This window comes from Anser anser (assembly GCF_964211835.1).
Source record: "Anser anser genome assembly, chromosome: 3".
Taxonomy (NCBI): domain Eukaryota; kingdom Metazoa; phylum Chordata; class Aves; order Anseriformes; family Anatidae; genus Anser; species Anser anser.
The window spans coordinates 18242986-18315074 of record NC_139722.1 but is presented as its reverse complement, the minus strand read 5'-3'; the positions used below and the strand labels follow the sequence as shown (position 1 = coordinate 18315074).

General features: G+C 38.4%; 3 long non-coding RNA genes across 3 annotated transcripts; 1 reads left to right on the top strand and 2 right to left on the bottom strand.

The window, feature by feature from the left end:
• The first annotated feature begins 19957 nt into the window (after nucleotides 1-19957).
• LOC310897039 lies at nucleotides 19958-24616 on the top strand. The gene is made up of 5 exons (XR_014582009.1): nucleotides 19958-21469; nucleotides 21814-21942; nucleotides 23265-23322; nucleotides 23703-23817; nucleotides 24138-24616. It is a non-coding gene; the product is annotated as an uncharacterized lncRNA (long non-coding RNA).
• Nucleotides 24617-37362: 12746 nt separating this feature from the next.
• On the bottom strand, nucleotides 37363-45214 carry LOC310896240. The gene is made up of 3 exons (XR_014581297.1): nucleotides 43542-45214; nucleotides 41308-41568; nucleotides 37363-40016 (listed from the first exon to the last, which is right to left on the bottom strand). It is a non-coding gene; the product is annotated as an uncharacterized lncRNA (long non-coding RNA).
• Nucleotides 45215-45225: 11 nt separating this feature from the next.
• On the bottom strand, nucleotides 45226-52174 carry LOC310896239. The gene is made up of 3 exons (XR_014581296.1): nucleotides 49554-52174; nucleotides 46622-46674; nucleotides 45226-46451 (listed from the first exon to the last, which is right to left on the bottom strand). It is a non-coding gene; the product is annotated as an uncharacterized lncRNA (long non-coding RNA).
• Between the last annotated feature and the right edge of the window lie 19915 nt (nucleotides 52175-72089).

The following is a 72089-nucleotide window of genomic DNA, read 5'->3' as shown; positions in this document are numbered from 1 at the left end:
AGGAAGCCAACTGATCAAAGTCAGGTCAGAATCAGCAAAGTATATGGCTAGGGACAACACACCTTCACCACAGCGCAGGCAAGGACCAATATGAGGGCTGTGCCAAGGTGGCGTAGCCCCAGACAAAACTTCTCACAGCTCATTCTCACAGTTAGCTTTTTTTCCAAAGCCACATGGCTTCGTGATATCAGAAGGGATGAGGATGCAGGGCCTGCTGGTGGGCTCAGTGCCCTGGCACGTACTTGAACACCAAGCTATGTTATAACTGCCATTGTGGAATATCTTGTTCAATGACAGACAGTTTCAATATCAAGGCAAAGTCTTACTTAGTAGCTAGCTGACATTCTTGTAATACTTTGCTTCTGCCACCCATTCAATGAAGATGTTTCAGGGAAGAAGATTCTTTAGGTCAATGCTTGTAATTGTCTAATGCAAGAAGAATTTAATGTGCTATGCCTAACTCTTGCTTGTGTAACGTGAGGCTGTGTTGCTGGATGTCGGCTGAACCAAGGACCTCTGCACCAGAGTCCTGAGCATCTCATCTAATAGTTTATATTAATTTATGTTATTAAGGGAAGTTTTAATTGGAATTGTGAAATTTCACTAAATTTTTAAAAACTGTTTCCTTAAGCAGTCTCAGAAGTTTCATTTTTATGTGAAACAGAAATAGCAGTACTTATGTTTTCATCATGTTTAAAGTCTTGCTTTCTCACTGAAGATTTTACAAAAAACAAAAACAAAAACCACATCCACCTTCTAAATATATATTTTTTGTAGCACAAAAGGATTTGTTACATACATATCAAGGATATGTTCAAGCCATTGTGAATGATCCCATTGTCAGAACTTAACAAGTTGCCACCTGTCATCTGAGTTACTACAATAATAGCTCATCTGCATGTTCCTTGCCCTTGCAAAAACAAAGTGAAACCAAAAAGTAAGTTTATGCTAATAGATTTTATTTGACAAATGCAACAGGCACAAGAACAGCAGCTTGCATAGTCTCATATACTGTGGATGTCTGATAAGCAATAATTTGCCAACCTGTAGTAACTGAATTACTTGTGATTGTAATAACATATGCTATTATGTAGGTTTGATTTTATCAGTGTATTGGAGTATTATGCTTATTCCAGACTCAGTAAGGAGACTTAGAGACAAGCTAATTATTCAAAAGCTTCTGAACATGAGAGTTCAAAAGTGCTTTGACATATTGCTCATTCCAGATTCCCATTTTACTCTGGTTAAAGTTCTCATAAACAGATGTTTCACTGACTAAAGATTCAGGGATATATAGTAAAGCTTAGTGATATCAAACTCAGGTATTTTGTCTCTGTTCATTATACTGCTTGAACAAGTAGTGCTCTCTCGTGTCAACAGTAAATATTTTTAAACAGAAGATTACTTTTAACTCCATCAGTTTTGGAATATCTGGGTTGTTGACAGTGACTTTCTAAAAGCCTTCAGCAGGAAAATACACAAACACCTACTGAAGTCCCTCAGAAAGGCTCTAAATGTATATGAATTGCTCATTTGCCCTTCCTAAGGTCCTGTGCTTTTGCTTAAATGGTTTAGATATAGGCTTGTTTGTTTACTTAGATAGGTGCCAAAACCTTGAAATTTGAGTCTGTCAAGGTGAGAGCTTCTAAACACCACAGAATCAACACTGCAGCAGGTTACTTTCATGGTTCATGTATCTCCATGTGAAGAGAAGCAAGATATTTTAACAGCAGTGAAGAACAAAAATAGTTGCTGGAAAACAAATATTTTACAGATGTAAATACTGGGAGGCTGAAGAGTCAATATGTTTGCTTCATCATTTTGTTGAGAATTCAGGTCCAATCTGTCATATTTAAAACCGTAATAAAATTTGTCATTCCTAAGCAGTACTCACTTGCATCTGTCTTTTTTTATTTTTAGTTTTCCCTACTTGGAAACTCTAGTATAATGCAATAATAATGTTCCTATTGATATTGTTTCTGGCTGTAATAGATAAGTGGTGAGCTAACCACTTTAAAACAGCAGTTTTGTATCACTGACACTGTCAGATCTGATTCTAACAGCTTAAATAGACATCTCCTTTTTGTTGTGTGTATAAATATATGCACATATATATACTCACAAGCATATATAAGTCAACATATATTAACTGAGATACCATACTCTCTACATCTTTATCTATATATACAATATACAGGCACACAAAGTGAAGGGCATGCAAGATGAACACATATGTTCCCTTCATACACACAACTTTTGTAATACTGAGATAATGCTGATAAAATCATATCTCATCACCAATGCAAACTCACAAATAATTAATCACTTAAAACATGCAACATCGCATCACCTCTATGCTTGCTTTTTGTTGTTGTTCTCTTTTACTTTCCAACCCATATTAAGCTTGACCATACTTCAAAAGTTCTACCTTCACAACTGTGGAAGTTGAAAATATGATTTTATTTATTTATTTATTTATTTATTTATTTGCTTATATAAGCCATAGACAATTACTCATTTTTTTCAGAGATCTACGCCTCTTTTCTATGGATGAGGAGAGGAGGAGCTAGATGGTGTATGACTTCACCTTATGTGATTCTTCTACCAGGAAGAGACTATTAGCAGTACCATCTTCATCTGTACTACTAGATATAAAGGAAGACATCTATCTGTAGCTATAGTTACACCAGTAAATAGTAACAAAAATGTGATTGCAACTGTATGTCACATCACACTAGTTCTCTTGTTAGCTTTTTTTTTTTTTTTTTTTTTCCTGAAATGTGTAAGAACTTACATAAGAACTTATACTTCTTCATTCAGAGGGTGTTGAGGCACTGGAACAGGTTGCCCAGAGAGGTTGTGGATGCCCCATCCCTGGAGGTGTTCAAGGACGGTTTGTGTGGGGCTTTGAGCAACTTGGTCTAGTGGGTAGCCTAGGCTAGGGCAGGGGGGTTGGAACTAGATGATCTTTAAGGTCCCTTCTAACCCGAGCCGTTCTATGATTCTATAATTATATCTGCATAAATATGTCTATGTCAAAGGAGCAAAGCAAAAAGAAGTGTCAGTAAATCATGAGGACTTCATACAGCTGTCAAATACGTTGTTCACATCATGATAATTAGAGTATCAAAATCTCTGGCTCTTTTCTTTGGGAGGGGAACACCATATTTATATGAATATGGATTTTCTGTTTGTTTAAGTCTTCCTGTTGGATCAGTAGAGTCCAACACTGCCTTGAAAGTACCTGCATATAAAAATGCTTTGGGTTCGTTGGGAAAGAAAATATTATAGCTTATCTCTCTCTTTCAGTAACCAGCAAATAGCAATAATTCTGTAGTAAAGATAGAGCACTGGTGCCTAAGCTTTGATAATGAATCTCATTTCTATGATTTCTTCATAAAAAAATAACACAATTTTAAAATCACTGACATGGATGAGGTATTCACTTTTTTTTTTTTTTTTTTTTTGCTATAGCACATAAATCTACTGATTTAGAGCAGTGTGCTCTACTCTAAACGGTAATTTGTTTAAAGAACTCCATCCCTATATTATTTATCCAGTTCCGTGATTTCTAATCAGTATGCACATGCAGTAATTAAGTGTGCCTGTTGGGAGAAAAGCATAATGTAAGTTAGCATCCGTCAGAAAGAAGGTTGATGGGGCTAAGTGACAGAGCCTGGGTGTGCAATGTAAGTTGGGTTTAGGATAAGCAGACAGACCTGCTGATTTCTTTGCTGTTTACATTTTGCTCTGATGAACAGAAACTGTGAGTTAACTGAGTTTTCCTATCAATACTATATTAGGTGACATATGCATATATACAAGCTAAAGGAAAGCAGACTAGACGTACTGAATTCAGAGAAGATGAAACAGTTATACCAGCCAAGAGTTTTCATGTACAAAACGCTAAATATGTACAGACATTGTAGGCTATTCAGAACTCCACTGAAACACCCACTTGGAAGTCTGTTGTATACCATGCAGAGGGAATAAAGACCTTAGACAGGGATGTAAAACATGTATATATATATATTTATATAAGCAAAACATTTCTTAAACAAGTGACTTCTCAAGTTAATACTTTACCATAAATATTCTGTCTCTGAAATCTTCATTTTCCTCTCTGCATCAGCTTCCCCCCATTCCTGCCCCGAAACAGTCAGCAGCACAGGCTGCAGAATATATCCAGCTGAACTTCTGCACTTCCTTTTAATAAGGACAGATATGCAGGGAACCAGAGACTGAGTAATCAGTTTACCCAGCTAGAGACAGGGCACTCTTCTCTTCTGAGAAAAGCATGTTATTTGCTGAGGTAGAGATGTTATATCATCATTACTAGCATTATTTTAAACACTATTTTTTTTTCTTCCTTAGTGTTTCCATTTCCCATGTATTTTACATTGCAAAGTTTCACATTTACAATGGTAAGCATTCCATTCTACTTTGGAAAACTTCTTACACTTGTGCTTATCAATGTTTTAAAATTATGTAGTCTGACTTTAGTATAAAGATCACCAATGATGAGTGACTTTGAATTGGAAACATTTTAAACAATTTTCTGAGCCCAATAATGAGACCAGTGGGATAAATACACAAATATTTAACCACTTCCAGTAAGTATTTCATAATGGCCTCCTCTCTGAATAAGTGATTAAGTCAATTTGAATTCATTAGCTGTATTTATGCTGTCTGTTTCCTTAATAGTGAAAGAAAAATGTGTGGTGTAGAACTATATGCTGAAGTCAAGCTCCAGGCATTCCTTAGGGACTTTTTCTGGTATCATGAGAAGACAGCACAGAAGGGTGTAACCGTGGTAGCAATTTGAAATTTGCACCCTCTGGCAGATCCCTTTCCATCCACCCACACTGGAATCATCATCATATCCCAAAGTAGACATGCCATCGCACAAAGTATTATAAAGGCACAGCAGCAAAGACCAATGATGGGGTGTTGAAGGGGGGAAGGGGGGGAGAGAGAAAAAAAAATAAAAACAACAACACACATATCCTCTGCCATTCGATATCAGAAACATTGTCTGGGAAATTGATTGCTCAAATGCCACAACTGTTCATTGCTTGGTATTTAGGTGTGGTCTTAGCTATTTCTTATAAAAAGAATAGCAGCATAGTCTGCTATCAGATAAGCTCGTGCGTATTTGTTAGTGGGAGGAAATCTGGGCTTGGTTGTCTCCTGGTTTATACCGAGAAAGGCCAAGCTATAGAAGCAGGAAATTACACAACAGCGCACTGTATTTCTCTTTCCACATTATGCCAATGACTAAAAAGTCAAAATTTGTGTAAGTTTCTGGAGCTTAGCTTACCCCACTCCTTGAAATGATGACATCATTGTATTTCTACACTGTAAAATGGACAAAGTTTTGGATGCCCAAATGGTGAATAATGGAGAATTTAGAGTTATTTAATAAAATTATGCTGGAGTTATTTTATGAAATACATTGGCAGCTTACCTCTGTCTAAAAATAAATAAATAAATAAATAAATAAAAACACTTAGATTTTCCAAACTGAGAGCTGTCTACCATTCTATCTTTATTTCCATTTGCATTGCATACACCTTAAGTCTGGTCAAAGATTGTCTATTTTCTACATGTGAATCAAAAGTAGCACTTTTCACCCATGAGCTAAAAAAATCTCATTTATGCTGCTAGAAACATATCCTCCAGTACTGGTTATTGAGCAGGTATAGCAGAGTTAGGTTTTATTTTGCAAAACTGTAGCTACAGTATCTCTTCATATGCAAACGTCTTGTTTCCTGGTGTTTTCACTGTTGTGCTAATAACCCAGCTGTGGAAGCAGCAATGTTGGCTGCTTTAGATGCTGGTTTGCCCTGGCATGAAGAGCAGAGCCTGCACTCCTCTATTTTTAAACCCACAAAGTCCACTGAGATTCCAGTATTGATTCTTAAGTGTTAAAATAGAGTAGGACTAGAAGACTTCTACTTTTGTCGGACTCTGAAAAATAAAAGTTTGAAATTATTTCTGTGCTGAATTTTCATTATCTGCATCTATTTCCACTTGTTTCACTTAACACAATTTATTTCCATCACATATATGAAAAAATAATTGGTCTCTTAGGCATGCTTATGTGCTTATTCATGACTGAGGGATGACTTTATTTTTACAATAACTTGTATTGTTCTATCTAATCTCCTACTGAGATCAGCCAGGGTTTTACACCACATCCTCAAAAAGAAGCAGAGAAATAAGCCCAGTTTTAAATGTCTGATAACTCATTACTGTGGTTGTCCATGCTCATAACTTCAGGGAATGAAATAATGATTTGTCATAGACATAGAGGCCACATTTCTTTTCAAGAGGCTTCCAGTGACAGAAACTTTCAACTATTGCTGTAAATATAGCACACTAATTTAAGCAGTATGTATGCTCTCATGTTGACCCTTATTCCGAGATAGCCTATTAATACCTTTTCCGGAGTTCCTGTCAGGCCCTTGCAATGCAGTGGGTGGACAGCAGGTGGGCAGGGGTTGGGCATGCAGGAATGTGGCCTCGTTCCCCAAAACCCACATCAGCCCAGCACAGCACAGCCCAGCCCACCAGGGCAAAGTGAAGCAGGAGCAACCCAGGAAGATGCAGAAATGCTGCAGTCCAGATGCATCCAGAATGCTTTAGTGAGACCACAGGAGCTGAACATACAAATTAATTTTTCGATATAAGCTGAAAATCTTACTTTCTTAAACTTCCCTCTTTCTTCCATTGCAGAGAGACATGGCTTTACAGGTCAAACCCTATGTGGGTTTTGTGCGGTTATGGACTGTCTTTAAGTCTTGGGTGCCGAATAGGAAAATACAGAAGAATTTTAGGCCAAAAGTGTCTTTCTCTCTCCCTAAAATGGGGTTTCTAAAAATAAAGGAGTGAGACAGTGTCATGTTGCCTGTTGCTGTAGCCAGCTTACCAAGCTTTTATATTTGAAAGTAATATTTTCACAATACCTTGAGTTAGTGTGTTACCATGCCAAAGCAGAGGAGTTCAGGGTAACTGACAACATTTCTGATTCCAGCTCTGGCTTTGGCTCTGCATAGCTGTGAAGATGAAATCTCACTTTTTCAGAGAGCTGTAGCCCATTACAGCACATTGGAAGTGCCTGCCAGCCACTACCCTCGGCTTTGGGCATGTATTACAAATGTTCTGGTGTGTGACTTACAGTAGGGGTGTACAGTCATGAGAGGATCACTAAAAACACTCTCTGCTGGACTCTTCTTTTGTTGGTATTGCCTTTTTTCAATGTTTTCACTAATCAGGGAGGGGGAAGGACAAGGAGCTTGATCTGACATCTGGAGCCTTTGCTTTATATTCCTACCCAAATAAGGTATATACTTTAGAAAACAGAACCAATTATTTACTTTAAGAGCCAAACAAAAGATGCTGGAGAGGGGGAGGAGGGAGAGGAAGGACAAAATTTTAATATGAACAAATACTATCAGTTATTTACTTGTATTTATGTCATCAAAGTATCAACGCTGTGAATTAAGAAAATTCAGGATATCTTTCCTGAAGTGTCTAATGATTCTTTTATACAGGTACGGAAAATACCTGATGCAAACAATGGAATTTTCTCCTTGACTACTTTTGTTTGCACAAATATTAGCAATGAACATATTTTAACTCAAGGGCTTGCACCAGAGATGTTGGAGGATGCATAGGCTCAGAACGAGGTGGGAGAGCCCCAGCTGTTCAGATGAGTTCCCAGCTGGCTGTCTGTGTGATCTTGGGAAAGGCACTTACTTCACATCTGTTTTCTTCCCCCATTTCCTTTGCTTATCTAAGCAGTAGTCTCACTGTATGTAACGGGGTGCCTCCCGTTTGGCCTCCAGTTGTTGCAGGAGAACAAACTTCAACTTCCTCTCTCCAACCCTTTGCTTTCATTTTCATCTTGTTTGTTTTCACATTTAGGAAAATGTGTCCCACTGATGCCCAAAAGTGTGTGCTTCTGGCTGGGCACCAATGTGATGACTGTCAGTGAACAGGGCAAAGAAGAAAAGTAGCTCTACTAATTACGTGTAAGCTCAGGACAAACTTGGCACCCTAGAATGCAGCTCTACCGTGAAGATCCAGGGGACATCTGGCAACGCCATCAACGGTGGGCCTGCTGGAGCTGTGTACTACGTGGCTTGTGCAAAGACTCAGGAACAAAGGGATTTCCTGCAAAGCTGTTGCAAACCTCTCAGCGATCTGCGACTTCGCTGTATGCAAGTCCACAGGGATGCACTCTATCTTCAAAACTCTGATGCCACCGAGTTTCATCCTCTCACCCCTATCTCGTGAAGCTTGAGAACTTGAGTAAGATGAAAGCATTTCAGAACAGGACAGACTAAAGTTTCCATTAACGCCGTATATCCTTGCAATAACAAGGAATCCATTAGTGAGCCTGTAGCAAATAGATATGCCAGTCCTTTCTTTTCAACATTCCATGCAGTCTGTACAATTCCTTTCAGAAGCTGGATTAATATGCCCCTGTTTTAAAACAGCATTTAAACTAATGGCAAGTTCACTGACTTCATGTGAAGCAACAGCACATTGTGATCTTTAATTGCTTTCTCTGTTAAGAAATCTCCTCTTATTTCAAGATTGAATTTGTTTAACTTCAGCTTCCAATCACTGGAAAGTTTCTGACTTACAAAAAGAACAGCTTCCAGACACTGGCTGAAAGTTGAGGTTAGATAAATATACATTTGTCAGTAAGGCTGAAATGCCCCTGCCTAATTATTTTCAGTTTCTAAGCATAAGTACGTATACACTGTGATCAAGTTACTTTTCATCCGTCTTTTCATCTAACCTAACAGGCTGAGCTTATTTACCCCCTTATTTTCCAGTCCCTAGTTTATTTGCCCATCTGTTGCTGAATTCATTATAATATTTCTAGCAGACATCGCATTTCAGTACTGATATGATGCAGTAACTATAAGTCAGAGTGATGCAGTCACTCGAAGTGTAGCGGTCTCTTTACACAAAATAATGATGACAAGACAACAACAACTTTTAGGTCATTGATTGCCTTTTAAATGTTTGTAAATAGCTAAACATTTAAATGTTGTTAAATATTCTCTCTGTGCCTTATCTTCTGCTCTTCTGGTATCTCAGCAAGAGACAGAACTGAGTTTGGAGGAACACTTTCAGTTCCTGACTCTTGAAAGTCTTCTACCAAGAGGTGATTGTTATTTTTCTTTCTGCTAAAGAACACTTTTTGAGGGATATATATTGCCTGTATTGAGACTGATTTTGTGAAGAAACACTATAGAAATGAAAATATACTCCATAATCTGGAAAGTAAAATATCATTTTCAAGGCTGTTAGAATCATATACTGAAACACAACTCTGATGAAAACTGCTGAAAATGGCTCCTCTATGTCGTACACTCATATGAACAACTTAAATTACTCATTCTTCTTTTTTTAATGGATGATTAGTCCAGGTAGGTATTACTACCTGGTAGGTATTACTAAAAAATCCCTAGAAGTGATAACTTTACAGTGAGTTTGTATACCACCTTTTGGTTTCTAAACTATTTGTCTTTCTTTATAATTTATAATAGAAATGCTGAAAATCAAGAATTTTATCAGTTTGAGTATTAATATTGGTATTCTCAATTTGTTGGAGGTGAAAACAAATGCAGACATTAAAGTAGTAATACAATAACAAATGTATTATAAATTCTAAAAAAAATGTATAAAATTATTTTGGCAAAGTTCAATGAATAATTTCAATGAACACTTTGTCTTTACTGCCTTCCAACACCTTGTTTTAACTAGTTAGCGCATGCAACAATTCTGCTGAAACAATATAAGGGAACCAAAGCCAGTCACTCTATATGAAAATAAATAAATAAATAAATAAATAATCCAGGTAGCATTTGTTGCTTTAAATCCATACTTTTGCTGTATCTCACATCATAGGATATTTGATTATATGATCCCACCCCCGTAAGATTTAAACGTTTTTAGGTGCATTGAAGTAAAAGCAGAACTGGATTCTAGTTCAGAGCCTCACCTACAGAACTGGTCTACTTTTCTTATCTCCTGAGTGATTTACTATTTATTAGTAGCATACTTTTTTCATGAAGTAAAGTTCCTTTGCTGCTCAGCACAAATCATACTGAATGGAAGTTAGGCAAAGTTTTTGAGTTTTTGAGTTATATTCATTACAACTGTCTTTAGCAGTCTATAAATAAATAAATAAATAAATAAATAAATAAATAAATAAATAAATAAAGTAGTCTCCTAGTCTAAAATTGATGTTTAAGCTTTTTCTGTAAATAATAGACAAAAATGACACATAGAAAAATTCAACCCATCCAAAAATAGGCATCTAAAACTTAGTTGGGAGAAAATAGGTGATTATTTCACAGTATCACAGTATCACAGATTTCTAGGTTGGAAGAGACCTCAAGATCATCGAGTCCAACCTCCGACCTAACACTAAGTACTCCACTAAACCATATCGCTAAGCTCTACATCTAAACGTCTTTTAAAGACCTCCAGGGATGGTGACTCCACCACCTCCCTGGGCAGCCCATTCCAATGCTTAATAACCCTTTCGGTAAAGAAGTACTTCCTAACATCCAACCTAAAACTCCCCTGTCGCAACTTTCGCCCATTCCCCCTCGTCCTGTCACCAGGCACGTAGGAGAACAGACCAACCCCCACCTCTTTACAGCCTCCTTTAAGGTAACTGTAGAGAGCGATAAGGTCGCCCCTGAGCCTCCTCTTCTCCAGGCTGAACAAGCCCAGCTCCCTCAGCCGCTCCTCGTAAGACTTGTTCTCCAGACCCCTCACCAGCTTGGTCGCCCTTCTCTGGACTCGCTCGAGCACGTCCATGTCCTTCCTGTAGCGAGGGGCCCAAAACTGAACACAGTACTCGAGGTGCGGCCTCACCAGAGCCGAGTACAGGGGCACAATCACTTCCCTAGACCTGCTGGCCACACTGCTTCTTATGCAGGCCAGGATGCTGTTGGCCTTCTTGGCCACCTGGGCACACTGCTGGCTCATATTCAGCCGACTATCAACCAATACTCCCAGGTCCCTCTCGGCCAGGCAGCTTTCCAGCCACTCATCTCCCAGCCTGTAGCTCTGCTTGGGGTTGTTGCGCCCCAGGTGCAGGACCCGGCACTTGGCCTTGTTGAACTTCATACAGTTGACCTCAGCCCATTGCTCCAGCCTATCCAGATCCTCCTGCAGAGCCTTCCTGCCCTCGAGCAGATCGACACACGCACTTAGCTTGGTGTCCTCTGCAAACTTACTGAGGGTGCACTGGACGCCCTCATCCAGATCATCGATAAAGATATTAAAGAGGACCGGCCCCAGTACCGAGCCCTGGGGGAGATTTCAGATGAGACAACATAATTGTTAGACAATTACAATTGGTTTTAAGTAAGTGAGGTAACACCCACCCTTTAAAACCACTAGCAGAACCTTTTGGAAATGAGGAGTATCTTCAAAGAAGTCTTTTGTCTTCTCTTGCTCTCCATTATGGAGATGATCTAAGACCTCTAAGAGGTGATTGGATCCCTGCACAAAAACTCCAGTCACTTGAGAATAGGAAACACCAAAATCTATTCAGAAATAACAAAGGAAAAATGCAGAAGCAGGGAAACAAACTCATAATGCAAATGTTTAACAGTTCTACACAGCACAAAATGATGAGTTTCCAATACAATATGAGCATGTCTATGAACAACAAACTCTCTAACATATGCTCTGTAGACTATTTGTAGAAGAATTTGCTGTGTGAAATGAAAATGAATGAATGGCAGTGAGTGAATTTTTGTATGTTACTTTTTATAGGATAGGGCACCTTGAATGTGTTGCTATGTACAAAGTTAGTCCATCAAGTAGTTAAATCATTTTCTTCCCCTTATTTAGTGCCTCTTACACACAGGAGAGCTCTTGCTCCTTCACCTTATCCCCATACAGAACTTATTATGCACACATAGGCCCCTCATTCAGTCCATATGCTCCATAGTGCTTTCCAAGAGAATTATAATAATGTGGTTCCAGCTATCGTGCCAGTATAATTAACCCCTGGTCTTTTTACTGTATTTGATACACTTGAAATATTACCTACACTTAAAAATCTCTGTGCATTAAACAGGCGCTTTCTACAAGCATTTTTCCTTTCACTTTCTCTAGTTCATTTCAAAATAATCACCAACTTATCAATATTCTCAATTTGCAGAGTTAATGGAATCTCCAAGGGCTCTTGAGGATCATCCCTTTCATTATTTCTCATCAAATAAATAAATCAAGGCGAAACATCAGAAGATCCTAGCACCTGCCCAGTGTTCCCATGCTGGGGAAGAGGGAGGGAATAAGCTTCTCCTAACACAGCTCCACAGTTCAAGAGGTTCCTCACTGGGTTTCTGGACACCGCTGCTCATAAATCTCCTCAAGCTGAATTTCCTGCTGCTGCTTGCAGACTGCTCTTTTCTCTAATAATGTACCTCCAGAGTGCCATACTCCCTGCCCCCTTTCCAGGCAGATCTGAGCACTCCTGGGTCTCCTGGGTCCTTCCCACCTTTCACTGCTGAGCCACTAAGTAAGGCCAAAGGTGAACACTGATTTCTCTTCCTCTGCTCAGTTTTCGCTTCCATTTTCACCTCATTCAATGCCATGCTTTGGTAAAGCGTGCATCTGCTGGAAGGGTAGTCAATGGTGCGTACTGTTGGCACCTCTCCAAGCGGCAGCTTGATGCCCACCACCAGGCAGTGGCAAGAAAAACGATGGTTCTTTTAATTGCACTGAATAAAGGAGCTCTGCTAAGTACAGATTTACTGTGTTGCAACCTCAGATTTTTGTTACTGCTTTCTCAGGCTAGGGTTCTGGGCTGATAAAATTGTATAGTGTAACATGAGGGTTCCCATCTAGTCCCTGTGATTAACAAAAATAGAAAAAGATTTTTTTTTTTAAGCCTGAAAAAGAAATAAACATATTTCTCTAGAGGAAAAAAAAGAAAAAAAAGTGGAAAAATAAGGAAAATCCAGTGTACAAACTCTGTTCAGTAACAACAGTAATAAATATTTCATTTCTTTAAATGAACAAAAGTTTAAAAAGGGCAGTGTTCTTTATTCTACTTGAGTCAGCCTTTAAAAGCACCAATGAAAATTAGGATTTTAATAAACTGTTGTACAAGTAATACACTTCCTGCCCTCTATTTCTCCTTTTAATGTGAACCATTACACAGTGGGTGTATGTGACAAACAGTGAGAGGGACAGAGGGAAGGAGAAACACATGCAACTTACTGAACGAGTTACAACTTGATGGCTCTAAGCCATTAAATAATTTTCATTGGAAGAAACAACATTGATTATTGGCTTAGAATAATTCTAAGTAATTATGAAATATAGATAGAAAGGAAAAAAAAGACAGTAAGTGTTTTCTTTTCTAAAATTAGCTCCTGGATACCATCTCATTGCTTTTGTACACTATCTGAGAAAATTAAACATCTGTGTCCTTAGAGCTCTGAAAGAAGAATGAGGTTGCCCTTTTGGTCTGACGACACTCTTAAAGAAGGAAATGAAAGGTTCCTCAGCATCATCCATTATTTTGTTTTGTAAAGCTGGTTTACTGGTTTCTTTTTAGTAAGAGATTGAAAACAACCTTTTAAATATAGATTCCTTTCTGGGAAATGTTTATTTATTGGTTTTCTTATTTATTTATTTATAGGCAAAAATGTAAAATATAATGGCTTCTGTTTTAGGGCTTTCATTTTCTAATTTTCCTACATTCCCCCTTTCTTTGTGTGCCATGAGTCCTCCACCATTTAGTTTTGAGGCCAAATGATGAAAATGAAAAAGTAGAGAATGAATAAGTTAGAAAAATGTTTAGAAAGGATAATTGTGAAAAATGTTGAAATAGGTAGGTGTTCACATTTTCTAAGGCAAGGTCTTTCCATTGGGTGTAGGTGCCTGGGTGTTGGCAGTGGGGCCCTGTAGTCATGGCCTCTGTGAGGAGAGGCTGGGGCTGCCTCATGCTGGACAGAGCTGGCTCCAACCAGCTCCAGCTGGTTCCTGCTACCACACCTCAGGGCAGAGCTGAGCCCATCAGCCAAGCTGGTGGCACCTCCAGGGAGACAGATTTAAGAAATGACAGAAAACACTGGACAGGCAGAGGAGGGCAGAACAAAAATGAGTGAGAAACGTGACCAGGGAAACCCAAGACCAGAGAAAGAGGAGGTGGAGGAGGAGGAGCTCCATGGCAGAGCAGGTATCCACTGTAGCCCATGGAGGTCCCCACTGTGCATCAGGTGGAGATAACCTGAAGCAAGCTGCAGCCCATGGAGAGCCCATGCTGGAGCAGGTCCTTGGCTGCATTTGTGGCCTGTGGAGAGGAGCCCACGCAGGAGTAGGTTTTCCTGAAGGACAGTAGCCCATGAGGAGACCATGCACCAGAGCAGGAAAATTGTGTGAGAGGAAAGGAGCAGCAGAGAGCACTGAGCTCTCAGTAACTCAGTGACTATAACCCTCTCCATCCCCCTGTACTACTTGGAGAGGGACTCCTGGAGTGAAGGAGTGTTGTTGAACCTGGGAGTTGGGGGAGGAAAGGAGTTGGTTTGATAGTTGCCTTTGTTTCTCACTACCTGAATCTACTTTAATTTGCAATAAATGCAATTATTTTTTCCCCAAGCTGAGTCTGTTTTGCCTGTGATGGCAATTGATAATTAAATCCCCAGTCTTTTTATCTAAACCCACAAGTTTTCTCATCCATGATGAGAAAGGACCCCTCCATGATGATAACCCTGTTCCTGTTGAGGAAGGAGAGTGAGAGAGCAGCTGAGGGGTATCTGGGTCCTGGTTAACCCACCACACTCCCTTTCTTTAAGCATTTCTGCTACTGAATTTAAATGTAACGTCATCACGTGTGACAGGGAGGTGTCTGGTGCATCAGTATGGACATACATTTCTATAGTTCCATTTTCATCCAGTCTTTTGATCTGCTCTAAAACTTCCTAGGACCTACTTACTTGGTGTTTAGAGCTAATCCACAGAAGGGCATTGAAATCTCAGTGCTCAGAATGACCACTAGGTTCTTAATCCTAAGGAAGTCACTGGTTTTTCTACAATGCAAGGAAAGAGATAGCAAACTGGAGTCATCATAATGATGTGATGAAGGGGGACACACCTAACCCAGATAACAAATTGTGCCAAGAAAGTATATGTCTTTAAATCTCAGGCACAGTGGGATTGACCAGCCCAGACTTTTACTAACCAACCACTAGCAACATCTGCACTGAGATGGTTATTTATAATCTTTTTCTATACACAAAGGAGGGCATTTGGCATCTGCCACCTACAATTCATACCACCTATCTCAGTCATGTTTTACTCTTTCCACTAGCTATTAAGAAAGCCCAGATGGCAAGCTTATACTTGATACCTAACCCAGAAACTCAAGCCTACATCTGATGGATGTCCAAAATTCAGCTGCTGCAAAATGAAGCTGTGGCCCCAAGCAGGGCAGTCCCTTTATGACATTGCTCCCTGCTGTCCTGGTCAATCTTTAGGTGCAGTCCAAAACATGGACTTTTAATTTGTAAATCTTTATAAAGTTTGATTCTTGACTTTTTGTCCCTTCAGCACTGCAATTGAAAGCAAGTAGGAGACCATTGCCAAAATAGCATAATGTAATTGGATCCAGCGTTTAGCAAACGAGCTAATGCCCTCAAGTCTATGCTTGTTTTTGGAACCTGCTAGTGGTTCCTCTGAACAAGAAATCATACTAAGTTCCTACTATACGGTAATGTAAACAGGTCCTTAGAAACGTAATGCCAACTTCTCAGCTGGCAACACCAGCAAAGCATAGCTGAGCTCTCCTTTCAATGCAGATGAGATCCTCTATTCATGTTTCTCAAATTTATTTTTTTTTTCCCATCTTGAAATTTCTGTCATGACTCCAACAGCAACACGTTCACTGAAACACAGTTCTCCAGCATCTGATACCAGCTGTCAGGCTGTGTTTCATCAGACTGAACTCTTTGTCCAAGTGCTACCAGCTGGCGTTGCTTCAGCCATCTGGGATCACAGTACTCTAACCTATGGACTGGTGCAGCTCCAGCAGAGTCAGGGCTCTCTATCCTTTCCACCAACAGAATTTATTAGGAAAGTGAAGCGAAGCAAAAGCCACTGCCCCTTATCAAAGCTTAAATATTTCCAGTGCTCACAACCTCCAAATGTCCATTCCTGTCAGAGGGAATGCTGCTTCACAGCTCTCAGATGTTGGCTGCTAACTGTTGGCACCATTTTAATTCCCAGACTCTGTTGTTGGAAAACACACTGTATAATGTACTCTGAGGACAGTGCAGTGAAGTTTCCTCTTTCTCCTGCCTCCCCATTTGTGGCTTCTTATGTAATTCAGTGTCATTCATCGCTTCCCAGTCTGCACACTTCCACCATGCAAACTTTCACAAACTTTCTACTTCTTCCTCCCACTTCTGCCTCACTATATGTCACACTCCTTCTCAAGCTTTATTTTATGCAAGCACTGATCTCACTAAAATTGTTACAAGGCTCTGAAAGTAGAAGGTTTGAAAATCTGTAGTTAAAATTGCCCCAGGAAAAAGAAAAACAACAACAAAAAATACTCTCTTCTGATTCGATATGTTTTGGACATCTGGCGATACGGTGACCTTCACTTCCCACCAAATTTTGATTCTTTATATGATCTCATTAGTTAAATTCCTCTCGGTAATCTTATTATTGTTATTGACTGCCAGTAGTATAATTGGCACTGTAGAAGAGCCTGGGAATTGCCATACTGGATCAAACCGGTGATCCATCTCTCCTAGTACCCTATCTCCAAGAGTGGTCAGTACCAGCTGCTTCAGACAAAGAAACACTACAGCTGGCAGTTTGCAGATAATATGCCTGGAAGCTAAGTTTCCCTTGTTTAGAATTGCAGACAGGCTTATGCCCTGAAGCCTGGAGATTTATAGCCCTCCCAGAATACTTGCTTATGAAGTCAGGTACTGTCCTTGCCTCATAAACTTATGGATTGGAATAAGAACTGAAAAGGAAAGGAAGGAATACAAACGTTTAGGTCAATGAGGCAGCAGCTCAGTAATCATTATCCCCCAAGCTGCAAACTATCCCAAGGCTACACAGTGAGCTGGTAGATGGGGCTGGAATAAAGCTTGGGAACTCCTGGCTCCTTGCCCTGAGCTTGTCTTAGTAGATGATGTTACATCTCAAAACATTTAAGATGTGGTAACTGTTAATTTTCTAGAACTGACCACTTACCCAATCTTTTTTTTCTTTTTTTCTTTCCAGAGTGCTTTGCAAAGGTCAGTACATTCCTGAATAAGTACCTATGCTTTCATCCAAGAATCATAAACTTAAAAATAAAATAAAATAAAATAAAATAAAATAAATAAAATAAAATAAAATAAAATAATAAAAAGTTTGAAGATGTTAATTTTGGTAGTAATAAATCTAAAGTGTAGGACTTCTTGGTTAAAATTTACACTAACTTTGGGCTAACTCTGTGAGAGACCAGCTTTCTCAGTAGAAATTGCTTTATAGGAAAACTCTTGATTTCCACACAACTGTCATAAGGCTATCAATAACAGACTTCCTATACATCTTGTGCAGCCTAAGAAACTATTTTGGTGTGTCTCTAACTTAAAAACTCAAACAAGACCTTTTTTTTTTTTTGGCTATAGATGTAATGGTTATTGTGAGGAGGAAAGTATCCATTAAAAAGGAATTAGCAAAATTGCTTTTCTCCTGCTAGTACAATGAAACTATGTGTATTTGAACCTCAGTAGAACTGTTTGAAACCTAGTGATCTTATTGTCAAAACAATTTCCAGTGTCATAGGTGTCGGATCATGGGAACAACAGGGTCTTATTCTTACTCACCTTATATTTAAAGCACATTCTTATTCAATACCTCCCCCCATATTAGATTCCATTTATTTTTCAGAATTAAATGCTACAGCATTTATGTTTCTGTTGCATACATACATGATGGTATATACGTTACCTTCTGGTAAATAACACATTAAATAACCATCCATTTCCAACATACGAAAGGCCTCATTATTGCTATGTTATATGAATACAGGATGCATTTGTTGCCTTTCTCAGCCTTTTCTCTTCTGCCCCAGCATGTCCTGCAAATTAAGGACATGTTCAATTAAAAACATTTTCTAGCTTTCGTGAGGTGGAAAATGTAGAAATCAATTCTGTGGCAAGCTGGCTGATTCAGCAAGAAATCAGCCAGCCTGCAGGAGTCCCTTTTTAAATGTTTTCCTCTCTAATAAGGTAACAAGCCGAGAGAGGTTCAAAATGGACAGGGAGGTTGGGAGAGCTTATGCAGATTAGCTGCTCCGCTCCTGCAGGCTGCAACCCTTGATTTGACGTAATTTTTATGCTGCATCCATGGCTGCCCAGTTAATTTCTCCTTAACATATTCTATGTGTTTGGTACAATTCATAAGTTGCAGCAAGGCCTTTAGGTTTTCTCTGTTCCACAATAGAAAGAGCATTCAATTTTATTCCGTTCTTTCAGTTTATGGTTGCATTTGCGTAAGGCTTCATTCTGTACAGTTCATTCATCACTTTGAAAAACAGACCTTGCTGATTTTTAACAACTATTAAAAACAAAGAAACAAATAAACAAACAAACAAAAAACTGTGGGTATGAGAATTCAGAAAAAATTATTTCTGGAGATTATTGTGACAGTTAAAGAACAGAGTGCATTTTCTCTCCTTTCATCTTTTCATGCACGTTGTGTTCAGGAAAGAAGAATTACTACAAACAATAAAAAATCTGTAATATTAAAATACTTAGACTGAAAGAGAATAAGCATGGAGCTATATCATTGAAATCACAAGAGGAGGGTTTTATTTAGTGCAGTCTTATTTACACCAATATATTTTACTAGTAAAAGAGAATTATTTATTCCGTTTTTGCAGTATTTGTTTCCTTACTCAGTAAGGTGAGCTCAAAGCATCCATCTTCTTAGCCTGCTTTTCATTAGCCTTCTCTTCTTATTTTATTTAATATAAAAATCCCACAATGGTTAAACATATAAGATAAAATTTAGTTGATTTTGTGTTTTTCTTTTGATTTAGTGAAGCAGGGGTGTCTGTATTATATCTCACACTGCCATTAAAATTTAACAGAGCCTCAAATGAAAGAAATCTATTTTCTGGCTTTTGATTCATTTCTCATTTGCCTAAAAAGTAACAAGCCTTCATAGAAGCTGTAAATCTGGCTAGCAATGGTACTACATTTTTTTCTCTTTTAGTCCATGCAATAGCTGTGTCTCCTTTCACCTAAGTATGTGCTTCAGCCATTGTGTTTTCCTGATTTTGGAGCCATTTGGTACAGTGCTAATTTATTTTACTGACTGAGCACATGAATCCCCGCTTCAGAGGAGCACGGATGGTGCTTTGGCTCAGAGGGGAGCTTGCATAGCAAGTGGAAAAGGGGTATCACTCTGAATGATTAATTGTAGTCCTCAGAAGGGTCTCAGAACATGATCATTCTTTATAGAAAATTGGATTAAAATTTGACACTTCTACAATTTTTTTTCTTTGTAGTGAAATTTTCATTTTTCATCTGTTGGCCAAATAATTCCATGTGCAGTCATCCCTAAATTAATCTTGAATTAATTTTTAAATCCACTGTCCTCTAATATATAATTCACCATAAGAAAACCCAGAGCAGTCAATCTTTCATTAGACATGGGGTGAGAAAGGGTCAGCAGACACTCCTGCAGTACTAAAAATAAAGGCACCACATCTGGTATGGAATGATGTCTGGAATTGTAATGCATATGCATCCACTTACTTGTACTGCTGAAAACACAAACTACAGAGTGGCTGCATGTTGAAACATGAACCAGTGTAATAGGAGCTTAAACCCTGGAACAGACTGTTTGTATATGTAGTCAGTTTATTAGCAAATGTGCAGGCCTGCAGAGTACAAGAACCATCGTTTCAAGCCGATCTGTCACACATTTAACAAGCTGTTTGTAATACAGTCCATTTCATGTATAAGAGAAAAATCTTTCCCACAGGTATAAGAAATACATGATACTTTTAGCATATGGTGAGTTCTGGTTTTGCAGGTTATCCTACATTAGAAGCTGGTGTAACATGTTGGGTTAATTTTTTGTTTGTTTCCCAAATCCTCCTTTCCTTTGTCGAATGTGCTGCAATAAAGCATCTTATAGCGGATGTTAAAAATGAGATTCTGCATGAGACGTGTTTCTAATGTCAGGCACAACCATGCTCACCGAGAATAAATCTAGCCCTGGTGCAAACTGCTCATGCTAAGCCTACTTTATATACCACAGCAGGGTTGAATGGGTAGAAATCAATAGCAGAAGAGCCTCTGCTGCAGAGAGAGTTACTGCTCCAGCACCACTGGGTCTCTGTGCCTCTCCATCAAGGAGCAGCAGAAGCCGGGGGTACCTCCCCAAGATGGTACCCGCCGACAGCAGCTAGTGGGGTGGCAGTGGGGAATAAACACCCTGCAGCACTTGCATCATGCCTCAGCTTCTGGCAGGATTTGCAAATGCTGCTGGGATTCAGGGACTTTGCTTAGGAGAAGCTGCTAATGCATTGCTGTTTTCTCATCTCACCTCCCCACCAGAGGGTCCAGCACGGCTCCACAGTGGCCCCAGCGATGGGAGACGCAGATGCACACCCCATGGGTTGTGGCTGTACTTTACCAGCACCCAGAGAGGGAAAGCAGAGAGACCTGATGGTGAGGAAGAGGAAAGGAGGCTGCTTTCCCCCAGCCTTGCTGCTGCAGATACAGAGGAGCCAGCCCCAGATCTTCTCTTGGGGTTGGTTTTGCTCCCATGTGGGAGACAAATTCAAGTCCTGCCCCATGGAAGGGATGATGGGAAGGATGCTTCTCCCCACCAAGCCCCTGGCTGATCTCTGCCTTGCCACATGGTTTTTGGGTGGAGGTGGCAGGCTGTCCTTACTGCAGCATTTTCCCAGGCAGTTGCCAGGCTTGCTTCAATGCAGCGACTTCATTTAAGCCTTTCTAGTTGTCACGGACAAATGCCTAGCAAAGAGGACTGCAGTTTGCAGATTGTGCCCAAGCTGAGTTATAATTTGAACCAGATTTGGTAATTGCATCATATTTCACCTCCAAGTCAGAAACGAAACCTAGCGCATGTCAGGTGCTAGTGATTACGGGCTGCCTCCCCCAGCCGGTGCCAGCCGCTCAGCAGGGTTCGAGAGGACCACAGCTGCTGTGCATCACCCGGGGGAGTTTTCTCCCCCAGGAGCAAAGGGAAACTCCTCATCCAAACCTGCAGGGCCCAGAGCTGCTTCCAGCACCAGCTGGACCCTGTTCCCTGCTTCTTTCCCTAGTGAAATCAGGGAAATGATTTCAGCTTTAACCGCAGATCCCACAGTCACTACTGGCCCTTGTCAACAGTCTTAGAGGAGTAGCCAAAGGCTGTTCAACGCGCCTGTGTTAGTGGGAATATTTCCATCTATTTGAATGGGTATTGTCTCAGACCGGGAATGAACAAGACTGTTCTGCTCCAAGTCTGTCCGTATGAGGAGAGTGGGGCAGCGCCAGAAAGCTCCCGCTGCTGACACCATGGAGTTGCTCAGCTTCTCCAGAGCTGTTCAGTTTGCTGGCAGGCATCCTCCTCCAGGTCTAGCCCTGCGAGGGAAAGAGATTTCCTGTCCCCAGTACCTCCCAGTTGCTCTTCACTTTCTGCCTGCCAGAGTTATCACCCCCATGGTTTTGCTGGCAGAGCAATTGGTATTAGTGTTCTTTAATCTGTTTCATGCAAAATCGATGGGTTTAGCTCCTGCAGCTTCCACGGGTGATCTGAGCGAGCTCAGCTGATCGTACCGCACACAAAGAGCAACCTCTACCACTTGTGCGGCTGGATCCAGAAGAGGATGTCCGTTCCCAGCTGCAGACTCCAGATGATGCAAGTTTTGCTCCTTTTTTACAGTAATTCCTACCAGGTGAAAATAGGCAGGTACCCCACTGAAAAACACCAAGCAGGGGAAATATTTAGGAAAACATGTTTGCACAATATCTCGCTGAGTAATACCAACACAGATCATGTGAACTGACCCAGTAATCTGTTGCCATCCGCATGTCACAGAACTTGAAGGCTTCGTACAGCTTTGATTACAAAAATGTGCATTTTCTCTCATCATGGTGATTGAATGCAGAGGGAACGTTTTTTTCTTTAGTGTTGTTTATTTTTCTTTTTTTCAGGCATAATGGAGTTTTGAACAGTAAAATTGCTTTCTGCTTTTTCATAGTTGTTTGGCTATTTGAGAGAAAAAAGAAACACCAGACAGTGCAGCACTGCTACAGGGAGAGGTATAAACACAGTAAAAAGCAAGTTTAATGAGCATGTTTTAATATTTAAGGAAAAATGTGTTTTCACTTAAACTACCTGAAAATACACAACAAATCCATTCAAGTCAGTGGTATTATTCACTGTATACTAAACGTGGAATACCTACTCCTGAAATGTCATTCTAACTTTGTACTTTGAGAATAAGTAAATAGCAACACTGTCCTGTGCCTCTCACAATTCTTCAATCTTTTACTGCTGAAGGATGCCCTACTATGAAAATTACACATTCCCCTCCTAATGAAATCTCACAATGCATGACAGAGGGTTCAGGGTCCCCCTTCAGGGGTTCTCAGAGCAATTTTTGGTGCTGCTCATTTTTTATTTATTTATTTATATTATGTTATATTATATTATAATATTTTCTTTGAAACACAACCTCAACAAAATGTAATCATGAAAGGAAAGCAACTGAGGCAGAGATCATTAATCAAGCTTTTTTTTTTTTTTAAGGGTTGCCAAGGCATGGGGAGGGGTCTGTATTCTTCAGTTTGTTTGTTTATATTAGCAGACACAATTTGACACTTGGATATTTTTCTGTGCAAGTTGGCAGCTATGACAGTAATAGACTATTATTCATGAAGGTCTTACTAATGGCAGAGTAAAACCATCCGTATATTTTTGAAACCCAAATACAGAAAAGGAAAGAAGTACTAGTGCTAGCAATTGGAAAGTACAACTCATCAGAGGTCCTGATCTTGCAATAAGAGCTCAGTAAACTTTGAGGGCCCATGAGAGTGGGTAAGGAGAAGTCTGGAGCCATAACAAAAACTAGAGTTTTCCATGGTGTCATCGGAAGCTCTCTGTTTTTTTTTTTTTAATTTTTTTTTAATTATTTTTATTCATGTAAGTATATATATATATTTTTTTTTAAATTGCAGAGCTGTTTGGGAATGATGAAGAGGAACACTCTGACAGGGCAATTCATCTTATCTGCCTGTATGTTTAACTTGCCTGTGCTATCTTTCATTTCAGCTTTAAGTGTCAAGCAACCATTATGTAGCAGTAATAAAAAGGTCCTAGAAGGCATAACAGTACCTATTGCTAGTTCAGCTTTTATTATTTGTACTGAAAATGTCTAAAAATACATTACACTCCAAAAATACCTGAGAGTTCTGGCTCTTAAAACAACTGTGATTTCCATGGCATTTACCCTTTTCAGCAAGGGTGCCATTTGCTATGTGACTTTCTCCAAAAAGAGCCACGACAAAACTGAATCCCTTTACATCACAGTCAAGTCAATTAGGGATTTAAGAGTGAGGGGAAATAAAGCAGCAGCCAAATAACACGTTGCTTCTTGCTTTTTCTATTCTGACCAGAAAACTAGAAGAGGCAGTGGGGGATAAGCCTAACAGCTTCAGGTCTGGTTGAAACAATGATCATCTTGTTTTGCTTTGCTGTGGCCCCATAACTGCATGGCAAATAAACAACAAGGTAAGTACAGCCAATTCATTTGCTGTCTAGTTTTGATTTATGAAGGCAATAACTGAGTGAACAGGGGGATTTAAACCTTTTAGTTGCTTTTTGATTTTAGTTCCTTTCAGTTCTGTTTTAATTTGAAATAGTTTTGAGGGAAAAAAAAAAACGGGGTGGGAGCTGGGGGGAAATGACTCTTACATCTTCATAAGGACTGTAATACCTAGCTTTAATGTTTTACCTTGTGTAAGGAAGTATTTTTGCTTCTCCCTATTGACTGATTAATATGTTCTTCTAAATATTATATTAATGCTCTTATTTGGATCTTTACCTTTTAGATATTCAAAATACAGAATTTGAGGGACTGACTTTTCAGGCTAAGAACCCATGGATCCGACGATACTTGACGAGAACTGTCTGTTCTCAGTGTTTGTGTAAATCACTCTTATGACTGATCTGTGATGCTAATAGCAGCTCTAAAATTCAAAACTACTTTGCCATCTTTCAAAGGAGCTTTGGTAAACCCTGAAGCAAGGAACTGCTTATGATATTTTTACTGGTAATGATTAATAAATAAATAAATAAAAAGATATTGTCCAGTGAAACTAATTTCTGTGAACATACCAGACGTGTGTTGAAGGAGTACAAACTGGATTTGCCATTCCCCACAGTCTTGTGTACTCATTTATATTACTGAAGAATTTTAAACGCTATCAAAACTGAAGAGGAATATTCCTCACCCATCTTGCCTGTTGTAAGTAAGCACACAGGATGTAAAGCAGCAGCAGACCTGGCTCATATGTGTACATGCAGTGCTCCGAATAATGTGGTATGACGCTAATCTCAGCAAGAAGCAGGCTACCAAAGAGCTCAGAGAAACTGAGGAGGGAGGCATAGCTGTTCCCCTCAGAAAAGGTCTGATGTCTGTGGTTGGTACAAGGCTCTATTAACTACCTGGGTAGCAACAAATTCCAGTTTTATGTCAGACTGAGCTATTGCAGTTCAGTATCTGCTGCCTCTGTGAGATGCCTCCAGTCAGCTTGAGCAGCCCTATCTCCAGCTGTGGGGGCAACAACCAGTGGGGCTCAGTTCTCTCCCATGGTAGTTAGGGCTTTTGAGCAGACCCTCGTAGACCAGAAGGCAAAATTACATCACCATGACAGATGGAGGCTGTTAGGCTGCTGTTGCCTGAGCTAAATGGGAGCAGGGTGACCCTGCCACTAGGGGACTGCTCCCCCCAGGACAAGGGGGTCTCACAGCTGCTGCTGGCTTGGGAGCCCTGGCTTTTACAGAAGCAAAATGCAATCAGGCAGAAATATTTTTCAGCTCTGAGAAGCCACATCTGCTTGCTCCCAGGAACTACAGAAACTGGGCAGCAATTGCAGTGGGCAGATACTGTACCTAACTTGTCAAAAAATATGCCCCAGAAAACATGTTTCTGTTCTCCTGATAGCTGATCTTGCAGTAGCTAAACCAAGCAATTTGCAAACAAGCCCAATGAAAATAATTGCTGGATAATTTCAATAGGTTTACAATTGCTTTTCTCAAATTAAAACTGGAGACTAGGGAAAAATATATTTGAGAAAGATCTGTTCTTCTGTTACGAGAGAAAATATATGCCAAACTACAGGACTGCACAACAGTAAGTGAACCTAAAATCAGTAGAGTTAAATAAAAGTAGAATGTGGAAATCACTGGACACTAAATCTATTTGCATGGAGGCAACAGATACAAGCTTCATTCTATAATGAAGGAAGGAAGTGAGCTCTTTGTAGATGCTCATATGTCTTGGGTGAATTTGCATGTGCAGTTCCAACTCTGTCTATATTCATTATAGGTACAAATAAAAAATCAAAAATTTACAATCCATACGTACCCTGAGCAGTTTTCTACTGACAACATTATGCATCAATATTGTCATTTCAAATACTCAAAAAATACAATTTGGGTCTCCAAAATTTCTGAAAGTAATTTAAAAAGCTTTCATTCTTTCAGGTTTTATTACGTTGTAACAATTGATCACCTACCGAAAATGTTCTCAAGCCTTTCTCTTTGACTTTGATAAACACAACTTTTTTTTTTTTTATGGAAATTTGTCTATATTATTTTATATTCAAGCTATAAATATACAAATGTACTTACGATGCACTCAGTTATGGCTGCGGACAGTACAATACAGTAAGTTTTGTGCATGAGAACAGGAGCCAGATTTTCATGAGGCCCCTGCTGGTGCCCCATCAAGTAAAGCTGCACAGATGATTTCTGAAAAGTGTCTCATTTTAGGGTAGATTGTGACTTAGCACAGGCTCCCTCCTAACCTGTTTCAGAGGCTCAGTTCCTTGCTCAACACAGATCATTAATTTACAACCTAGCCTATCATTGCTATTAAAGTCAACATCTATCACCAGTTATTACTTGTATCACCCCATCACAGTAACAGTTATTTCCTGTTTTCAGCTTAATGAAATATCAGGAGACCCAAAATACCTTAGTGTGAATGATTAAATGGAGATTGCTATATCAATCAGTGAATTCAAGTTTCATGAATATAAGACTCAGACTAAGACCCAGATCAAAGAAAGATCTAAAGAGCTGTGGCACTCAGCTGACAAATGGCAGCCCTGATGGCTGAATCTGCAGCCCTGGCTGAAAGCCTTGGCTTCTAGGCAATGCATGAGAAATATCAGACACCTCAAAGCAAAAATCATAAAGCCAAAACTTAAGCACTAGAATTTGTCTTATCCCTTCAGATTTCAAGCAAAAAGCACACCTTTCCTCTCAGGATTCATTCTCCGTTTAGTGCAGTTGACTGTTTCTTCTTCTTTCAAATGAAGTGTGGGACTTGCAATTTATTTCCAGAGAGGAATCCACCATTTTATACAGTAGTGAGCACACTCTCAAAATGTGGGAAACTTCCATTCAATTCTACCATCTGCCTGAGGAACTTCAAACGTGTACCTTCTGAGTGAGGGCCATACTTAGAAATCAATTTATGTATTTTGACAGATGATTAAGAAGTTTGACCAGATGGAGACCCTGAGGTAAGCTAGGAAAAAGGATACCTAGCTGTCAAATCCAGAGGTGGCTTAAGCTTGTCAAACCATTCAGCCTTGTCAAAAATGAGCAACTTCCAAGGATACTCAGAAAAGGAAGCAGATGTCATTAGAACTTTAAGCAGCAGAAAGGCCACTCCTATACAGATCTGCTTGGCTGCTCCCAAAGACTGCTTTGGCCATATCTGAGCTAAATAGGGCTCCTGTGGCAATAACTGGCAACCTGCAAGCCCTTGCCATAGAACAACTGTACCCCTTATCTATTCTGTGACCTGCCATCACAACATTGATCAGCATCCATCTTGATTTTTCTGCACCATTTCTGCCAGGCTGTAGGATCTGAGGTCTAGAAAAGGCTAGTTAGCAATATCTGGCTCCACTGGTACCAGCTGGTGTCATCACCAGCCTCTGAGCTACTCTCTGAAAACAAAAATGTGTTCCCACAGGCCATCTCCATTCATCCTATACCTGTTCTGTTTTGGTGCATATTGGTGAGCTCAAACTGTCCTCAGCAGTGGGTGAGTACAAAAGATGACTTTGTAACAGCCTCTGGCATTGATTCTCACTGGCAGCATGCATGTCTGTGGGAATTCATTGCAATCCCCAAGCAGGTAGTCACCCACCTCTGGAAAATGTCCAGGCTAGACACCGGCTGGTCTGTTGGACCACAGCTTATTGCTGCAGGGAGCTGGGAAAGCCATCCACTGCCTGTTTTCACCTCCACTCCCTGTAATGCCTGTGCTGTCGTCACATTCAAAGGAAGAGGATGCCTAGCTTGGCCATGAACTCACTGATCTCCACAGGCATTTCGTGAATGCCAGCATTGGCTGTGTTGTGCGATATACAAAGCCTGTGGGTTTGGGAATTTCAGCGTGTTTGTTTAGAGGCAACCCACACAATCTCCCTGCCAGCACTGATAAAGATGGTGTGAAAGCACACCTATGTTGCCCATGATGTCTCTACTCCTCCTGCCACAGCACATGTGGCTTCATTTGGCTACGATGGCCTCCACAGATAGTTCAGCCACATTTTCAGCTATACCCCAATGCCTGCAAGGTGTTTTGGGGGATTTCAGAGCTCATCATTGCTTTCTGTTTGATCAGCTCAAAACTACTTAAAAAATGCAATCAAGAGCATTTTACTGTGGCCTGCTGTGCAATTCGTCTCTAATGAGAGGAGTCTGTTCAGTCTTTTTTCTAAGCACCTTGAGGAAACCATTCCCCCAAGGAACTGGTCATACCCAATACTGTCTGAGCAAGGCAGTCCTCTTTCAGCCATCAGGGTCATCTTAACTTCCCAGTTTTCTGCTGCATTCTCTCTATGCACTGTCTAAACTTCTTCCATGCTTCTTTCCTCTGACCATGAGAAATATTTTCATATATGGGAAAAAATAAAAATAATAATAAAAAAAAATGTGTATATATTTTAAGGATACAGGAGGTTGGCCTTTCCCCATTAGTTTTAGTTGTCGTACCTAAATATCATAACTATTTGAGTATTTTAATGCAAATCTGAGATATTTCTTTTACTTCTGCAGCCAAATATAAGGAGCTAGTACTAATCTGGCAGAGATCATTATCTGCAACATCGTATTAATAAAGTCTAAGACAGAACTGAAACTGAATATCCTTTTTTAATTTGCAGTTACAGATAATGTAGAACTAAAAGTATTAAATTACAAATACCAGAGCTTCATTTTTCAAAGTGGGAATCTGTGTTTGGAATAACCAAATCATGTTGTAAGATCACTTTTTAAACCTTAGAGATAATTTTCAATACTATTTACACTGAGCTATGGTTCCAGGTTAAATACAACTCTGAAATCATATATTTAGTCAAGCTACCTAAAATAGGCCCCTGGCTTACACCTCAGGTTTAGGTGTTGAGTGAAGCAATACTTCTCAGGTAATTACTTTAGTGTCTTGTATTACCGGTAGAAAGAGGTGGAGGCCCTGGAAGGCCTCCAGAAAAAAAATAAAATAATATATATATATATTATATTATATATATATATATATTACTTTGCTTAAACTTTGGCAGATTAGAAATCTTCAAAGATATGCAACAAAATTCCGTTAACATAAGAATAATAGTCATTAATAGGATAACTTTAACAAATGCTTAGTTTTAGGTGCCAGTTCAGTGTCTCCAACCTTACTATATAAAGAAGACTAATCTTTCCTTGTTTATGTAGTATAAGATTACGCATAACCTTATGGTTGGGCCTGGGCTGTCACACAAGAAGGCTGAGAGGTGGCCTTACTGCTCTCTGCAGTTTCCTGAGGAGGGGACGTGCAGAGGGAGGTGCTAGTTTCTGCTCCCTGGTATGGTACAAAGCTGCACCAGGGGAGATTCAGACAAGATATGAGGAAAAATTTCTTTACTCTGATGGTGGTCAAACACTGGAACAGGCTTCCAAGAGAGTTGGTTGATGTCCTATGCCTGTCAGTGTTTAAGAGGCTTTTGGACAGTGCCCTCCTTAATATGCTTTACCTTTTGTTTAGCCCTGAAGTGGTCAGGCAGTTGGACTTGATGACCTTTGAAGGTCCCTTCCAACTGAACTATTCTATTCTATTCTATTCTATTCTATTCTATTCTATTCTATTCTATTCTATTCTATTCTATTCTATTCTATTCTATTCTATTCTATTCTATTCTATTCTATTCTATTCTACTCTACTCTACTCTACTCTACTCTACTCTACTCTACTCTTTTAGAAGATGCATGTAACTTCTTATTCAAAGGGTACATGACAGAAATGTTTCTTTGTTTAGTGACAGCTAAATTCATGGAAATCTACTTTCCAAGAACTAAATGTAGGCAAGAACAGGCTATGCTATCCAAGCAATCTAACATTAAATGAATAAGTGGTCCATTTATATATCTGTGTAGCAGAACTACTAGAGGAAGTCAAAGTCCTGAGAGCATCTAGGAATCACCTGAAGAGCAGCTGTGTTGGGCTTTGGGGACAAGCTGTCACTTAGAAGAGGTTTAGAAATTGACTACAGAAAATTCCTTCTGCTGTTTGACCCTGGCCATGTCTGAAGGCTAAGAGACACTATTTCTTTTTGTATTTTTAGAAACACTAAATAGCGTTTCTCAACACTATTTAGAAATAGAAAAGGAGAAATTTATTTTATTTTATTTTCACCGTATGGGATTTTCTTCCATGTAGCCAAGATATCTTCTTTTTCTTACACATCTAGAATATGGTCAGTTTTCATATAAGTTACACCTTTCTCTGATGAAATGCATGTATTGCAAAGCCATATGAAATCACTACATAGTGAATTCCTTCCTGGCATTCCTTTTCCCTTCTCTCTTTGTTCCAGATCTTCTGAATATCTTTCTTTTATAGCTATATACATGAGCTGTAATAAAAATGTAAAAAGGACCAAAAAAAGAACATTATCTTTTTTTTCCATGTTCACAGTAATCTCTTCTTATTGCCAGTTCGATTGCCAGGCTTGTAGTGTTAGTTCTTATAGAGAGAAGCTGAGCAGATAAAGCAAAGTAAAATACATGAACGTGAGCCTGGTACATAAATATTATAATAGCAGTAATAATGTATTACACTTCTACTGTGTTTTTCATTCAAAGATCAATATAGAAAAAAAAAAAGAATAATAATAAAAAAGAGAACCTGGGTAATGTACTTTGCCTATTTCAGTGTCACAGATTCAGGAGGTGCTTTCTAAATAAGGTAGACTAACACAGGATTGCACCATATTCTGCACTGGTTCTGCTCCAGCCCCGGATCTATGTCAGGGTCACTAACCTTCTCTGCTGTGTAAATAATTGATTTTTCACTGTGGTTGTTGAATTAAAAAAAAAAAAAAAAAAGAAAAAAAAGGAAAAAAAAAAGAAAAACTGCATCAAACCAACTGTTTTCTTAAGTTACCCCTCCCCCTAACAGTCAAGATTTTTTTTTTCAGATTACCTACTACAGAAAAGATTTTTTTTTCTTTTTTTTTTTTTTTTCCAAAAAAGCAAATAGAAATAATGTCTAGAATGATCAAACTAAACAGAAAACAGAGAATAACTTTCTTCCCTACATCAGCTTTGGGATACTAAATGTTCATGTTAAACTGTTCCTTTGTCTCTTAGAAAACTTTGAAGATACATCTCCTACCACTGAGGCAATACTTTCTTCCCTGGGCTAGTGAGGGCTGAGCAGTAGCAGGACATTCTCAACCTCTTTGCCTGATGCCATGGCACTTGCAGTCAGCTCGTAGATGCATGGACTGACACTCAAACAGCCCAATTGTAGGTGACTTGTGGTTAGAACCATACAGTATTTTTAGTTTGTTTTGGAAACCCTTTCAGCATTTTATAAGCAGCAGAAAACTTCCAGGGGAAGAAATTCTTGCTGCAGCACATGGTGGTTTGGAAGATGCACCAAACCACAGTCAGGGAAGGAGCTGACCCGAACTCCCACCTTCTCCATGAGCTGACACTTCCACTTCTATTGCAAGTCAGCCAGCAGAGTTTCGGCCAGCTGGAACCATTCTGAGAGCTTGAGCATTCATAAGGGACAATCAAAACCGCATTTTTTTGGCTGAATTTACTATTTTCTGAAAGCGTTTCAAATGTCATCTAATATGCCAAAACCATACTTTTTTGTTCACCTCACAGACTAGTTCTCACTTCATGCTCAGCTCTGACGGGTCTGGCTGCTGCCAACTGAAAGCCACACAGTACAGGAGCCTCAGCAGGGGAATACCACAGTGGCAAAACTTTGAAAGAGCCCAGAAGACAACTCTTAATGTACGTATTAAGCCCACAACAGTTCAGCTTATTAATATCCCCCCTTTCTAAATCTCTCTTCAGCTTTGAAATGCAAACAATAACTTTTCTTCATTAAAAACGGTTAACTCTAATACAACCGGAGTATTTACCTAAGTGATTAATTTAGTTCAGTAACAACGGACATTGGCTGACTTATACACTTCATCTAAGAATGATATTTAACCACATATATCTTCAAAACTGCTTTGCCAATATTGAGAAAAACTCAAATATGATGGATATGCCACTGAATCCTGAATGAATTGCTTTGAATTTCATCAGCTTGGACTCATTTTCATGCAGCCTGGATCTGATTCCTTAATACCTATGAAACATGGATGTTCAGAGCATGTGGATACGATCCACTGTGTGATAAAAAAAAAAAAAAAAAGAACAAAGAGGAGGAGCAACCTCGTCACAGTTCCAGGGGAAGTCAGCACAAGTAAAGGAAAAGAAAATAATTCAAGAATTAGTGACTCCGGATGCTGTACTTGGGTGACTGAACTGTATCTTGGTTCAATTTCTCAGCAGGAAATCAGAGATTTTCTAAATGACTCTGCAGCTGAATATGAAAAAAAAATCATTTGTTAATGATATTCCATTTTTCAATAGTAAAAACATACATTCCTGCTAGACATACTGTGCTGTTAATAGCTAATATCAAAAATTAAAATAAAACTAAGAAGAAAAACAATGTTTAAAAAATATATTTTCTTGCCATGGAGACAAATTATCATTCATAGTTTTTGTAAACAGAGTAAGATGTGTGCAGGGCTTTCTGTGCGTGTTGTGCATTAGCCTGAAGCCCTTGACTTTGTGACTGTGATGCTGACAAAGCTCCCTTCATCTGTAACAGAAGTTTTACCTTTCCACATGTGCGTAGTGTGCTCACATCAGTGTACAGAGTGAATGAATCAGAATGCTTTGTGATTCATGTCATAAGTATCAAATTAGATTGAAATAAGAAGCTACCAAAAAAAAAAAAATTAAATGTATGTATATTCACAATGTGGAACAGCAGCTTTTCTTTTCAGTGCTAGGCTTATCTTCTATCTGCAACTGCTTCATTCTGAGGCATGAACATTCATTCACATGAGATGTCTGACGCCGTAAATCTCAAATTCTCTCCTTGCTTCCACTGTTGCCTCCATTGTGCTGGCTATGCTAATGAAAAGCAGGTTTTCGGTTTCATATGTACGTGCATGTGTGCAAAAGAAGGAGGAGCTGTGTCATATAGGCACTCACACTGCTCAGCACAGAGATAGAAGCCCACTGAAGCAGAAAAAGTATTATAAATGCAATAATTCTGGAGAAAATCACTAACATGATCTAGCGTCACTAGCACTAGCTTTTTCTGGCCTCATAACTATTTTTATAAATACCTAGAAACCAATGTATCATCACAAATAAAGTATTGCACTGTGTTATATTTCATGGTGTTTACAGAGAAAAACAAGCTTTTAACCTGGAAAATATTTCAGAATAAAATAAAATAAAATAAATAAATAAATAATAAGATTTAAATAAAATAAAATAATAAAATAAAATAAAATAAAATAAATAAAATAAAATAAAATAAAATAAAATAAAATAAAATAATAAAATAAAAAAGTAAAATAAAATAAATAAAATAAAATAAAAAGACTTGAAAAAACAAGGACAAGCATTAGAAAAAGAAGGGGAGGGAAAGCTGGGGACATCTCATTTGCACATTTAAAAATGCAAATTTGATCCATGTCTTTCTTATCTCATGGTAACAGACTTGGCTCACAGAGCACAATAGCACCTACAGTTCTATGGCCAAAAATAATGAAGTTTAAGAAGAATTGATTGGATTATGGAAACATTTCTATAAAGCCTTGTGTTCATCAGCAGATGCCCGCCACCTACCTAGGAACTGATGGCATGAAAAGCCTGAAAGTAGGATGCAGCTCCCTGATTCTGGGGCACAGATACATTTAGGGGCAATAAGACTCCTCTTTGTAACTGCTAGCTAATGCAAAAAAAAAAAAAAAAAACAAACATGGAGGCTTTGGCAGTAGCTTTCCAATTTTCTTCCTTCTCCAATTTCCTCCTTCTCCTCCTTTTGTCATGTAGGCCTGCAGTCTCCCTTAAAGAAAAGGTCTCTCCTCTGGGTTATGCCAGACTAGTTTACCTCTGTGATAGCCAGGGCCTAAATAATGTTGATGTAGCTGCAGAGCTGGACCTGGAGGATTCATTTTCCCCAAACGTCCATAAAAAACAAGCACTGCATAAACAAATCAGATCAAGTTCCTCTGGTTTTGTCTCCAAATTAGGAGGAAGTTTGCCTTGCTTAAGGATTTTAAGAATTAGCCCACTGCGGCTGAGGGCCAGTGAACTGGAGGTGATGGTACACAGTCTCTCCAATATGGATTCATCTGTCAAAACTTTTGTCCTTGCACAAGGAACAGCAGAGCTATTATAAAAGTGGGAAAATGTGTTTGCCTTTCCTATCTCACAAGCAAGTGTGCTGAGGAAAGCGAGGATTGGAAGTGAGTATTAAATCAGGGTTGGGGGTGGAGATGACAGTGAGGAATATACGCAGCTGTAGTTTTCTTCAAAAAAAAAAATCACACAGACTACAAACCACTTGCAAATAATTTGCTATCCCTCTACCATTCTGTATGAGCTGAAATCAGATACAAGCCAATTACCACAAACGCAAACATTAGCGCAGCCCGCTGCAGCAGCAAGCTGCGAGGAGCAGCCCCGGGCTTTGCCAGATGGGCACAGTGTGACTGTGCTCCTCCAAAGGGGCTGGGGGCAGGCCGGGCCGGGGGAGGCAATTTGTAAAGGGCTCAGCATATGCCACTCGGTATTCAGAGGGGTATGGAGCTGTTGCAGTTTACCTGTCATTTTTGGCTTTCTGCCGCATGGGCCAGTAACTCTGTGCTGTGGATATGCGGCAGCGCTTGTGCATCACAAGCGTCCACATCATTATCCTCCCATGTGCTCTTTTTTATACCCATTCAAGGAAACCACTCATTAGAAAAACACAGCCTGCTGCTCTGCCTGTGGCCAGCCCACTCCACCAAGAAAGTTGTGACCAGGACTTCACTCCTTCCCACTGTTTCCTTCCCCCTGTCTCCCCCCAGCATCCAACCCTGCATGCTCACGGCAGAGGGGTTGTGATCACATCTTGCCCTCATGCAAAAGTGGGATTCTTGCACTCACTATGCACTGCGTCATGATGAAAGATGTTTTTGACCTTACAACTGCAGAAAACATGAGAGAGAGGTCAGCTCGCAGCTCTGCAGATGAGATCAAAATCCCCCTTGATGTCAGTAGAATTTCTCTTTGGGGATCACATCAGATGTAAGTAGTGGGACCTACTATGCAGTTAACAATGCGGCAACAGGGGATGATTTTGTTCTGTGATTATAGTTTTGCCTTTTAAAATGTGAATAAAACCCATAGCCTTTAATGAACAATCTTTTTCCTATTTTTATTTTTTTTCTCCTATGGGCATTTTGGAGTAAAATGCTTATCCCATCTTTTAAAAGGAGCTTTCATTGTTCCCCCACCCAAACCCCCTTTGACAAATCGAGTCTCCTATGTATTTGAAGATGTCTGAGGTATTTCAGTGCTGTGTTCACTTCTGAATTTGTAGAACCTAACTGAAAGCTTAGTGTAATGGAAAAGACTGCTGAAAACTTTGCTAAACAGATGATCACATTCCTGAGTTTGTTTTACTTAGTTAGCATTTTTGCCTGCTGTGAGGTGTTTTCCTTGGATGGTTACCTACAAATACATCACTGACCTCAGTGTGCATGAAGCAGGCCAGCACAGACAAACAGAGCCAATTGGACATGCTCTATAAATCATCACCCACATCCTTCCAGCAGCAAAAATAAAAAGGAAAGGAGGAGGGGGTAAAACAACTGGTGAGTGTTCCACACGAGGAAGTGGAGGCTATTTGGTGTCACCAGCTGGAAATACTCAGAGTGCTAAAAAGAAAGGTACTGGCATGAGCTACCTCTGTTCTGGATAAAGGTCTAACATTATAAATAAATGCTATCATCTTACAGACATCTTATATAGGCAAAAAAATAGGCCTAAATATGTTCTCTGCTTTAAAATGCAGAGAACCTAAACCTATCTCAAAAGACAAGAACAGAAATGCTATGACTTATGAAACAACATCTAAATCCAACATAAAAAGCTCTTTCTTAGCAGACTTCACACTAGTTCTTCAACTCTGAACTGTAGGAGCCACGAGCTCTTCCCAGCTCCTCAGTTCAAATGTGTCTGGGATGATTTCTACTTCTGTACTGGAACAAATCCCAGGTATAAGCCTAAGGTATCTCCTCCTTTTCACATTGTCCGTGGAGGAAGATTTATTATGGGATGAAGCAGGCAAAGGATTTCTGCTGCCCTTCAACCAAATTTTCAGTTGGAATGAGCTGCAGAGCAGGTTCTTGGCACGTGCCATTTTGTGAAAGCTCAGCTTACATTTAGTCTAAGACATTTTTTATTATCTTATTTAGGTAATATAAATTATCTTCTTGAGGAAAAAATACAAATCTTGAAAAAAAAAAAAGATTCTTCTGGTATGATAGTTCTCTTGACCCTTTGCATTGGTGCACTTGTGAAGGGACTGACAATTGACTTTTCTCAGTATCTAGTGATTTTTCTAACTGCCAGGTGGCAGCATCAAACTTGCTCTGATTTAGTCCAATCCACATTCCTGCATTCTGCATAAATGAGTATTAAGATCTGAGAGACTATTCTGAATTCTCAGTCTTCTTCCTAGTTCATCCACTATTTTGAGTCAAATTTCTTTTGACATTATTCAGCATGACCCTTTGTAGAAAAAGGTCTATCCTAAGACGCCTATGTCAGCAAGAGGTATCATCACTGAAAATCCTGAGAAAACATGCATCTCATTACTCTTGGAGATCTGGCCCAACTCTTATTCTTCTCTTTAGAATGTCCTGCTGTATAGCTCTAGGAGTTCTTTGATCATTTTCTTTGCTAACACTCCTTTTGCTTTGAAGAGAGGGCCTTGCTGTTTTCCACTTGGTGGTAGAGAACATATAATTAAGGGTTGCAACACTTATGTCCTTTTGGTTACATCTGCCTTAGCTAGGACAATAGGCCAGTGGCTGTTCTCCAGCCCCGAGGCCAGCTGACATGTGGTTGCTCCCATCCATGTGGTTAAATTTTCTTGTCTGTTCTCCACCAACACCTTTACCTGAAACGAGGTAACTGTGTTCAGATTACCTACTGAAAGCAGTCCCTGGCTTGTGCTAACCCCTGTCCTGTGCCTAGGCACCGTCTGGGACTACTAGTTGGCCATGGTCAAAACTACATCTGGGACAATGCTAAGAGTTAAATAGTAAGGACTACAGGGTGCCAGGGCATGGCCCTGTGTCCTGGTTCATTTTAGTTCACTAATCTAGATACAGTCTTTGTGGATTTAGCCTTCACAAGTTGAATAAATATGTCATTCAGATTCCCTGACTTCAGGTTCACTCTAGTTAAAAGCATAAGTATGCTAGGCTCCTCATGCAACTGACGGAAAGATGTTTCCAGGGGATTCAGATCTCCTTATGTGTACAACACACCCCTTCATACACACAAAGACAAACAAGCAAACAAAAAACAACTAAATAAAAAATAATTTATTTTTATTAAAAAAAAAAGTGTGAAGGAATGATGGGAAGGATCAGTAAAAATATATGGAGACATTAAGAAACTAACACACAAATACTTTTTTTTTTTTTTTTTTTTTTTTTGGTGGGGCTGAAATGCCTTCAGTGGGTAAGCATTTCTGACTCTGTTCTGGGCAGATCACCACATCACTGTTGCCAGGTTGCTCTAACCTAGAGGAAAGATTACAGACATTTTCTTCATAAATCACTAGGTATAACATTCCAATGAATTCACCTCATCAACTGTTACAAGCTGGATATATAAAGCTGTCCAAAGAAATTTGGTGCAGGTCATTGGCAAACTCCTCCTAGATACACATTTGAGTTGACTGGGGGAATTGGGAGGGTATGTGGAACTTGTAAATGTTGACAATAATTCTTGTTCATCAGCAAAATGGCTGATGTCCAGAAAGTCTCTCTTAGAGCCATTGTTGCCGATGTCTGGTTTGCCAATGGCTGTCTTTGGTTTCACAAATCCATGACTACTGTCAAACCACAGTAATTTACAGAGCAGGAGCCCTCCTGTAAGCCTGCTGGCAGGGCTGCAGAAAAGTGTTCTCACCAGAAGCCTCTAGGCTGGTATTCTGCTAGGTTCAGCACAAGAAGATGTATTCCACAGGGAAAATGCTGAGGCCAATGATGATACAGTAACTGATTTCAAAATACAAAATATGTCTTAAATCAAAATGTTCGGAAAATTTTACTTTCCAAGGTTGGAGGGGATGAGATTGGTTTGCCTTTTTTTTTTTTCTTTTTTTTTCTTCTTTTTTTTTTTCTTTCAAGAGAAGAAGTAAAAAGAAGGAACAAAACCTAAAAAAAGTCTGTGCACAAAATACATATGTGTTAGCTTCCATTCTTTTTTTTTTTTTACCCAAATTTTAAGTATCATTTTATACATATTACTAGTTTAGCCATCTTCTGAATAACGTACTAAAATCAGTTCCATTCATTATTCTGCTATTGGAGCTTGAAAATCAAAACCTTGTCTTGAAACCTGACATTTGCTATTTCAAACTTTAGCTTTTTTTTCACAATAATATTTCACATTCCCTTGTCTTTCTCTTTCTTGCTTCATCATCTGTATATTGTTTGCACATCATAGTTGTGTCAAATATTGTTACTGTGTGATCTGTTAATATTTTTAATGATTTTCCCATATAGCTCCCCAAATTAAGTAATTAGTAATTGGTTTCACTATTTCGCTCTAGCCAGCAATGAAAAGTTAAAATTGTTAAATTTGTTATCACTTACAAAACAAAAGCCTGGCCAACTGGAAATATTATCACTTTTATATATGTATAAGTTTGTCTTTATATTTTATATATATAATTCATATATAAGCATGGGTAAAATTGATGTACAGTTTCAAACCCAATTAGATATTAAACAAAAATGACAAATGGTTTCAAATAAAGAGGAAACTGAGAAGTCAGGCAGAACTATTTATGTAAAGGATAATAAACATATTGAATAAGTTAGCAGGAAAGGTGATTGCAGCAAAGTACAGAAATGAGTTGAAGAGATACCTCTGCAGCTTTTTTTCCCCTCTTCTCTCCTTTCTCATTGTTATTTTAATGGAGGAGGAAAGGATTAAGAAGAATAGTGAAAAAGCAGGGAAGTAGGCTTACGATATACTAAAAAAAATAGTATGCATATGAGGCCAGATGGCTTTTTCCTGTTGCTTAAAATGTTTATGTTCTTGACACAGGCCTCATTTCTAAAGTAAACTGCAGGCCAGTAAAAACAATTTTTACTAGGGAAATCATCCATGCCCCGCTTATAGACACTATGCCTTGTTCAGCTGAATCATGGCCTTCAGGTAAGGCAGCCCCACTTGGCAGGCTGACTCACCCCACCACCGTGTTCCATACATGGCTCCCAACCTGCACATGAACAGCAAGAGCTATGTTGCTTGTCAAAGTGCCTTAAAGAGCTCCTTGTGTGGGTGCTGCACTGATTTCATAAACGCCACTGCTCATTTTTATCTCCAGTCTGTGTTGGGATTCGTCACCTCATTCTCAGATCTTCCGTGAGATGTCCCTGCTTATGGCACCTACCTCCCATGGACTTTCCCATTTTGGTGCATTACTCAGCAATCTTATTTATTGGACACAGCATCACGTGGAGCTGAAACTTTCTGAAATGACTGAACACTGCTTTGTTACAGAACTCTTTTGACTCCTTACATTGGTTAACAATCTTGGGACAAATCCTGAAACCATGTAGCCAGGGCAGGTTTGCATCTCTCAGAGAGGTGGGTTCTGTTGGGTAAGTTGAGGCACAGGATATTGTTTAACACAGTCATTTTTGTTTACTTAGACGTGTATTCCTTTAGGGATATATAAATGAAGCAGTGTCACTAACTGATCTGCTGCTATTTTACTACCTAACAGGCTGTGCATGTGTGATCACAGCTGTCGACCGTGTGATCAGCGATCTCCATGGCAAAAGAAGTGCCCCTACACATTGGATTCCTAGCTATGAACAAGTATGTTTGGCTAAATCACATAGAGGATCAGAAGACTGACTCACATGTTTTAAATAGCTGAAAGATTTTATCTTTACCACGGGAGAATTTTCGTTTCTGGTAAGTTATGAATAACAATATTAAAATACATATTGGTGTAATCCTCATCCCAGATAAGATCTTGCCCATCACACAGCTGTTCTTTCAAGTCCATCTTCATCCCTCAGGAAGTCCTAATAAAGACAATATTGAAAATCTTTTAAAAATAGCAGTGGTTAAAGACATCTCCAAACAAATTTGAGCAATAACAGAAAAAAAAAAGAAAGAAAAAGAAAATGAAAGAGGCAGATTTTAAGTTGGGGAAAGCTAAGGTATTAAACATATGCAGTAATTGAAAAGCATATTTTAGGGTTTACATATGTTCCAAAAAAGATGGGACACACTCAACGGTGCTTTATGTAAAATACATTCCATACCAAATAGTCTTCAAAATTCTCATTTAAAGAGTCTTAGGGTATGAGTCACAAAGTGATAGATGAAATGTCCTGTTTATCTGTGTTAGCTAAGATTAAGATTTACAACTATAGAGTTTATAAGCATAAACTAGATGATGGCAACATTGATTTTCTTTCATTCATTGTAATTTTAGGAGAAAGGATGTTCTGAATGAAAAGTATTTACTTCAGAAAGATATTGGTATCACCTTCCTTGCACCAGCAAATAAAAAGGATGACCATATAGGCACATGTTTAATCCCCAGCATTACTGTGATCTTCAGTGGCCATGAGGAAACTTAAAATGCAAATTAACATAAAGCAATTGTAAAACAAGTCTAAAGAATTAAATTAAAATTTATTCTCCTGATTACAAAGCAGAGAAAAAATAAACCTTGATCTCCAATTCTCTGTAACATTTACTAGTCTACTCCTCTTCCCTGATGCTTGTCACCTTTTATTCTCTAAAAAGTTTAACATACAAACACACGCAAACCTTCTTTTACCTGAGGTCCTATATGTTTCTTACTGAAAAGAATAGAAAACTTGCTGTTGCCTTCCTTATAACAGGACTTAGACATTAAACTGCTAAGGGAGCTGTTCCTAGCAAACACGATTATTGATTACTCAATAGCTTAATTTCTGAGTTGGGAATTAGGAAGTTGATGGAAACATTTACGTGAAAAAATGTTTGTGCATTCAAGCCAGATTACCCTAATTTTAAGATTAATGATGACTGTGAGAGCAAACACACAATTCTAGAAAGTAAACAGATGACCACAGAGAAGTAAAATTAGCTAAAATATTATTTACATTTTCATTCAATTATTGGAATATCTGTGGATGAAATCACTCCATAAAAGGGGGAAGTGGAAGGTTTTACTCCCTTCTCCCAGAATAGAAGAAAGGAACCAGGCCTTGCATTTTTGTATGACACCAGCATGTTCTTATACAAGAGCTAAAGATAAGGAAACGGTAAAAACAAACCAATAAAAAACAGCAAATAGCCCCCAACTCAGGGCAAGGCTACCTGTAGCCCTCCAGAGTCAGGAGAGTGCTTCTTCACTCTTTATTTCTTTCCTGGGACTTATAACTATAAACAGCGGGATGGGATGAGTAGGTTTTAAACATCTGCTAGCTGCCATATTTCCAAAGGGCTTAAAACTCATTCTCCATTCCATGAGGTGAACGCTGAAGGCTGAAGGCGCCTGAATTGCTCTGCTGTATCAGGCTGATACCAACAGCTCCTCACACCTGTGCAAGGTAATGTTGCCCTGTTTGATATCTCATCCTGAAAAAAAAAAAAAAAAAGAGAGAAAAAAAAAGAAAAAAAAAAAGAGAAAAAAAAAAAAGTGAAGTCTTTTCAGTACTCAATCTAACAGAAAGTTTTTTTTCCCTTGTTTTACATGCTGCAGCCCTATTTACATGTTAGGAAATACCTGCTGGGGCTTGGGTCTCTTTTGTTCTGCTGTGTTTTTTCACAACCATATGATATTGCTGGTTAAAGTTCAATTTGTCATCCACTGAAACTATAAGGCACTTTTCTGAAGAAGTGCTCTCCAGCCAGTCATTCCCTATCTTGTATTCGTACTTGACTTTGGTAAAGTATTTTTCACTTGTCCTCAATGAGTTTTATTGCAGGCTCACTCTCTAGTTGATAGATATCAGCTTGAATTCTAGCACCATCCTGCTCTGTCTTTGGAGCTCTTTCTATTGTAGTCACCCTGACAATGTAATAACCATCATCTCTAATTTCCATCATCCCAATTATTAATGAAGTCACTGAATGATTTACCAGCCATGGGACAGATTTTTACTGAAGTCCTCTTGATACATCCTTGCAGTTTAATGACAAACTATTGATAACTATTATTAAAGGACAGCTTTTCAAGCAATTGTGCACCCACTTCAGAGTAGTTTTATCAAGCTGATATTTCCCTAGCTCACAATAATGTGTTTATTCATTTACAAATATAATAAGGCATACCACATTTTCCCCAAAACATCCTTTCCTTTAATTCAGAAGCCTTATTACAATAAAAATTGAACTAATTGAATTTAATATAATAGATGTATTTCAGTATCATCTAAGGACATTAAATATATTTACATTTAGGTTTATACACATATGTCTTTTAAATTATCTCTTTAGTCAATGGACTTTCAGTCAGTCAGTCCATGCAGCCATTCAGCCTAGAGAGTTTTTTTAATCTCACATTAAAGATGTTATGTACATTTGGTCAAGTTTGCACCCAAAATCCATTGATTGCATTGGCTAAATCTCTATAGCGTGTAATTGGAGCTTGGGCACCAGCTGGTAGGAAGACATCCACACACAGATGTTTAAATTAAGGTGTCCTAATCTGCATATGAACACTGCATCGCATTTGTTACAAATCCATGTTGCTGGCTAGTATTTACCATTTTCTAAGTGCATACAAATAGATTGCTCAAAATCTGTTATCTTTTTTTTTTTTTTTCAGAAGTAAAATTTACTCCTTTATGTTCTGTGACCACTTATAGAATATGAACATTATGGTTGTTATTCAGTTATATAAATACAAGCATTTGGTGCTACTAGTAATGTTATAAGGTAAGTGCTGAGTCATCAGCAGCTGCTCCAGCAGAAGATGGAGTGGCACAATAAATATCTGTCCTTTGTCATCTTGGACAGAGTATGTTGTTGCTCAGTCATCAAAAAAGATACTAGGAGCCTGCATTTAGGCTGCTTAATAAAGCCTTGTGAGAGGGGTTCACTTAGTTCCCACTAAGTGGTAATGAACAAGCAAAGGGACCAATTAATAGCACTTATCATTTTGTTAATTGTATACTAGAAGTGTCCTTCCTCTGGACAACATTCAACGACCTTTTCAAGTCACAGATCCCATCTTCTGCCAGTCAATTTTACCCTAAATATCAAATTCAATCACTTCTTTTTTAAAAGTTTATATCAGTAAATAAGTACAATTGTCTCTTTTCATAGATTTCATTTAAACCAGGAAGTTTTCTAAAAGGAGAATATTCCCTTGATTTGGGAACTCTCTGAATACATCATTAAGTGCTAGAAGATGATGTTCTGGCTCTAGGACTATCTACCCATGCAGAGAAGTTACAATGACAGCAACAGTTGTTTTACATTACATGAGAATTTACCAAAAACAGATGGCTTGACCTGCTGACTTCACACTGGAGATATGTCAGAAAACCAAGACAATAAAATCTTACGCTTCCTATCATGAAAGTTAAGGCCAGACTTGCACTTACGTGGATATAGAAGAGATCTTGTCTTTTAAAGCAATCCATGCAGTTCAGGACTCTTGGGCAGAGTCATACAAAAAGATCTTGATCAGTTCCCACTAAGTAATACCTTCTCTATTGTTAAATGAGGGGCTCAGTCTGCAAGATAAACAAGTAGTATTACTGACATTTACCTCCCCTGAAATCAAACAAAGTAAAAATAAATCAAAACACCAGTGGCTTTTATATGTGTTAAGTCCTGAAAGAAAGACTAGCAGGGTTTCAAATGGAAAAATATATATATATATATATCTTTCCAAAAACATATTTTTACTGACAAGTATGTTTCATTAAGAAGGAATTTCCTATGAACGGACTGGAGAAGCCCACTTTCTTGGTAATTCCCTATGCATATTGCATGAAAGTAGGGGCAGCAGGAAAGTAATGTCTCTGTGTTCAACTCCTGCCCTTCAAGGTAGGTTTCTCATGCCCCTCTTGTTCTGTACGTGCTAACCACACCTAAACAGGTGTCTTTTACTGGTGTTTGTAACATCACTTGGCTTTGTAACAATGAGGAATAGACTGCTCCCTAAGGGATCTACCATATCTGATCCTCTGCCACTTGATGTCTATCATATCTGTCGTACTGATACACGCTGGATAGATGAATTCATGATGATTCATAGAGGTCTAACAACAGCCATGGTAACAAATCCCAGTCCTGAAGTGTTTCAAGGAAATGCTTCAGGAGTTCTGACTGAAGGAAGACTCAGAGGTCAAAATCCTTGAACATAAGAGCCTCCCTCTCTCATGTACAGTGTAACGATGGCAACAGCAAACTGGTGAGAACTGAGACCTTCTTTTTACTGTTTTCTAGGATTAGTCATTTACCATAGACCCATTTCTCAGCACAAAAAAAATTGCTTTTGGTGATGTATGGAGCATATTACTCAGATCATGATCAATTCAGAAGTAACACCAGAGCAAGTATATCTAGCAAGATAACGCTTAAAACAGATATACTATTTACAGAGAAATCAAGATTAAACTAATCAAGATTATACTAAAAAAGTAGCATAAAGGGATGTGATCAGAGGGCAGGAAAGTAGTCCGGAAAAAATAAATAAATAAAATAAATCTAGTATACTAAAAATGGAAAAATAAAACCCTACCAAAACAAAACAAAACAAAACAAACAAACAAACAAACAAAAACCTTTCCAGTGAAAGAAGATGAATGAAAAGAATGCACAAGGAAAAAGAAAATAAACAAAATGAAAGAAAATTGTATGAATTAAGTTAAAATGATCAGAAAGAGAAAACAAATAAGAATACACCTTAGGGACAGAAAAAAATATATATATGTGTATATATATTTATAAAATCTGCATTTAGACTCATGGCATTGATTTTAACTTCAGCCAGCTGCAGCATTTCTCTGAAAAACTTTCATGATTCAGTGTGGTATGAGAAGAGTGAAAGATGATAACCTCAAATAGTGAACACTGATGTCATTTGAGAAAAACCTTTTCTTACTCCTCTGAACAAAATTCAGCCACTGGGCTGTTGTGGTTAAAAAGAAATACTTTCCACGAGAGTTTTTTTGTATAGTGAATTATAAACACTGAAAGAACTAAAGCCAATGTCTCTTATGCAAGGATGTATGATATGTGTTGTTCTACAACTGCTGTTGTGTTTTTAATTTGCTTGGATTGATTTGTCTTTACTTGTTCATTTCCAGTATATATGATTTCTCAAAGAGCTACTGACATCAGCCAGGGGCTAACCAAGAAAGAAGATGCTGTTATCAGTAGGGAAAATAGATTGTATAAAAAGAGCCTTTTACAAAAAGCAAAAATATTATTGAAAAATATATGACCCAAAAGAGCTTACAGATATCATACAAAGGAGTAAATTTAAGGCCTGAAACAACCATATCCAAATCCATGGTGTGGTAGAATTAAGAGATGATCTTTATGAAGTGAGGACTGACAGAGGATCATGAGATTTAGCAAATAATCCAACTTCTGGACCACAAGAGAAACTCGCAGATTTGAAGAACTTATAGCAAAAAATCTCAAGATGAAGGATGATAGAAGGTTTTAGTTCCTGTCTGCTTTTTGTGAACACTTGAAGAGTGTCAAGGGCACTGTTCCCAACACAGTGAAACATGCCATATGTTAGCACTCCCTAAATGTGTTAAGATATTCACCTCTGGCATGGAACATCTTGGGACAATGGAAAGTGTTATAATATCAACTCGAGTAAAGAGGATTTTCATTTTACCATCTGCATTTAAACTGTAATAGTGCTTAAGACTTGCAAAGAAAAGGAATAGCAACGACATGTATGGTCCAGAAACAGCACAGGACCCCGTGGGACACCATGGCTTCAGCAATGTCCTTATACGATTACAGTCCAACAGGAATGGTCAAAATGTCATCAAAATAGGCTTTGTGCCATATATAAAGACAGTAATCCTCAAGTGTCTGGATGTAAAGGGAAAGATGTATTTGCATTTAAGGCCCAAGATTAATTTCAGGCTGTAGTTCACATTATCTGGAAATAAATCTGATATAAGAATTATTGCCCTCAGTATTTAATGCCAGAGTTCACCAATCCCCTCAGAGAGACCATATAACACGTCATGTCCACTCTTGAGAAAATTCCTAGTATATTAAAAAACACTGGCAGTGGGGAAATGTACAGATGTCAACCTCCTGTATTTGCCTGGATGTTAGTCAGTGCTCTCTGAATTAAGGTTAGAAAGTGCTGGCTTCTAAGAAAGAGCAATATCTCACATGCCCACCTGAGCCTTCTCAGAATCTGTCTTTGACTTCTTATTTAGCACTGGAAGTCCTCTGTAGCTTGCCTAATGGAGGCTGACTTGGGACTTCAGCAATCTTCCTTGCTAAGTAAAACCCTTCAGAATTATTTCCTGTTAAGAGACAGATTGTCTATTTCAAGGAAACACATTGAAATGGTAGGAGAAGTCCAAGAGCACAGCTTCACTGGTCCACCTGAGCTCAGCTCACCAACTCCTCCACATAGTTCGGCAGTTTGACCCAGCAAAATCTCATCCCAAACTCTTTCTTCAACAATACTCACCCTTCCTTTTCCTGCTTCCCTTTGGTGACGTTCTCGCAACATCTGGATCTGTTCTTAGGTAAGGACAGGAAAAGAGTGGAGGGAAGCCGCTGTTATTAGCCTTACACATCAGTGCCACGGAAGATCACAAAGAGTTTTCCTATATTTTTACATTGTGAGTCTGCATTTTCACTGTTTTCTGTCTCTTCAAGTTCCTGCAGAACCCCGCAGTTGCAAATATGCTCACAGTAAACTGAGCTTTTCCATCAGACATAGAACCTTGAAACATATAAAACTCCCCAAACTCTCAATTTCCCTATAAGCTACAATAATTCTTGCAAAACTTTGTATTTAAAATAACTTTATTTTATATGTATATTTCCCTGCATTATGTAATAGGAAGAGAGATCTGGTATCTAACATGAGGCTGAGTGGGGGGGGGGGGGGAGGCTGTTCAGTGAGCTACAATAACTCCATATGCCAAAACTTTAAAATAACTCTTTTGTTGTTGTTGTTGTTGTTGCTGTTGCTGTTGTTGTTAATTATTATTAATAATAATTTATTCTTATTATATTATATTTATTATATTTATTATATTAATTTTATTATTAATAAATATATTTATTATATTAATATATTATATTTATTATTTATATTTATTATTATTATTTTAATGTAGGACTAAGGCATACGCAATTTTCTCCATAAGAATTTTTAACCTGCTGTCTCCCAAGTTCCTTATAAGCAATGTAAGGATTTAAAAAAATACTCTTGTTTCAAACAGAATTTTAGTCTGATCCCATCATCTTCATTTTGAAATTTTATTTCCCTACATTGACGCAAGGTAGGGGTTTGCAATGCTGTTTTTTTTTCATAATGAAATCAAATTAACATATTCCTAGTTAGCATGTTTGGTTATTAGAATTTGCCCCTTATCCTTGTGTTAAAATACACCACATGGAAAATACTTCAACTTTTAACCAGTAATTCATAACTTAGTTTGCTTGGGTAAGCACACTTGCTTACAGTCACAATCACTACCATTGTTTTGGTAATAAAACACTTAAATGCTTATCATTTAATAGCACTTTCCTCACCCATACCATCTTACACTTCAAATCATTTCTCTGATTCTCTGTTGTCCTGCCTCCTGAATTCAAACTTCAGTTTTCCATTTAAGATTTTTTTCAGTTCTCCCCCAGAAAAAGTTTGTTTCTCAGCTCACCTGTATACATTTTCTTGACATGTGAAACCAGCTGAGTGACTGGAGAGGTTATTATGAAGACACTATGTGGATGAGACTTGAAGGAAGGGCCAAAAGAGATATTTATGTCCCCCAAGCCCAAAAGAGATGGAGGAGGCTGACAAAGAGGAACAGCAACCTGCTGAGAAAAGTGAAGGCAAACATTTCCCAGGGAAGAGGGTAGCAGTGAGAGGAAGCTGTTTTCTGAAAGAGGCTTTTAGCAGTGGGCTTTACTGCCCTAGATGCACTGTTAGTGTCTGTATTATTTCCTCCTCCTGTGTATGTCTTCTCCAAGCTGTCCTCTTACTCCCTGCTCCCCAAGTGGTCACATTCACCTCTTTTTCTTTATTATTATTTTTTTTTCAGCAAATACTGTTCATTAAAAAAAAGAAAAAGAAAAAGAAAAAAAGAAAATATGTATATATATTTATAAAATATTGCAATGTATCAGTAAAATATTCCCAGACCAAAGCTGACTCACTATGGCCAGATGCAGCCAGCCTGGCTTCCACCTTGGCTCCTGGGTTTAATTTCCCATTGGCCAAGTGCCTTTGCAGCTCTGAGTCAGTTAACAAGAAAACATGGGGAGAAGAGATGCACACTGACGGAAGCCTGGCTGAGCTTGGACAAGCTGTAGTTTTATTACTGTCTTCCAACTCCTCCACTCGTCTTGGCTTTTCCTTGCCATTTGGTTAGCTTTTTGTTGTGTCATCTTTCTGTACACTTTGGTTCCTCTCTGCTGGCACAAAATGCTCTGCTGCCATAGCTGAAAATGCTGAGCTGGCCTCAGGGGTCTTGTGAAGAATGTTGCTCCGTTGCTCCATACAATTTAGCTCAGTGTTATTGCTTGTAAAATAATCCTCTTTTAAATACAACCACCCTACAACCACTTTACTGCCTCCCATGGCAATGAATTCCACATGCTCCTTAAGGACTGTATACTTCGTTTTATTTATCAGCCATCGTATTCTTTGTGCAGTTGTTCTGGAACAGCCAAACAGGGGGAGAGAGACATTTATTTTAACATTTTAATATAACTTCCATATTCTTAACCCCTGTAATTAGCTACCTTTTATCAAAGATAAGGAATTCTATCAAGCTATTCCTAATACTATTTTAAAATTAACCAATAGCCCTAACATAATTAACAAAATGTTTTCTACAGCCCCTCTAATACTTTCCATGTTACATCAAATATTTTATGTTTATGTAGTTATGTTAGCTGCATTCACTGATTAAATCATGATTTTGCATTTTACTTTATTAACAGATTTAAATTACTGACTTATTTTAAATAATCCAAGTATTTCTTTTGAGAATGATGCATTTGAATTGCTAGGGAGTGAAACTAATATATGGCTCATTGATCTCTAAAATATGTGGCTTAGTAACTTCCCCATTGTATTTCAGTTGTCTAATGTAAATATGAAAACACTGTAATTATTTATTTATTTGTTTGTTTATTTATTTATTTTTTTTCTGCGGGATTTGTTCCACCAAGAATTTCAGAACAGTTCTTTTTTTCTACCAGGAAATCCACCTTGACCTATGTTGCCAAGACCCCTGCTGAGACAATTTGAATAAATTACTTTAACAGCTTGAGTTTTCATGAAAAACAAACAAACAAAACAACAACAACAACAAAAACAAACATACCTTATAATTTGACAATATGCATTTACAGTTGTTTACTTATTTATTTATACTTACTCCCATCAAGCCTGGGCTCTTCTTCATCTCTTCATCTCCCTGACTTTAACACAACTCCTTTTGAGCAGGAAAAGAAGAAAATAAAAAAAAAAAAAAAAAAGAAGAAGAAAAGAAGCTTAGGAGACAACTGGAGCAGTAACCCTCTGGTGAATGAGTGCCAGAAATGTCTGCCTTGGCATGAGGGCAGACACCACACCATGTAGCCATAATCAGCAACAAGCCAGCCTGAATAGTGGAAGGTGGCAGGGGCAGTAGAAAGATCAGAAGGATGTATGCATACCTGATGGCACCAAGAGGAGGTCATGATTCTCCTCACCATGTCAGAAAAACACATCCCAAAATATTAGTGTTTGAGAAGTGCTTTGCCAGGGCTCAGTCTTGGAACAGATCTATGTGAGGGAGAGATCCACAAAAAAAGGATCTAAACAATCATGCATGAAAAGCAGATTTCTCTCTTTAAATACACCCATATGAGGCAAGTAAAACCTCAGATTTCTGACCATTAACTTCATAATCTGTTGCTCTTTCTACAGACAAGTTTGCATGTTTGTTCTACTTCAATTCTCAATGCTGTTTAGTGTTGATCTTTTAAAGATTACCTTAGGCTCAATACTAAATTACAGTCCTTTCAGAGGAAGAAAATCATACATCTCTGTACCACACTGTGCAACTTCAATTATAGGAATAACAACAAAAAGCAATAGACAGCTCACAGACATCTAGAATACATTTTTTCCTATTAAAAACACATTAGAAATATTAATTCCCCACATTCTCAGTTTGGTTTCCAATGAAAAGTACAGTTGATTGAAATGTTAATGAGGGAAAAAGGATAAGAGCAAGGAAAAGATGCTATGCATCTACAAAGATGGGTTTGCAAAGACACAGAAAAAGCTAATTATTAGAATGTCTGTCATCAGACATTATCATGTCTGTCATCTGTTAGTACCAGAAATGCTGTGTGGTGACCTCCTCATGTATACTAGAAACTGCTCATTTGCCTGTAAAGAACTCATTTTAATTTCGAAAAAATGAGTAAACTGCTTTGAGTATTTTTAATTTATTTTTTTTCTTCTTCTTCTTGAATTTTTCAATATTAAAAAATGAGCTTTTTTGTATTTATTTATTTAAAAACATCACTGATTATAGGCTGTGGAGATTCTCTGCTAATCTAAAATGTAAATACAAGTCATACAGTCACACTAACTTTCTTATGGCTGGAATTTCATACCTGGCTAGAGTCTTTTGGTACTAATGTGGTGCTAACAGAGTTTTTCTTCATTGCACTATTTATAGGGCTGGGGACCTGATAATGATACTGCTAATTGTCCTAGTGACAGCCTAACCCAGCAGCAAACCCTGCCATTTCCTGTTAATTCACATCCTCATTCTCCAGACATCTATAACAGTGTTCATCTTTGCTGGCAACGCAACCACACAAAGATCCAGCTTTTTTTTTTTTTTTTTTTTTTTTGTAATTTCAGTGGGAAATACAGCAACAGGGGCTTTAACTCTGTTTACGAGGGTAATGGTCTATAGGCTAGCGGTGTAATTTAGCAGAAGACAAAGTTAAATGTAGCAAGTATGAAATTACTGAATGGCAGCTTTATTCAAATTCTTCAGAAGGACAGTTGGAAGTCTTATTACTTGAAAACAAAATGAAACACAATATGCCTACTGTATACCTTTGCTAAGAGGGAATAAAGAGTTTAAATAGAAGTTTAATCAAATAAATAAATTAAAAAAAAAAAAAGCTCCACCCCTACTAATAATTCTTAGATGTGAAATACTTCATGTGTTTTGTCAAAGGATTAACATTTTTCTGGAAAGCTTAATCTTGCAAGGATACATTTCTGTGTGGCTCATGTCTTTATACTTAGCAAACATTCATAAGAAAAAAAATCATCCAAGGACACACTAAAATCAGCCAAGAAACTTGTTGACTTCAAATTGTTGGATCAAAACCGAGTATATAAGGGTTCTGTGTGATTATCTGATAGAGTTGCATTCCACTTTGTATTAAGTAATATGATTTATCTATTGAATTTAATAGTGAATAATGGCCACTTCTGCAATCTACTGGGATCCTATAATATTGAATTAGTTAGCAGGGAGGTGTGAAGCTAATAAAAGCAGAGATTTCAAGTCTTAGCTCTGGACGTGGATATACAGCTTATTTTTTTCTAGATGTTTCCCTGTAAGGGCTGTTAACAGCCACTTCTGAGATAGAGCACAACCACAGCTTCTCTCCATCACCCTGTGCCACCACTACACAGTGAAAGATGAAATGTGAGGTGTTTGTTCAGGTGCAACTTCAGAAAAACTTTAAAGAGCATAGATGTAATGAAAGATGTAACGTTGAAACATATAAATTCATCTAAAAATAAGAAAATGTGCAAATGTGAGAAAAAGGCAAATGAAAGCTGATTTGTACATGGACAGCATTAAGTAAGGCTGATGCTAAGCCTCATTTGAGGGATTTATTAACATGTTTGTTTGCTTGTATTGTGTCTTTCATGTCAGCTAATCATATCCTCATGTTTGCAGAGGTGGAATTTCTTATAATTAGTGGAAAATATAACAGCTTTATATAAAAGAAGCTTGCAATAAAAGCTATTTGACATTCCCATGCAGGTTACAAGCCTGATAACATTATATGGAAACAACCTAAGCCAGAATAAATAAATAAATAAATAAATAAATAAATAAATAGACAGATAAATAAATACATGAATGAATAAAAAGGAAGAAGAAAAACTGAAAACTTCTTATCTTGGTAGTTAGGTACCTTCCTATGTTTTTTCGTGAACCATGATTTTATGGCCTTGTTCCAACTGATTCTCCATACACGTTAATTAGTGGCAAATCCTAAACATACGTAAGTCATAATCATTCTTTTCAATCATATTTCATTTTTCGTATTCAATGGCTGTATATTAAAGAAAAAGAAGAAAAGAAGTATCTGAGGACCATACAAACAAGGTTGCACTAGGTCTCACAGGAGACCCTGGTGTACATCAGCCTTACAAGAAAACATTGTATCCTTTAGAAAATGTGAGCAACTTATTTTGGGACAGACTTTTATTAAACACCAAAAGGTGCACGGAGGTGTGGTGTTTAGACCTGTGTTCTTGTATATATATTCAGTCTTTATTCTTACAGGACCTCAGTTTCCTATTTGCAAATGAGAAATATTGCAAATCTTGCAACCATAATTTGAAACTTAATTAAGGTCAGTTCTGAGAGGACACTGTGATAGAAGTGTAACAATCTACGCAGCCAGACTTGTAAGGTGACAGACAGAGGTATTCAATGCCTTGTAGGAAGCATTCATCACTTTTCAAGAGAAGGGCTTTGGGGTCTTTGTCTTTCCCTGCTTTTCCCTCGAGCAAATAGCCTCCTAAAGCCCCCAGCCAATCTCTGCCTTCTCCCTTCAGGCTATTCAAATCCATCTTGGAGCAGCAGATGCATCTCAGGCATCTGGCTAAAAGTGGAAAATTATTTCCTCCAGTGGAAGCCTATGCCGGTGTGGAGACGACATGACTTGTCATCACATGGGCAGGACAGGAATGACAATCCCATTGGTACAATGGAGATGCTGAATCTGTGACTTACCACAGCCTCTGCCCCGAGCACCACTGGTGCAGAATTAGCTCCAAGTGACTAAGACAGGGTATGTTGTACTCCATAACTCCAGACACTTCCTGATGCACAGTTATTGCTAATGGTCTCCTAGGGAGGCAGTGTTTGACATGACTTTTTAACAATGTGAAGTCACAGCTGATGTCTAGGGCAAGCAACAAATTTTCTGAGGTAGTTATATAAAATTTTTAAATTTAAAATGTCACAAAATAACATACGCACACACATACAGACACAACATGGAAAAGCAGTGAAAAGCACTGTGCTTAAAACAATCTACCCTTTAAAATATGGAATGTTTTCCACCTGGAAGATAAGTGTACTTGGCCTTTTTGTAACAAGGCCATTTCTTCTTTCCATCAGTGAAAATAGCGCTAATTATATTTTCTTGCTTTTCCCAGTAGCGAAACTCTATGAATAGATATATGAAAATAGACGACTATAACAGACAAATGGAGAAGTCACACTCAAAACCCCATTCACTCCACTAATTGTAGATGATTATTATAAAAATGTGTTGGTGCTTACTGTGACCTGCAAACGGGAAAATAATGAATCAATCAAGATTGCAATTATATTCTGAATGTCCCTAATAACCAGAATAAGATGGGCATTCGGCAGATAATTAACTTAAAACATACAAATTTGTGTTGTTTTTAGACAGATCCTTCAGAAATGTTCCATCCTATAGATGATCACTCCTGTGTGAGCATCTCCCAAGCATTTCTCCAGTAATGTAATAACATCCCACAGAAGTATGAAGTCAGTGAACAGATTTTCCAAACACCTCCCCAAAGCAAAGAAGTTAGTGTTGGCTTGCTTCTTGGAGCATGTCCTCTTCCCAGAAGCCAGACAAGAAGTAACTACCTGTGAACAGGTATTTACCCTGCACAATAAAGAACAAGTAGTTGTACAAAATGACCAGTAATGACTGAGAGAATGCCAATAATCCTCCTCATAATCCTCGTGAAGACCCTTAAATTAAATTTAAACCTGGTCTCCTCAGTGAAATACTGAATTGATGGGTGTCAAAATTTTGCCACTAAACACCAAACTTGTTCTTCTATCAATGTACCAGTCTCTTTTGCAAAATAGTCCTGAATCACTGACTATTGTCAACTAACTGCACATTCTTGGTGACGTTTGTTCTTTTTACTTTTTTTACTTTTTACTTTTACTTGATTTTAAATTAGAAAAGATTTACATTATCATACACATTTTTTTTTTTCAATTATTACTCTTATGTTTCCACTGAAGATCTGTATTCGGCTATGCTGTGTTAAGTTGTAGTTAGGTTCTCCCACCTCATTTCTCATTTTTATTTCCTTTGAACACTTCTATCTCTTCACATCCTTCCTCTGCTTTCAAAAAACAATGGAAAAAAAAAGAAAAAAAATACACTGTAAGTTGGCTAATTTTCCTTTCCAAAACGTGATGGAATTCTGAAAAGTTAGATATTGTCAGTTGCTGCCTTATTTCTTTCTTCATTCCATATCCTCTCTCTGTTTTTTTTTGTTTGTTTGTTTTGGTTTGGTTTGTTTTTTTTTTTTTTTGAGAGAGAAATTCAACACTAAAAACAAAACAAAACAAAACAAAGCAAAACCATACAAATGATAAAATGACCGTCTCTAAAATGGCAGCAATGTTTCATACAAATAGAGTCAATATGAAAAGGAAATAAAGTACTTTAAGAACATTTCCTCAAAAGTGTTTTAAAAAAGGAACAAGTGCTTTGATTTTTTTTTTTTATAAAATGATTTACATGCCATTGTTCAAATTATTGAAAATAAACAACTGTGAATAATTTATGTTCTATATTACTGGAAACAATTAAAAATGACCCATTAGTCAAGAGACAAAGAGTTACTTTATTACGGGTAAATAGATAAATAAAAGACACAAAAACATAGCTGTGGACTTGTAAATAAACTCTTGTTCATTTTGCACTTTTGTTTTGTTTGTACACATACCATGCATGGAGATGAACTAAGTTTTTAAAACTATCCTCTTTTTAGGGATCATATGATGAATTCATCCTGAAACTCATCTGTGTGTAGGTTGAACAAATGACAGAGTTCCTTCTGCAGTGTGCAGCTATGAGCTCTGGCAGCTTCTCTGGACAAGATGGGTCATGTCCATTCTCATTCAGATGGAAAGAATTCCTGTAATATCTGAATTCTAGTTTTGCTTGTCTGCTTTGAAGGTAACAGAGAAAGGGTAGAGTTTTCCACCATCCATATACATTTTACAGGTAGGTAGGCACAGCAAGTGAGACTTGTCTTTACTGACTTTACTGTTTACAGTGAATTTCACCTTTTACTGATGATATCTTAGTGATGATGTTTAGGGGAGTATTCTAAACAACTTTTATACTCAAGATAGAGAATGACTTACTAGGCACAAGTCATCCAATATATTTTACCTGTTTACACATATATGTATTCTTTCCATCATTTATCGGCAGTCCTGGCTATCGGGGGAGGTCCCGGTTGACTGGCGGCTAGCCAATGTGACGCCTATCTATAAGAAGGGCCGCAGGGCAGACCCGGGGAACTATAGGCCTGTCAGTTTGACCTCAGTGCCGGGGAAGCTCATGGAGCAGATTATCTTGAGGGTCATCACGCGGCACTTGCAGGGCAAGCAGGCGATCAGGCCCAGTCAGCATGGGTTTATGAAAGGCAGGTCCTGCTTGACGAACCTGATCTCCTTCTATGACCAAGTGACGCGCTTGGTGGATGAGGGAAAGGCTGTGGACGTGGTCTACCTTGACCTCAGTAAGGCTTTTGACACCGTTCCCCACAACATTCTCCTCAAGAAACTGGCTGCTCGGGGCTTGGACTGGCGTACGCTTCGCTGGGTTAGAAACTGGCTGGATGGCCGGGCCCAGAGAGTTGTGGTGAATGGAGTCAAATCTGGCTGGAGGCCGGTCACTAGTGGAGTCCCCCAGGGCTCGGTACTGGGGCCGGTCCTCTTTAATATCTTTATTGATGATCTGGATGAGGGCGTCCAGTGCACCCTCAGTAAGTTTGCAGATGACACCAAGCTAAGTGCGTGTGTCGATCTGCTCGAGGGCAGGAAGGCTCTGCAGGAGGATCTGCATAGGCTGGAGCGATGGGCTGAGGTCAACTGCATGAAGTTCAACAAGGCCAAGTGCCGGGTCCTGCACCTGGGCTGCAACAACCCCAAGCAGAGCTACAGGCTGGGAGATGAGTGGCTGGAAAGCTGCCTGGCCGAGAAGGACCTGGGAGTATTGGTGGATAGTCGGCTGAATATGAGCCAGCAGTGTGCCCAGGTGGCCAAGAAGGCCAACGGCATCCTGGCCTGTATAAGAAGCAGTGTGGCCAGCAGGTCGAGGGAAGTGATTGTGCCCCTGTACTCGGCTCTGGTGAGGCCGCACCTCGAGTACTGTGTTCAGTTTTGGGCCCCTCGCTACAGGAAGGACATGGACGTGCTCGAGCGAGTCCAGAGAAGGGCGACCAAGCTGGTGAGGGGTCTGGAAAACAAGTCTTACGAGGAGCGGCTGAGGGAGCTGGGCTTGTTCAGCCTGGAGAAGAGGAGGCTCAGGGGCGACCTCATCGCTCTCTACAGTTACCTGAAAGGAGGCTGTAGAGAGGTGGGGGTTGGTCTATTCTCCCACGTGCCTGGTGACAGGACGAGGGGGAATGGGCTAAAGTTGCGACAGGGGAGTTTTAGGTTGGATGTTAGGAAGTACTTCTTTACCGAAAGGGTTATTAAGCATTGGAACGGGCTGCCCAGGGAGGTGGTGGAGTCACCATCCCTGGAGGTCTTTAAAAGACGTTTAGATGTAGAGCTTGGGGATATGGTTTAGTGGAGTACTTAGTGTTAGGTCGGAGGTTGGACTCGATGATCTTGAGGTCTCTTCCAACCTAGAAAAATCTGTGAATCTGTGAATCTGTATTTTACATATTTAGCACACAAATTTTAATGTAAGACATATAATATCCCAGAAGAATCTACTTCTTTTTACTGACTACTAAAACCTCTAAGTGACTACCCAGGTAAAAACATTTATACAACGAATTTCAAAAAAAAAAAAAAAAAAAAAAAAAAGTAAAGAATTCTCAGAATTCAAGCACTTTCTTTTAAAACATTATTTTATTTCTTTACCTAATTCATCCCTTTCCAGTGAAGGACTATTCTTGCTAGTATATTCTAAGATGTTTTGTGAAGCTTAATTATAGATGATAGAAGTTTAATGAATCCCATTAAGACACTATTTCATACTCAGATTGGCTCGTGTTAGGATTTTCCTTGTAAGACCTAAACTAAATAAAATATTCACATATTTTCCACACTCCTGATTCTCTTGGTCTAGTTTACATGGTTACTTCTTTGAAAGTGTTTAGAGCTTTCAGGTCTTTGTGAAACAAGAGACCCAGAATACTAAAAGAAAGTAGTCAGACAGCTTTTCCTTTTTTTGTCATTGTAATTTAAAACTGCATTAAAACAACTATTTAAAACTTCTTCAGAATGTGAGAATGATGTGTCAGGACTTCAGGAAAGCAAGTCAAGATTTTTGAGTCAATTTAGAGTACTGTGGCAAGAGTCAATGTGCTGCTGGATCTGTCAATTAGATGAGACATAAAGCTGATATCCTGGTTTCTTCTGGCTGTTGAAGACTCCTGTGCCTGTTTTCCAAAAGTGAAAATGATAACGGCAGTTTTTTTGTTATGCCCAAGTAAAACAATACCATTCTGGTACAGTATACATCTGAAACATCTAAAGTGATTATCACAGTAAGGAAAATTAGGGAACATGACTTCTGTAGGTCTTGAAGAGGTCTTATATCTTAACAGCAGCAGGAAGAAGATTAAAGTATGGTAAATGTAGGTAAGTTGTTTCTTTGAATGCTAACAGTTATGTGTACATTTGTCTTTCTGCAACCAATACACACACTGTTCAAACAACCCTCTGCCACCTTCTATTATTGCATATAGTGCTGTCTGAGCTGCACACAAGGGGTGGTTTCTTCAGTGGAAAAGCATGATTATATGGTAGCTTTTTTTGTTGTTGTTGTTTAATACTTAGTGGAATTAATATATTTATGAACCTCAACTCTTTTTATTTGCTGAAGTCATCACTTTTTTTGAGAAAAAAAAAAGATTTTTAGACTAAGAATTATTGTTCTTACAATGAATCATTATTTTGGGTTTAGGATTATAACATACTCTGAAGAACTGTCAAGTACATGATAATTGTGAGTGGTGAGTTAAGTCCTTCTGTATTTAACCCTTCAGTAGTAATTTGCTGTAGCTGTAATGGAGTAAGACTAGTGGCACTGTAAGTGTTGTATACCAATGTAATATCTTGTGTTAGACCAGCTAATACTAAGACAGACGTCCTGGCACAACTCTGAGAACTGATAACGTGAACATTTAATTAACTCCTGATAGTCCATGTAGTTTGTACAGCTACATTGGCTGCAGCATTTTCATTGCCTGTTTTACAGCATATTTTGGGGATCTCTTTCCAATAATGGTACTGGCCAGAATAACCATTGTGCATTATACATTATACTACAATGTCTATTTGAAATAGTTTGTTGCAATTTCCTCTGTGTACAATCTATTTCAGATTATAGGTGGGTTTGTGTATGTGTGTGTGTTTGTTTGTAATTTTTTTAATCACTTGCTGAATTCTGTGAAGTTGACAATTATCCCAGAATAAAATAATTTCTATTCTAAAATACAGTGACCATGAAAAAAAAGGTATTCCAAAGTAACTCCTGAAGACTAATTCACTCCATTAGAATTATCCTAATACATTTTCTTAACAAATTCAGAGACAGCAGCAATGAGTTCCAAACATTATACCAAAATGTGTTAAATATATTTTATAGCATTTCTGTCTCTATATTTTTTAAACTTATTTACAAATGAAACATAAGACTTGGTACTTGTCCTGGGATTTCTTCCTTTGGGATAAGAACTTGTTATTAAATATTTCATGACATTTCACAAGAGTTAGTGTTAAAACCAATGTTTTGGCCAAATTCCAATCCATGTAAATATATTCTGCTTCTGAAGTTTCAATTTTATGCCATCCATTTTTCTTCATTACTTCAAAATACTGGGCTTTGCTTCTATGTATTGTTATACAGCTAATGTTATTTGTCCTGGATACTAGTGGGGGTGGTGGTTTTAATAAATACAACCTGTCTCAAAACAGTAATGTAGAGATTAACTATTAGAATGCCACTTTAAAGTCACCAGATGAAAGATGTAATTGTACTTCAAAATATTATCAGTTACTACATTGTTCTCCATCATACATTTTCTAGTTAATCACAGGCTATAAAAATATATTTCTTTCTTGATGAAGTATGTCTCTTTCTTACGTTATATAATACAAAGTATATCTCTTGCCTAAAATATTCCAAAAAAATGTGACAGCAATAAGAATGGGAGAGAAAAGGATCAATATCAATCAGAATTAACAGCTTTTCTAGCAGAAACATTTTAATGTAGAATCAGAACTGCTATCAGTCATGCTGGTGATTGTAGATTGCATTGTGGCTGACTCTTTTACTGTTTCTTGAGGATTTCTGGACTAACACCTACAGGAAAAAAGAATCTTCCCCATGGATATAGGAATGTTCAAAACTGAAAAGTTAGATTCTTTCATCATACATGGAGAACTGGTAATAACAGATGTGGAGAAAGCAGAGGTACTTAACAACTTCTTTGCCTCAGTCTTCACTAGTGGTCAGGCTTCCCACATTTCTCGAGTCCCCGAACCTCTAGGCAGGGGTTTGGGGAGCAGAGTCCCTCCCACTGTAAACAAAAAGCAAGTTCGGGACCTCCTGGTGCAACTTAACGAATACAGGTCTATGGGCCCTGATGACATGCATCCCAGAGTCCTGGGGGAGTTGGCTGATTTAGTCATCAAACCACTCTCCATCATATTTGAAAACTTATGTCAGTCAGGTGAAATCCCCGGTGACTAGAAAAAGGAAAACATCACTCCAATTTTTAAAAAAGGTGGCAAGGAAAACCCAGGGAACTACACACTGGTAAGCCTCACCTCTCTGCATGGCAAGATCATGGAATAAATCCCCCTGGAAGCAATATTAAGGCACATACAAGACAAGGAGGTGATCTGGGACAGCCAACATGGCTTCACGAAGGGCAAGTCATGCCTAATCAATCTGGTGGCCTTCTATGATAGAGTGACTGCATCAGTTGACAAGGGAAGACTGACTGATGTCATCCACTTGGACTTCCGTAAGGCTTTTGACGTGATCCCACAATACATTCTAATCTCTAAATTGGAAAGATACGGATTTGAAGGGTGGACCATCTGGTGCATAAAGAATAAGCTCGATGGCCACACCCAGAGAGTAGTGATCAATGGCTGTATGTCCAGGTGGAGGCTGGTAATGAGCAGTGTCCCTCAGGGGTCTGTCTTGGGACCAGCAATTTTCAGTATCTTCACCAATAACATAGATGATAGGTTTGAGTGTGCCTTCGGCAAGTTTTCAGATGACGCCAAGCTGAGTGATGCAGTCGATACCAAAGAAGGAAGAGATGCCATTCAAAGGGCCCTGGACAGGCTGAAGAAGTGGGCCCATGTGAACTGCATGAGGTTCAGTAAGTCCAAGTGCAAGGTGCTGCACCTGGGTTGGGGCAGTCCCAGACAGGAGCACAGACTGGGAGAAGAACTCATTGAGAGCAGCCCTGCAGAGAAGGACTTGGGGGTTCTAGTGGACAGAAGGCTCAACATGAGCCAGCAGTGTGCACTTGCAGGGCATCCTGGGCTGCATCAACAGAGGCATGATCAACAGGTTGAGGGAGGGTATTGTCTCCCTCTGCTCTGCCCTTGCAAGGCCATACCTGGAGTAATGCATCCAGTCTGGGACTCCCAGCACAAGGAAGATGTGGACCTGTTAGATCGAGTCTAAAGAAGGGTTACAAAGATGATCAGAGGGTTGGAGCACCTCTCCTATGAAGAAAGGCTGAGATAGCTGGGGCTGTTCAGCCTGGAGAAGAGAAGGCTCCAAAGAGATCTCATTGAGGCCTTTCAATAATTAAAGGGGTGTTATAGAAAGGATGGAGAAGGACTCTTTACTCAGGTAGATAATGATAGGACAGCGAGGAATAGTCTTAAAATAAAAGAGGATAGATTTAGACTAGACATTAGGAGGAAATTCTTCACTGTAAGGGTAGTGAGGCATGGGCACAGGTTGTTCAGGGAAGCTGTGGATGCCCCATCCCTGGAAGTGTTCAAGGCCAGGCTGGATGGGGCCTTGACCACCCTGATCTAGTGGGTGGCATCCCTGTCTATGGCAGGAGGGTTGGAGCTAGATGATCTTTAAGGTCTCTTCCAACCCAAGACATTCTATGATTGTATGATTTTATAATATTTCTGTTTCACCTGAGAAAGAAGAAATGGACTGGCTTGAGCCTTTGCAAATCACAAAGTTTTTCTGCAGAGCTGGACAAGAGTTTCATCAATAGATAATTTCAAATTAGTCTAACAGCTTCCAAATTACTTTTCTAAACCTATTTCATCATCCATGGCTTCTTTTTTTTTTTAATTATTTTTAATTGTTATTGATCAATGTAGTAGCTGCAATGAACTTTGGAACAGGGTTTTTGGGTTTAAACTCACTTCTCAAAAAACTAGCAGTTGTACAATACATTATCACTGATAATCACCTCACTGGAATATAAGAACCAAAGGTGAAATTTCATCTCTTATAGAATAATAGATATTTAGTTACCATTTAATTCTGTTTTTGATGCATGGGCCTTCTTTGCACAACAATGAAATTTACCTTTAACCAGGAGAGAGACTAAATGACTCCTTAGAGAGCCTTTGCAGAGCATAGTTAACACAAGCTAGCCAGAGAGGGAGGAAATGTGCACTCTGGTGATCAGCACTGTATCTCTTCTGAAAAGAAGATGTCAGTCACCAAATCTGTCAAGATGGCATCTACCTCAAACACAAAATCCATTAGCAAAAATAAGTTCCAGCTAGCAAATAATGACTTTTGTGGGGGAAGGAGGAATTTGTCAGGGGAATTACAATTGTAACTTGTGTTTTCTCTTGTTTTTATCTCTTGTCTATCCTATCCAAGGGCAAGTAAACAGCATCCTCAGGGAGTGATCAGCTGCTAGTGAGCGTTGCCTTAGCAAAGTGGGACCGAGCGAATTACCTCTGCGGTGTTTTCCATTCCAGCAACAGCAGAACAGAAACTCTGAAATCATTCCCTGCCTTTAGTCTCCTCTTGGTTAGTACACGAGCAAAGCTGCAACAAGGAGATTTTAATTCAAGATTAGGAATTTCATGCATTAATGTAATGGTTCTTCAATTTGCTGTTCAAAACACGAGTAAATAGAGAACTGAGGGAAAAACAGACCTTTAAATTAGGTCTCAAGAGGAAGAAAAAAGTAATCCCTGCACATTGCAAATACAGAAGTCTATATTCCATCCATTTTATTTGCTAAACAAAGAGAATGATAGCGTGCACTTCATACACAGCTGACTGAGAGACATCATGACTGACTCTTGAGAGCAAATGCTTTGGGGCTGCACACAGACATCTGATGAGTGATAAGGTTTTCTCCTTAACTCTGGTACTGTTGAGCTTCATGAACTTCGCAATAGTATCCCTGAGGTTCGTTTAGGGCTGGAGGCAATTAGAGCATTCTCTCCCTAACCTGCCACCCCACCCCACCCCCCAAAAAAAGTTTGCATTAACTGTGCGGATAGCAATAAGGATGTCTCCACTAACCCTGGTCATTTTCTACTTACAGCTCAAGAGCAGACAGAGAATAGAAGAAATTTGAACTGCAATTCAGAGCAACATGAAACCTGCTGCTTTCACTTTGAGTTTTCTCCAAGCAAAAGAATGAGAAAATTGCAGCAAATCCAGGCAGTTTACTTGTAGCAGTTCAAATGTCATTACCCCTGAATATCCACATTGCAATCCTGTTTGCTTTTTTTGTTTCTTTTGTTTGTTTGTTTGTGGTTTTCTTGTTCCTCTTTTTTATGCCTCAATTTTTCATCATTGCTTTTAATTTCCTGGCTTCATCATGACTTTCTGACAAACCTTCTGTTCCTGCAAGGTGCACAAACATGCATATTCAAGGACTGAGCAAGAAGGAGGCAAGTGGCTGTCAGAAGTATGCTAATTGCTCTACTTAATGTATGCACTATCTGCTTTCACATTAAAAGCATACTGCCAATCATTTAAATTCAGGTAATCAGTAGGATTGTGAGAAAAAATAAATAAATAAATAAATAAAACATCTGGCAAGGTAGTCTGTTGATTATTTTTTATTATTATTATTTTTTTTATTGAGTATTTTTCAAAACAAGATGAAGAAAGGCAAACCCTTCATGGCCACAAGCTTAGGAAAATATAAATTATAAAATTATAAAATTATAAAATTTGATGGCAAAATCCACGTGAAGAAAAGATTAAACACTTCAAAGCACCAATTCTGTTCTGAGCTTGCAGCCTTTTCCTTTTCCTGGCTGCTGGTCCTATTCAGCTAAAACATCTATGTCACACATATATATCAGTGCCAGCAACTCTGGGGCTGGGTTTTCCCCCACCCTCAGTGAACAAATGGCAATGAGTTTGTCACCTCTCCCTAATGGGGAAAAAAAAGAGTCACTGACTTACCATGGTTTGGGTCAATGGTGAATTGCTTACCACAGCTCTGTTAATTATTCTGCTCACATTTATAGACTTAACGAATATAAAAAATATAATTTTCTTGATAAACAAATCTGAATAAGATCAGTTACTGATTCTGTCTCCCTCTCCTTTCACCCCACCCCCCCACCTCGTATGTACATATATATGCATGTTTATATCTAAATAATTGCCCTGAAGAAGGTTTCTTAAATACAGAGTTAAAAGCTTGAAAGACGTAAATGAAAATCAGTCAAAACTTTTTCTTCAAGAATTTTAACTTTGATGAGGACCTTGACAGCTCCTTTCAAAAAATGAATTTTAAAAAACAATTATTTAAAGGAAAAGATGTCTTCCTTTTAGAGAAGGCGGCAGAAACATTTAAGTATTTTCTTTAAGGTTTTGTAATTGCATATTTTAATTATAACTAATTTCAATTAACATCTACTAAATAATTTCTCAAACTCTCTAAAACAGATTTTCTTCTTTGCAGATATAATATATTTAGGTATATTAGGATTACATTTATCTAGAACTGCAGGAGACAGAAGGGAGAGAAAGGAGAATTTTGGAGAGGAAGAAGTACTAAAATGTGCCCTTTAAAATCAAATACTAAGCATGAATTTATCTTGATCCAGACTCTATCTTGATCCTCATCCTTAAATTTCATTTATATCCACTCTTCCAAGATAATCATGCAGTAAGATAAGATCTTTTTTACCCACTGTAGAACAATTGACATAACAAACCATAGTGGGAAATGCTAAAAATAGCTACTAGCCAAAAATATACTTGGTGTGTGTTTTTTTCTTTCTTTCTTTTCTTGCTAACACATACACTTTCCAATTTATTTCTGCTTATTTCATTGTTGTTTTTAAACAGCACTGATATAAAACTGTTTTCTTGGCCCTGCTTTACGTATACGCATGTACAAAACCACATACATGTATATTTTGTAAATAAAACAATGCTTGTGTCTCATTATCGTCATCACATCCCTACAATAATTATTCATACAGAAAGAAAATAATTGTGATTAAAAATAAAAAAAGATCCCATAGTAGTCAATCTGAAGGGTTCATTTGCTTGTTAAAAAAAAAAAAAAAAAAGATTAAAACAAATATTACCATTGTGATAGCCTCTTTATATCTGTAAATGCCAGCACTGGGCTTAGTAATAGGGTACGCCAGGATCATATAGGTTTTGTGTAAACCTGTTGTGGAAGAAGGGGTGTCCAATGGCATTTAGTAGAAAGAGCATCCTAAATATGCAGCTGCCTTCAGAATCAGGGTGGGACTTGACTGTCAGTATGCATGAGAAAAATTTCATACATGGCCAAAGCCATAACTCCTTTTGGCCACAGAATGAAAATGAGTGGGACTTTATGCTCTGATAAAGAAAAATCTAGTACCTTCTATCAGCCCTATGGAGTAAGATGTCCCTTCTGCATTGCAGTCTTACCAGCATTTTGGAAGGACACCAAATATAACTTGTCTGGAAGGCGCATAAAAGTCTAAAGAGTTTGTCAAAGCATCATAGATCCAACGCATGCCATTGCAGAGCCATGGTTCTGGAATAACTGACTGGATAATGAATTTGTTGTTTTAATACCCTACTGAGAGACACAGACTAACCTCTCTGCCCATAGAAAAACAGTGAAAAAACACAGAGCTGAACACAGCCCAGCGTGAGTGCTCCAAGGTGTTGGCTACCCCCAAAGGACCATGGTGTTGATTTTTGCTTCTGCTGGCTCTGCCAGCTCAAGGTGCACCCCATGCTGCCCACTCATGTCTGTTTCCAGACCCAAACGAACATAGCTGATCATTTGTAAGGTGACCGTTACGGCCAGTATAAGAATAGAAAAGCACCCAGCAGGTTTTGGGGTGCTCTGAAGTGGCTTTCCTCTGATTTATGCAGATTGCTTCTTTCACTGCCCTTCCTCTGACAGATGAGCACTTTTAAAACCAAACAAACACACAGTGTGTCCAAGTATGTCATCGAATGACCTCCTGCTACCATTATTGATGAGTTACACCTGTTTGCCAACAAATACACTCCTTATCACTGTCATGTGAGTAATCAGGTAAATGCTTGAGTAAACAAGTCTGCCCAGGGGCTGGCCCTGGCAGCTATCTCAGCCGGATGCAGCTGAAGACCCTCTACAGCTAACGTGGAGGGAAGGCCCTCTGGAGAATTAAAGTGGCAGAGTTCATCACCGGTGGTTTTACCGCATTTCCAAAGGGCTAGTGTGATAACTAAACTAAATTTTGAAATTGAACTTTACAGATCACCGTTATCTGTAAGTCAGATGCTGTCACAGGACAAAATAAGAGTCATTTCCACCCTGAAATTCGTGGAAACCAGAGCATTGCTGTCCCTTTGGCTAGCTGGGGCAGGCAGACTGACTTCAGAAGTCACCATGAGGCCAATGCAAGAAGATGGACTCCTACCATACCTCCCTTCTGACAGACCTTAGATTAAAGGTCATTTTTGCCAAAGGATGCACTGGGTTGCCCTCGAGCCTGGTCTGTGAGTACCCTGTGCTGGCAGAGCTGGCATCAGAGCAAAGATAAGTTAGACCATCTCTTTTCATAGGAAGAAGATATCTCCTCACCTGATAGTCATACAGTGGTGAGACTACCTCAGAAACAAGAGCTTAACAGCTCTCAGGGGACTGACTCCCTTGAAACATTTTGACTGGAAGCAGGAGTGAATGACTGTCTAGGTAGTGTCCAAACTGGGGAGCTAACCAATACTCGCATGTAGATGGTGAGTGTTTATCATGGATGCACAGAATACAGAATGCTCTTGAGGGCCCAGCTGAGATAAGAGGGGAGTCAGGATTTGGAAGGAATCCAAGGAAACACACTCAGAATGAGGATGAGCAAGGAAAAGGATGGAGACAGAGTACTGGCCTCTTTCCCCACCCGCCCCAATGCACAACAAGAATACACAAAGGAGCAATCTCTGTCATCACAGGCACTTTGTGCAGTCCTTTTCCAAATATTCCCAGAGGAAGTATGGCTCTGCCCTGCCCCTGCTCTTAGCCCCTGTCTAAATAGCACCATTTAACATAGGATAAGCAGAGTCAAGGTTGCTCTTTTTTTTTTTTCTTTTCTTTTTTTTTTCTCTCTCTCTCTTTGCAAATTATTGCTGAGTTCACTACTGAAATTGATAGAGTGAAGTGTTTGTTCTGCTTACCTGCTCAAAGGACAGGTAAAATATTATCTGAAGTTCATGCCACAAATATATTTTGTTCTTATCTTTAGTAAACATTTAGTAACAGTGAAGCTCTCATTATCAACAAGAGCTGTGTACCCAAATCCCTTCCCTCCCACCCCGATGTCTTTTACTCCAGAGCTGATAAAACGCTTTCAATTACAGAGCTCTACTCACAGAAAGACATATACACATGAAAAACCTATGTGTTAATTGTCTGCTGGAGACTCTGTACATTATATTGCATTAGAGGGCTCATAATAAAAATTGGTATGAATGATTGGCATACCAGCATGAGAATAGCTTTAAACCTAGTGTGCATTATTGCAGCATCTGCTGCTGCTGCTATAAATAAATGTTTCTAAACAATTCCTTATTCTGAACCTCTAATTTCAGGAATATAACCTGGGTGTAAAAAAATCCCTTTTATCTGACATTTAGAAAACTACTAAATTTGAATATAAATGTTTTTACTGAGAATACACACAGATATATGTTTAAAATCTTTATTTGTAAATGCATAGGCACACATCTGTCTATCTATCAGCAAATATGGGTCTTACTGTCTTCAGAAACTTTTTCTAAAATTGGAGAAAAGTGTCTTGATTTTCTAAGTAACATTTTTAATAGGAAAATTCAGTACTGGAGATTTGTTTTGTTTATACCTAAAGCAATTTTGTCATATTAAACAAACAAACAAAACAGTTTATCATGTCTGAAAACTAGAAATTACTTGGTACTTTCCTTGTCACAAGTGAAAATGAGCTTGTCCACGCTGTTTCTCTGTTAATGTTGGAACTGATCTACGTAGCACGCAATTGGGTGTTATCTTCCTGGCAAGAGAGGCTCAGGAGCACAACTGTTCTCTACATTTAGAGATTTGATGCTACAATTTACAGGGGGGGGAAAAAAAAAAAAAAAAAAAGCTATTAAAAGAGACCTGCTATTAAAAGGGATTTATTTGAATCTCTGCATTTGTGAACCTTTATGTGCTCTTCTAAATTAGTCTAAACATCTACCATAACAGATACAACAGCTTTCTCTCTTCATTGACTGCACAGAAAGCTGAGGCCTGGGAGCCCTGTACAGTGTCTGGGCTGAACCCTCCATCACACTAACACCTGTGGCAGGTATTTGTAGGACATGATTGGATCAGGACTATTAATATCCGCTCAGATTTCAGATCGAAAAGACCTTAGTCATTATGTGGATTGCATTAAGATCTCATGAGGGCAGCACACATCAGTGGAGATCTCCAGAGATGGTAGCTACCATTCTTGCTACACTCTGGCCTCCGTTTTCTCTTATTCTCTTGTCCTTGAGCTCCTGTTCCTCCTTGAGCTCCTGCTTATGGAAAAGATTTTTTGCCATTGATTTTTTGCATCCTCTTTTACTTCTGGCCTCTCAACCTACTATCTGCACCTGTTCAGTAAATGTTATTTCATATAATGGGAGAAAAAAGAAAAAGACATATTAAAATGTCATTTAATGACACTTTTTATTTGTTAAATGAAACAAAGAATGCAATGGAAATCAAAATTGCGTGGAACATGTGTCTGTAGGCTGATTGACCTGACCCTCAGGACCAGAGTAACTGCAAATGTAGGCAGGTATGAGCATCATTTCTGAAATTAACAGAAGAATTAAAAAAAAAAATTACATCAAAATTGGTTTGTTTCAGACAAATTATATGACATTCCTCTGTTTGGATTTTTGTGAGTATTTTTGGCGACATGCTTCTAACAAATCAATTATTCAGAACTATTATTTAGCGTAAAATATATCTGACTTCATGCAACCTTTTAATAAATAGCATACAAAAGAGGAAAACGCAGTAAAAACTAAGAAAATAAGATAGGCTTAATAATTCTCTTTAGACTGTCAAACAACAAAAAAAATAGTTGAAGAAAAAAAAAAAGATTGATCTGGAGAAAATAAAAATAAACAACCCACAACTATATCAATGGAATTCCTTTGCAGCAGTCCACAAGGAGAGAAAAAAGAAAAAAAAAAAAAAAAAGACAGTTTAGCTACTAGAATTAGAAGTATGCATCAGGTTCCATGTGGAAGGAAATACCTGTGACCCAGCAGGATGTGGAGGGTCAGGCGCTCTGATTGCAGATAAGGCTGAGCCAGCCAGCGCACAGTGTATAAGGTCAAAAGGGAGAGGCGTGCTTAGCCTTGCACACTGCTTTAAAGAGCTGCTTGTCAAGGTGTTGATATAAATAGTTCCTTGCTTTTCACATGCACTGGCTCCATGTCCATCCTGCACTGGTGTTGGGGGTACCACAATGAGGGATTTTGTGTGGGAGGAAAATATGGGAATTGAAGCACTTTCTACTAAAACTTATTAAACAATGTGGAGTTGCTTCAGAAAATGCTTCACAAAATCATTGGTTATATATATATATATATATATATATATGTATATTCTGTGTCTTTTATCCACAGATGCTTAACTTCAGTTTTAGTCATGAAGTCAAGGAGCATAAAAAATGATCAGTTGCATCCTGGAGTTTCTGAGCAGAAGATTATTCAGTAAGGAATGACTGACTTACAGGCAAAAATATATATGTATATATGAAGTACTGAAAATATTGCAGATAAGGGGAGTGTCTATGGGCTGAATCACAAATTCCTCAAAAATTTACATTTATCCATTTTTTTTAGTTCAGAAAACAATATTGCTTGACCAATTCTACTTCTCATGGTTATTTTTCAAAGTTTTGAAGAACTTTTCAAGACACTTATTTTGCTTTATCTCTAGCAAATTCTACCCCTATTGTGAGCTTATGGTATCCTACATTATATATATAGAAACAAAGCAAAAACAAAAACAAAACAGTATTTCACTCAAAAGCATTCTATTTTCCTGAAAAAAAATAAAAATAAATATATATATATATATTAGAGCTATACAGACACTGAGCCACAGTTCACATCTATTGTATTCAGACTACATTGCTTCTTACATTAAACTGTCCTACCTTCTCCTTCTTTCTGACAGGGGAAGGCTCATACTGGAGAGATCTCTACAAATGTGTATGTTTTTAGACAAGATGGAAAATTTAGGGAGGCTGGTAATGAACTGCAGGCTTTTTTTCATTGGGGTTATGATGGCTTCTCAATTTCATAAGCAAAGAGGTACAGAGCCTATCAAATATTTATTCTTACTCTTTGTTATGTGCTGCTTATCTTCTAAGAAACCAGTCCGTTAGAGAAGAGTATTTGGTCCAATGATCAGGAATTTTGTATTAGATTTCTTGGTTTGTAGTTTTAATGCTCAAACAGTTGTTCTTGAAATACTTTTCCTTAACTATCCAACTGAAGAAATATTTTTCATCTAATTTAGAAAACTTGTGATTTCTATCACAAATTTATTTTATTTTATTTTATTTTATTTTATTTTATTTTATTTATTTTATTTTATTTTATTTTATTTATTTTATTTTATTTTATATTTTATGTTTTTTTAAGAAACAGGGCTGTTTTCCCAATATCACAGGTAAGGAAAACCATATGGTTCAACAACTACAGAAGTAGCTACACAACACATGAGTATGAAATAAGCTGGGGAAAAAAAAGGGAAGGAAATTCAGAGTAAGGGTTGAAGGTCCTTCTCCATCAAGTGGAATAAAGTTGCTGCAGCCCCAGGTGAATATTATTGCCAGAGAGCTAATGAAAGTGTCCCTGCCTCTGTCATCTCTCTTTACTGCAGCATCCCTGTCCTTCTGCGATTGCTCCTTGCTATACATGCATGCTCTAGCCTAAGCAGATGAGCCTAACACTCTCATCATGTACCATCTTTCTGAACCCAAGTGAAAGGGGACGCAAATTACTAATCTACTTGGCAACTGGGGCTGCTCTCCCTCTGGGTGCTCCCCAGCAGCCTGTGCATGCTCAGCAAATAAATTAGCAGTCTGCACAGACTCTACAATAGTCTGAATTTGGTGCTTGGTCATTTGGTTACCAAAGATAGTTATTGCACTGTGAAAGAAACTGGGGGGGGGGGGCAGATGTGAAAATGTATGATATTGATTTAGTAAAGGAAAGTGAATGTATTGGTTAAATACATACTCTGGTATGCATACTTTTGGGATAACAATCATTATTTATCCGTTAGACATTTATGGCTTCTTCAGAAATTTTATCATTGTATAAATTCATTCTTGGACACCTTATAAAAGTATAGTTTTGACAGTGTAATAGTCAATTAAAAAAAAAAAAAGCTTCAAGAATACTGAACTAGAGATTTGGTGGTTTCCATCTTAATGCAGCGCCACTCAAAAATACCAGATCCAGGTTTTGAGACCTTGAATGGTCTTTCATGATATGAAATCAGAAACCAGGCCTTCTTCTTCCTTCCTGAAAGCACACGTTAAAAGTGGATTGCTAATTTGATACCAGGTTAATCCAACTGCTTCCTCTCCATGTATACATTTGGTGAATTTGAAAACCTTTCTAAAACATCACTAACAGAAAATGCACAATGAGAGTTTCCAATACACTGAATTTCAGCCGTGCAGTTTTTCCTCCTCAAAGCACCATGAGAGATAATGTATTAATCTCTTGCCAAATTCCTATTTTCAAATCAAAGCTGTTTATGGTTTTACTTATTTAGTTGCATGAGGGCAGAGAATGGCTTTTATCACCTTCTAATACATTTCATACCTGCATAACATAAAAAGCAGATTGGGCCAAATGTTCAGCAAATTAGGGGGAAAAGACTGGTTTTCTTGTTGCTTACAACGTGAAGTGTAAACCTGTGAAAGTATTTTAAGATAAAAATACTGCCATTCGTCTATTTCTAGGAAACACTCCAAGCAGACTTCTGCAACAATAAGGTTGCATATTGTTTTGAATAACATATTAATAAATCCAGCTTTAAATAGTAGTGGTGGCTGTGAAGGATAACCAGGAAACTTATACACTAGCACAATAATTAACATTAAAGAGGCTGCAGCTAAAAGATTTACCACTGTATTTCCGATATTTAGGTAGAGTCTATA